General features: G+C 39.7%; 2 protein-coding genes across 4 annotated transcripts in view; both read right to left on the reverse strand.

Annotated features, from left to right (window-relative positions):
• Window positions 1-2962: 2962 nt before the first annotated feature.
• KDSR (3-ketodihydrosphingosine reductase) lies at window positions 2963-41526 on the reverse strand. 2 transcript variants are annotated; one of them, XM_032792411.2, is made up of 10 exons: window positions 41300-41526; window positions 36462-36551; window positions 32239-32295; window positions 27293-27358; window positions 27035-27130; window positions 22105-22296; window positions 21122-21205; window positions 9445-9528; window positions 6907-7008; window positions 2963-6584 (listed from the first exon to the last, which is right to left on the reverse strand). In XM_032792411.2, the coding sequence occupies exons 1-10, from the start codon at window positions 41408-41410 to the stop codon at window positions 6465-6467; spliced, it is 1002 nt and encodes a 333-aa protein (XP_032648302.1). In that variant the 5' UTR covers window positions 41411-41526; the 3' UTR covers window positions 2963-6464. The 2 variants fall into 2 exon arrangements, with proteins under 2 accessions (XP_032648302.1, XP_032648303.1); XM_032792412.2 differs by lacking the exon at window positions 9445-9528 and having other exon boundaries at window positions 6375-6584; window positions 41300-41510.
• A 27209-nt stretch (window positions 41527-68735) lies between these two features.
• VPS4B (vacuolar protein sorting 4 homolog B) overlaps window positions 68736-72089 on the reverse strand; it is a 50414-nt gene continuing 47060 nt past the window's right edge. For both annotated transcript variants that reach the window (XM_032792413.2, XM_032792414.2), the window contains one exon: window positions 68736-70184. In XM_032792413.2, the coding sequence (XP_032648304.1) occupies window positions 70083-70184 (102 nt within the window). In that variant the 3' untranslated portion in view covers window positions 68736-70082. The remainder of the gene's footprint in view (window positions 70185-72089) is intronic.

Consider the following 72089-nt stretch of genomic DNA (forward strand, 5'->3'; position numbering starts at 1 on the left):
AGAAGCCAAACTTATTAATACTCCCTTTACTGCTGCTATCCTGAAATACTTTAAAGATTGATCTATTTCCTTTTCAATATTCACCACCACTTAGGGTTCTTGCATCAAGAAATTAATGCTCCAGTTCATTTAATGGGCCCACACAAACTAACAATTTCGAACCTGGCTGCCTAAAGTTAGGCTCTTTAATATTTTCAAATGTGATGAGTAGTAGCATTGCCTATGACTGCAGAGGACTTCATGAATGTGCAGAGCTTCAAGTCAGGCTATAGATTAAAAATCCCTAGATATGGAGTTAAGAATGTAACTTAAAACAAGCAAGGTTGAAAGTTTTGGCTGCAATCTCGCATGGGCGCAGAGTGAGTGTAATACTGCCTACATATGAATACTATATCGCTGATAACTGAACACAATTTAATCTATTCTAATATATAATTGATGTAATTGTAGTCTCCCTATATTGAGCCAATTGTAAATTAAATGGCTTTTACTAGCACCATTATCTTAATTTTCCCATCAGATAATGTAGAGTTCAACAAATCTCAGAAAGTTGCACAAAAATATATATTTTGCCCTAGATTTTGGCATACAATGAGCTCAGTATAATCTCATTTCTACTCTTGCTCATGTTCTTTTAAGAAAAAAGAGTATTTTATCTTTCAGTTCTCTATAAAACAAAGGGGATGGGTAGCTATTAGACACTCCCTTTCGTTTAGAGGGCCATGAAGAACAATATGCCTCATTTAACCAGTTCTCCCAGATTTCTCGTAACAGCAGGATACATCTCTGTTTCAGACAAGTTATCAAGAGCAGATCTCTTAAATTCATTCAGGTCTTTCTCTCACTTATCCTATTAAGTCTTCTCCGTTTGATATAATCCTGATTTATTTTAGGAATTAGCATATTTCAATATTAACCCTAACACCAGTATTATAGGCCATATTATCATCACCTCTACACATTTGTTTTTATTTACACAGAAATTCCAGAATTATATATTAACTTTGTTTTAAATCAGTACCCATTATGGTTTTTACATCACAACACAGATGAAACTTCGCAGTTAGAACTTTAAAGGTTTAAAAATAATAAGTGAATTTCCCTACTAACAAAATACAAAGACAGTCTCCATTCATTATACTCAATTCTTCAGTATCTTGGCATTGTGGAGCTTTTTATCCTTATTTGTTAGGTTTCACCAGATGCCAGTGCTTCATTGTTGCTGCTTGTAATCCTATGTTCAGAGACTTCCAGAATGTTTCTTTGTTGCTAGAGCTTGATATCTATTTCAGGATTTTTATACCTAAATATAAAAGTATCTGAAAGGCTAGAATGAAATTCCCAGCAGTAAAGGATCATGGATCCTTTCAAGACCCTTTTTATTTAACCTCTCGAAGTACCTAGAGTGTAGGCAGACAGATCTTTATAAGTTTATATTGTGTCCTAGGAAAAAAGCCTTTAGGTCAGTTCTCCAGCTTCTCTCATGATAGCCTCTTTCTGATGATAGCAGTACAGCCTCACTATGAAGTCTCTTGCCATTGCTAACCTCGGCAGAGGTTAGAACACTGTCACTTAATCTCATCTGCTCTCTGCCAGTCAAACTCAATGGAATTACCAAAGAACCACCTTTAATTCCCATTGCTCTTTTTTAAATCCAATTTTGCTTTAGCCTACTACTTTGATCAGTTCCAACTGCAGTTTTCTCCTACTCCTGTCTCCATGATAGAAACTCTACCTTCCAAGTCTAACTTACTAATTCCCAAATATTTGCTATAAAAAAAAGCAGTCCTCATGGCTTTAAAACTCTGCCAAACAATTTATCTTTTGTTAGGATGTTCTTTTCCCAACCCAGGCTTGTTTTGGGTGTCCTGGGAGCCACGTTGTCTTCTCCACTTGCAGGTGAAAAGCTTTGAGTTCACAAGAGTAGGTTTTTTTGGAAAGCAACTTCTCAAATTTTGAATTTATTTCAGGAGTAGGTAAAAGGCTTACTTTTTGTAGAGAAAGAAGGCGATTTTTCTCAGAGATCAGCTGAGACAATCCTAGCCCATAGATATCACATTCTACAATTTGCTTTGATATATATTAAGATAAACAAACAAACCTCAATTCTGAAGCTTTCTAAATCAGGAAGAAAGCAAACTTTCCCTGTCAGGATTCACCAGTATTGGAAATTTGCATAAGATATGCAGCAAACCACAATGCTGATCCCACACAGGTTCTGCTAGCGTTGTCCTCTGCATCTGTGCCAAGTTTCAATGACGTGAATGGGCACTCATATGCCCCTGCTAACTGATCTCCCTGTCAGATCAGGGCTACTAAATGCTTTACAACAACTTTGGTGAATGAGGAAGTATTAGTTTATAATAAGGCTGATAACATGGAAGGCTTTCTTGCACTTAGAATGTTCACTGCTACAATGCAAATTTTATTTTAAAAAGTTTTCCTTCAAAATTTGCTCCTAGAACATGAGTAGGCAACCTGTGGCACACAAGCTGTTTTCAGTGTCACTCTCACTGCCTGAGTCCTGGCCAGTCGGGGGGGGGGGGGGGGGGGGGGGGGAATCTGCATTTTAATTTAATTTTAAATGAAGCTTCTTAAACATTTTAAAAGCCTTATTTACTTTACATACAATAGTTTAGTTATATATTATAGACTTATAGAAAGACACCTTCTAAAAACGTTAAAATGTATTACCAGCACACAAAATCTTAAATCAGAGTGAATAAATGAAGACTTGGCACACCACTTCTGAAAGGTTGCCGACCCCTGTCCTAGCATAACACACCTCTTGTGTTACTGTAAGTTTAGTTACAATACAAGTTTTACAAATCCACTGAAAAGATGACAATTGATTTCCAAAGTTTGAGTGCAACACTAACAACTTAAACGACAAAAACTTGTAAACCATAGGCTCAGGTGTTTAAATATGAAGAGACTTAAATTTAGAACTTCAGAATAAGTATTTTTGTTCCTTCATTTATTTTGAGAAATACAAAACATGAGAATTAGTTTACAGTTCTGGCACAAAAGCTTTTAAAGCAATAAACTGGAGATGGGATAGGTTTTAAAAACAGCATATACATTGTTACCATGTAAAAGTGCCTAGCAAACTAACATGTGATTTACTATTTCCTTCTTAGTAAATATTAAACCTACTTAAATTGCACATCAACCAGAATTTTAGTTAAAAAGTATACTGTATAAGTAGTCTAACATTAAAGCAGTAACTAGAAACTAAATGAAATGTAAGGGAAACATTTTGGCTCAACTATCAAAACTTAAATTGAATGTCTAAAAGAATTCAAATAAGGCATAACATTTGAGTCTGGTTATAGCATTGATTACATATTGTTAATTTGACAAAACAGTGGTAAAGAGTGATTTGTTTTAAATTCTTCAGAGACCCGTGGCTCTACTGAAAAAAATTAGATGCAAGTATCTTGATTAAATTTAGCTGACGACAATCTGTAGGCTGTCAGTCATCTTTTCCACAAGATTATAAAGTATTCTTGTTTTTAACTCTCTCCTGATGTTTACAGCTTTATGCTAAAACCTTATTAGAATCCCTTAGCTCTATTTATTTCCAGATTAGGCTCTTTTGACAAAAGTAATGAACAACCGTAGAATCCTAATATATATGAAAATATCAATTAATTAACTAAATGCACTAGCTTGCACTAACAAAACTATGATGTTTAAAAATCAAATTCTTTACTTACCTGGTTCACACTGGTAAAATAGATATAGGGTTTAAGCTGCAAAGCCTTACTTAGCTATGGTTGTAACCCTGTAATGTAGATGCAGTCTACGGTGACGGAAGGGTTTCTTTCATTACTGTGGAAACTCCCACCTCCTCAAGCAATGACAGCTAGATAGATGGAAGCATTCTTAGATTTATCTACATTTAGGGGTTAAGATGGCATAAGTACAAACACTCAGGGATGTGGATTTTTCACACACCTGTTTGTCGACTTAAATTTTAAGTGTAGACTAGGCCATAGTCAATGGGACTACTTACAACATGCAAAGTTAAGCAAATGCACATCTCTCTGCAGGATTTGGGCCACAATATGTTAAATAAGACTACTGAATTAATTTAAGTACAAACTTTAAGAGCAAGCACCAGACTTAATTTGGAGTCTTCAACCAGTATTTTCAAAACTTGTTAGTGACGGCTACCCAACTTACGATACTTTAAACAGGGCCCTATTTTCAGTTTAGGTACTCAGCACTTTCTGAAAAAATGGTCCTTAAGACTTAAAAGTTCACCCAGAAATGGAGTAACCCAGAGTCCCTAGTTGCTTTTGAAATCTTGGCCTTCAGGCTTTTGATACAAGTCAGAAACCTGATGTTAGTTTTAGCATTTTGTCAGAAATACTAACTCACTGACTTGGTATCTGGTTTCAATACTTATTTAATCTTATTCTTGATTTATATTAAGGCTTGGTATAATATACATACTAGTAAGATACATCGGGTCCTGAGAGAGAATGGGCTGTGATGACTTTCAATAAACAAAGCAAACAATGACTCTGGATGTTGTTGTAAATGCTCCATAATACACAATCCATAACAAACAGCACAGAGCAACTAATGTATATGCAAAATAGCTTCTTCTGCTGTGAAACTCAGCCGTTTAGAATTGTAAGGATGCCTACTATGCTCAAATCTATGCATTCTTCTGATAAGAGGCATGCAAATTTTACATATTTAAAGAGGCACTCTGGTAGGTTGGCCCCCAAATCTAGGCTTTGTGCATTATAAAGCCTAGTATATACACTCAGTCTCTTAATGAGAAACTGTTTAGACTGTCAGTTTGAATACTCTCCTATAGGGTTTACAGAGCAAACATTAAAGCACTGTGCTAATGCAAGAAACCCAATAAGTTAAATTGACTAATTGCACTCGGGAGGGTGAGGGGGGGATAGTATCAATGTAGAGTTGTGTGTTTGAAGTTATTCCAGTTAATAATGCAAGATAAGAAAAAATATTTTAGCATATAGTGTCCCCTTAAACTATTCTTTTAGATGAGGGATATAGAAGACTAAGAAACAGTATCAATTTCACCCAATATTTGATGAATCTTTATTCCTGTGGAGGAGGTGAGCATGACAAATGTTACCAGTTAAGGTTTAAACTTTAAAATATGGATTGTGACTAAAAAACTTGACATCTAACAATGTAGCAGTGCTAACAAATATGAAAGATGCAGCTTTTGCAAAAGAAGACTCATAGGCACTTACTGTAGTAGTCCAACTGAACAATATATCACAATCTCTTTATGCTATCATTGTTATGAACTAAGCATTTTCAATGTTAGAAACTTAAAATTGTTAGAAAATAATTGGGTTCAGTGTAGTCTGGCACAGATTTGAAGCAGTCTTGATTCATATGTGCATCTAATAAAAACCAAAAGAGTGGAGTGTATTTTTAAACCAGACCTTGTCATCCTAACAAATATACTCACAATCCAGGGATAAATTAATCTGGAATGCCATTTTGACCCCCCCCCCCCCCCCGAAAGCTACATTCCTGCTACTGGAAGAGCCTAGCATTTTAAATTAACATTTTAATTACAACTGATTCTATCAACTATTTGTTTGGCTCATCGTTTGCAGTTTTTAAAAATGTGCATAATGGCAACATTAAGCTACCTTTCTCTCCTCAGCTCAACTGACAGATAAAAGGGAATACATTAGAAAATTATACATCAATTTAAAATTAGATTGTGGCTTTCAGCAATTTTAACTACTTGTTGTTCTAATGGTTTGATTTGTTTATAAGGTATTTCAGAAGGCCAAAAAAAAATATTTCCCAGTATTTCTCAGTGGAGAATGGGTTCTTCATCTCCCTTTAGAAGAGTATGTAGCTACTAAAGCATACCTCAACTACTCCCACACTGAGAAGCTTTGGATCATATAGGTATGGTTCCCCCACCTAATGATCCCACAGCCGTAGTATTGCAAGATGAAAGCCATGGATAAGTCTGTTTACTGATTTACTGACAATGGGGAAAGTAATCCGAACATTCAAAGTTAAAATATGGTTGTGGATATCTATTAGAAGCCTAAACTCTGTTCAAGGAGAGTTCAGACTTCTTAGGTTCAATGTGTGATGGTACTTACCCTTATCTCTGAACACACCATCAAAGAAAGAAAACCTAAGTATTTGTCCAGAATTACCAGCAAATAACCCACTCTGAAATTTTACTCTTCACACTTAGTCTCTAGATTCACAAGTGTTTCTTCAAATCAAACCATTGAAAAAACTAGTCTTCATTCATACTTTTGCATAGTTTTGGTATTTCTTGGGGTTGTACTTTTGTTCTCTCTTAACTTCCATTTCAAAGGAACTCATCTATCACATATCCAAGCATTTAAATGAAAGTCTTCAGGTGAGAAACTAAGTCCCTTTTAGCAGCAAGCTGTCCGAAAGTAACATTCTTCTGATTCAGTCAGCAAAGATTATTTAGTTTTATCTGTACTTTCAGATTTTTCCCTTTGTATCATGCAGCGACGAACTATGCTGTCAAAACTTCCTAGGTAAAACAAACCAATGATGCGAAAAATGCCCATGCAAACAACCTGCAAGCAGAGAGAAAGAACTTCAGCTTTTTCAACATGTTTTTTTATTATAGTCTATACCACATGACTGTTTTTACTTAATAAGCAAACACTGAATTTATATTGCTTACCTGAGTGAGGCTGTGAATGAATAAAAGTTTATTAGAGACTTGCCTTGGACAAATTAGTTAACTTATCTGTGCTACAAATTCCATATCTGTACAATATTCTCTCCCCTCATGGAGGTGAAGTATCAAGATTTGTGAAGTACTTGAAAATGTAAAGTATGACTAAATCTTTGTGAATAAATATGGTTAAAAATTATAGCCTTTCCAGATCTTACCTGCTGAAGACCTTCAGTAATAGTAGTGACAGGTGACATTCCACTGGTCAGTACTGATAACATGTAACCATCTGAGCCCATAAAACTGTTAAAGTTTCCGTGCTGGGAAAGAGGGGAAATTAAAACAAAAAAAACAAACAAACAAACAAGAAGGTTACCAAATTTCAAAATTCTCTTTTAATTGTTTGAAAGTAATATTACGAAACAGATTGGTTAGTTTAAGGCTCTTGCTGTCCTTCCATTCCCTTAATTCAATGGGGACAAGTACTGTGAAGTAACAAAGTGATACCAAAAGAAATGTAAGAATTAAAATAAAAGAAGTGTTAGAAATATTGCTCAACTACCAACAGCATGCTCTGCCCACAGAGCACAGAAAGATGACAAAGGAACACTGGTTATTTAAGATGTTTTCCCCACTTATAAACAGGCTTCAAGGACAGTACTAGATTCTTCTACAATCAGAAGACTCTGTAATGCTAGAATCTGAAGAGAATGAAAATACTGCTTGTTCTTTATCAAGGTTAGCTTGCTGAAGGTAGATGCTGTTTATTTGGTACTTCATTTCAAGTAGGGTTAGAGACTTATTCCTTCGCCTGCACAGTATGTGTCAAAATGAGCAACAGTTTTTAGGTACATGTGGAAAATATACCAGCTTTACTTTTTGTTGGGTGATAGTGACCCAAAACACATTTTCTGTTTTGAGCTACAGATTGCTTAAGTTCCTGAATAACGTGTTCAAAATCAAAGTGCACATGGGAAGTTGAACAAATCCAGGGGTTAATGACTAAGGGCAAGAGCCATATTTTTTCATACGTATGTGCACATAACTGTGGACACACACTCTTACCCATCATCTAGCACAATGGGGATCTGATTCCCTAATGTGGTCTTTAAGTACTACGTGCTAGATATACAGCAGAACATCAGAGTTAGAAACACCCCAGGAATAGAGTTCATAACTCTAAAATGTTCATAACTCTGAACAAAACGTTATGGCTGTTCTTTAAAAGTTTACACCTGAACATTGGCTTAATACAGCTTTGAAACTTTACTATGCAGAAGAAAAATGCCGCTTTCCCTTTTTTTAGTAGTTTACATTTAACACAGTACTGTATTTACTTTTTTTTGGGTCTCTGCTGCTGCCTGATTGTGTACTTCTGGTTCCAAATAAGGCGTATGGTTGACTGATCAGTTTGTAAATCTGATGTTCGTAACTCTGAGGTTCTACTGTACAAATGTGAAATTAAGCATGCATAAAGAGATTTAACATTAGCTAGAAGATATAGCCTTCTCAAATAAGTGAGTAGATCTGTCCATCTAACCGTATTTAATTGGTATGATTTGTTTTTACATATGCACATTATGAAAAATGGTATTTGGCTTCCATGAACAAGAATTTCTCAAACAAAATAGTGAAATTGTCCCCAAGAGCATTGCTGCACAGATAACTAAAGCAAATTATCTTAATTTTCAGGCAGCCTCCCTGTGAAAATGGAAAATTACTTCCTTCCTATTTAGTATTGTTACTCTGGATAACCTTTGTGCATGTAACAGAAAGATGACTACCTGTCATGATAATTTGACCCCCTCCCTTTTATTTTATTTTTTGACACTTTTGGACATTCTGAAACAGTGTTCTGTACTGCATTCTCTTGGCCACAGGGTTTACTTTTTTATGCTATGTGGAAATAGCTAAGAACAACTATACAGCATGTGAGTGAAGACTCAAAAAAACCCAAACACACACTTGGTGAAGGTTTAGATCAAGTTTTTAAAGTAAGAAAGGGATAGCCTCTCCCTGTCTAGGGCTATAAATTATACTATTGGGTTGCAGTTGTCAAACTATATGAATAAATTAAGAACTGAAACAAAATTTGACAGTATGTGGCTGCAAGCAAACATGACAACACTATTTTCATGATGTGCTTTAAGGCACTCCCCTTAATGTCCTTTCTCTTTGTGCTTTAAGAATGAAGATTCTATAGGACAAGATCTTTGAGAATAAAGAGGTGCTGGAAAGTCTGTCTCCGTTGCTACAACCAGTGAGATTTTCTGCACTATGATTATTCACAAATCAGATACCTCACACACACTAGAATATTATGAATTTTTGTATAGTTAATTCAGTGTCAACTGATCTCGACCAGAGAAATGAAGGCTTTCTTGGATCTTTCATAGGCACTAGGCAGGTAACCTTTTACTAACCATTTGATGCATGGAAAACATCTTTAATGTTTTAAAACATTCTGAGTCTATTTTGACATGACATTGCTGCATTTTGTTTTGTTCTTAAAAGCAGAAGCTCCAAAGACATGTTAGTTCCAAGAGATTAAATTAAAGATGTTTGGAGGCAGGGTGATGAAAGGGAAATAAATGCTAAAGAATAATATTCCTGTACAACAAATACAAGTAACATTCCACGTAGAAGAAATGTTTTTATATTTAACAAGTCTTATTTACATCTTTAAACAAGTACTTCATGCAACCATTTCCCATCCCATGCTTCCCCTCAAAGACCTTATTTTAAAAATTACTTACTATGGCATCTTTAACAATAACTCTGGCAACCTGTTCTGCTTGGCAAACAGATGAGGCTTCTGAAATTAGTTTAGTCTCTAAAGGCTTTAAAAGAAGATACAGAAGTATTATTATAAATTTGATTATATTGACAGAAAAGACAAAAAATACTCAGTTATTTCTTCTGTCATGTAATTTACCTGTCTTAGACTTTAAGTCAGTAGTCTCCAACCTTTTTACACACAAGATCACTTTTTGAATTTAAGTGCAACTCAGGATCTACCCGCCCTTTCCCCGAGGCTCCATCCACTCCCTTCCTCCTCCCTCCATCACTCGCTCTCCCCCCACCCTCACTCACTTTCACTGGGCTGGGGCAGAGGATTGGAGTGCAGGAGGCGATGAGGGATGCAGGCTCTGAGAGTGAGTTTGGGTGCAGGAGGGGGCTCCAGCTGGGACAGAATGTTGGGGTGCAGGAGAGGGTATGAGGTGCTGACTCTGTGAGATGGCTCAGGGCTGAGGCATGGCCTCTCACCTGGCGGTGCTTATCTCAGGCAGCTCCTGGTCAGTGGCAGAGTGGGGCAAAGGCAGGCTCTCTGCCTGCCCCGGTCCTGCGCTGCTCCTGTAAGTGGCCAGCATATCCCTGTGGCCCCGGGGAGCAGGGAGAGGGTGGGGCAAGGCATATGGCTCTGCACACTGCCTTTCCCTGAAGACACCTCCCCTGCAGCTTCCATTGACTGCAGTTCCCCATTCCTGGCCAATGGAAGCTGCATGGGAGGTGCCTGCAGGAAGGAGCAGCACATGGAGATCACCTGCCCCCTGTGCGGGCCACTTCTTGGTGCGGCGTGGGGCCAGGGCAGGCAGGGATCCAGGATTGATCAGTTGATCGCTATCCACAGGTTGGTGATCACTGCTTTAAGTGAACTGGCATCAGTTTAGGTTCGCTGTACCAAAACTGTTAAGAGACACCTCATGGACTGTCAGATATAACTCCTCCTTTTATAAGGTAAAGGCAATATTTCAAAAACTAAAGGACAACTTCATGAAAAGCTGCCAACACGTTGTTGCTTTTAGTTATTTGTAATATTTTACGATTGCAGAATATTAAATAGTAATTGCTCAAGTGTTTTATTCTTAATTGAAGTTATTAGAATGATCAAACTATATTTAGTTTATATACTGGATATAACTCAAGTTCTATCGTCTGCAGCTTATCCTGGAAGTTTAAACTGCTTTCCATTAACAAGAAAATGTTTTTAGATCCACAGACCAAGAAATTATAGTTTTCTGTACACAGTATCCTTCAAAAATCCACTTTTGCATCTCTTCTCTTTCTTGGGCATTTACAAAATTTACATGTGAAGTTCTTGCACCTCTCAAATGAAGCAGCTGACGTGCTACATTAATGCCTCAAGGCACATATAACTTGGCACCTATCATTTAGATCTCTTCTAATCTAACAGGTCTGTTAAAAGAACAAAAACAAACAAGAGTCTGGCATGCTAGCTCTCAGGCAGATGGGGGATTTTATATCTCAAGCATACTGCTATGAGAATTGCTGCTGAAGTTTAAGTAGCCAAAACTGAAAACTCCAATACAGAAACCACTTTAGTGTAACACTGAGGTTGCAAAGTCAAAACTTAACAAGGTATGTCCATGCTCTTGAAGATCACATGCACAAACTCCATTGTGCATTTCCATTATTAGAGAATCTTTAGTTGCATCACAACAGCCTATTTCAGATAAAGTTGTTTAATAAACACAAGGATCCAGGCCTGTAGTGCTCAGGTGCTCTGAGAGAAGTTAACTATACATTTAATTAGCTAGCATGTGCACATAAAATGCATTTACCTACATGCACAGCTATAGAGATTAGCAAAGATTCGGAGTGGATAAAATCATTTTTTTAAAAAAATTTAAATATAAGGCATTATTTTTTAAAATAAACCTGTTCAAAATTTTATTTCAAATTATGACTTCCTATATTAAGTCCTAAATTTATTGTAATCTATTCCGATCATTTAAATAAAGAAAAAAAAGCTGAATCAGCCTTCCTCAAACTTTAATGATTAAAAGGGTGTGGCTTTTTTAGTTATATTAAAAAAATCACTAGGAAAAACATCTTTACTTTTGAGGTCATCTCAAGCTTTGGAAACGTCACAATGTCACGTACCACATTAAAAATCAATATTACTTTCAGCCTTTACAATGAAACTGCTATTTTACATTTTTTCAGATACAAGTACTTCCACAGATTCCGTTGTGCAGAAAAGGTTTTGGTTACTTTTGGTTTCAATTTAGCCAACAGGTGCAGAGAATATTTTCTTCATTTGGACTAGTTTATTCAAAGTTGAGAAATTGAGTGGGAACAGAAAAAGCAAGAACACTTGTTTTCCTCTTCCAGTCTATCAAAAACAACTAACCAACCAAAACAAAACCAGATGGGAAAGGATGAGATCTATTAATTCTAAAGCTCTGAAGGACAGAGGGGCCAGATTTTCAAAGGTATTTAGTCATCTAAAGATGCATATATGTGCCTAGTGTGATTTCCAAAAGTTCATAAGCAGGCTAGGCACTTAACTGCTATTAATTTCAATTTGCTGTGTTGCTGTAGATGTGTTGGTCCCCCAGTATAGAGAGGGAAGGTGGGAAAGGTGATGTCTTTTAGTGATCAACTGCTTGTGGAAAAGATCTCAGGTCTCAAGAAGAGCTTTTGTGAAGCTTGAAAGCTTGTCCCATCCATCAACTGCAGGTGATCCAATAAAAGACATTACACCTCACCCACCTTCTGTGTCTCAATCTCATTGGAAGCTAGGTATTCAATGAGTTTGGGCACTTCTGAATATCTGGCCCATTGTCATCAGAAAAATCTGTTAATTCACTAACTACAGTTAATATTCCCTTTGTTTAATAAATCAGTTGTAAATGCAAAAGACGTTTGAAACACAAGATGTAAGTATCCAGCACATTTAAGGTAGTTTTATTTAAAAAAAACGTTTAAAAATGCTGGTTTTGTAAATTTAATTAAATTCCAACTCCATCCAAATGCAGTGGAACACCAATCCTTAGTAAAAAACAAAACAAAAAAAACCCACATACACACAAAACCCCGCTAATAGTTATTCCCATTTTAAACATAAAAATGTAAAAATTAAGAATCTAAACAAATGTATGTTAAACTACATACCGTAATTACTTATCTAAGTTTGCATAAATATATTGTACCCTCTTCATTAGCAAAGCATGCCATATTTAGCATAAGCTATATTAGGTCGCAAATCAATACGTTTTAAATGACTATACCAACCAGGGAGAATGAACTGCTCATTAGGAAAATAGCTAAAATATTAATATCAATGATTTTAATTTATTAAAATGTGATTTAAACTGCTTTAAAATCAATCCACCCTGAAAAGACTACTGTACACATTCCACACAATGTCAAATTCTCATCATAACTTTGTAAGCCAAACCCAAATTTCTCCCAGACCCATGAAGTAGTTAACTACTTTCCACAACAAATTTCAACCTTTTACCATTTTTGCTGAACCCAGCCAGAAGTCTGCTCCTGCACAGATGTACATTCTAACTCAAGAACAGCAGAAAGGACTTTGCTCAAACATTAAAGATTCAGCTGTAGTCAAATTCCAAACAGAAGGTGAATGTAAAGTTCTGAACATTAGGAAACAGGACGGGAGTGTCAGTAGCATCACTATTTTGCAAATTCAGTAAAAGCAGCAGTGGATAGTGACTATATGATTCTTTAAAAAAAGGTGTGTGATGTCAGCATGTAAGATTCTCAATCTTTGTTTAACATGCATACCAAGGCCCAAGAGATATTTTTAGATACATAAGTATCTTCTAGTAATAGCTGCTCTTCAACTACAAGTTGTGAAAAATCTGAGTGTTAATTTAAAACAGCATAGAAAATAAAATCCAATAGGAGGGAAGATTCTCTATTTCCAAATATACAGCAAAGTATGCAAACTAGGGCTGTCAAACAAGTAAAAAAAAATCAAAATTAATCACAAGATTATTTATAATAAATACTTTGGATGTTTTTCTATATTTTCAAATATATTGATTTTAATTACAACACAGAATATAAAGTGTACAGTGCTCATTATTTTTAATTACAGATATTTGCACTGATAAAAGAGAAACAAAAGAAATAGTATTTTTAACTCACCTCATACAAGTACTGTAGTGCAATCTCTAGCGTGAAAGTGCAACTTACAAATATACTTTTTTTTTTTTTTAACTGAACTCAAAACAAAGAAACTTTAGAGTCTACAAATCTAGTCAGTCCTACTTTTTGTTCAGCCAATCGCTAAGACAAACAAGTTTATTTACATTTAGGGGAGATAATACTGCCTGCTTCTTATTTACAATGTCACCTGAAAGTGAGAACAGGCATTCATATGGCACTGTTGTAGCTGGCATTGCAAGGTATGTGTGTGTCAGATATGTTAAACATTCATATGCCTTCATGCTTCGACCACCATTCCAGAGGACATGCTTCCATGCAGATGACACTCATTGAAAAAATGTGTGAATTAAATTTTTCACTGAACTCCTAGGGGGAGAATTGTATGTCTTCTGCTCCGTGACTTTTACCTGCATTCTGTCATATATTTCATGTTATGGCAGTCTCGGATGATGACCCAGCATGTGTTCAATTTAACACTTTCACTGCATATTTAACAATGTGCAAAGGGTTACCTAGCAGCTTTATGTTCTTGGGAAACCAGGGCGCAGTACCCAGCCAGTCTGACTCACGAAAGATCTTCCCCCCTCCCCCCAGCCTCCGCTTGAACCAAAACCAATCAGAAGCAAGACTTACAAAAAGCAATGAAAAGGCAGTGCGAGACATACCCAAACCCCTAGAATAAGGGTGTCAGGATTAAGGAAACTCCCTTAGCTTCATTTGAATCAAAGATGTGACAGTGAGGCATCTCCATTACCATACAGAATGGAGAAGAGAGATTCCAAGGCAGGAACCGCATGGAACTCTGAAACCAGAAAAGCAGGGAAGCACTGCATGATGGGGGAAATCGCTGCTCCAGATGTTAATGAACCCCTGCCTGCACACACCCAGCTCAGTGGTTATAAGACCACTTGTAGTAATAAATCCTTTATTGGTATCCAAAATAGTGAAGCATTGCATTGTGAGCTCCCTCCAAGGAACACCGCCCATAGCCAGGAATGATCAGTTCCAATTGTCTAGCCTGAACAAAACAACTTTGGTATACTCCCTGGAGCCATCAGTTTACACAAACAAATCTACTGTTCTCCCCTATCCATGCTCAAAATCTGCATCAGTTCAATTGGGACTTCATCTTCTCCTGACTGATCATGCTGCGGGCTGCACCTGTCTCCAGCACTCCGGATCCCCAGCTACCACCACCACCTGGAACCCCCTGATCGATTCAAGCTCCACGGGGTGGTAAAAACCTGTCTGTCTCTTGCTCTCTCTCTCTGTATAGCTTTCCGATTCTGCTTTGTGTGATCAGTTATAATTTTCTAAACCTGACTTTTATAATCAAATTTAAGTTAGATTTAATATTAATTGTTTTGTTTGTTTGACTCCCCAATGTGATATGGCCGTTAAAAAAGCAAATGCGGTTTTAGGGTGCATCAGGCGAGGTATTTCCAGCAAAGATAAGGAGGTGTTAGTACTGTTGTATAAGGCACTGGTGAGACCTCACTTGGAATACTGTGTGCAGTTCTGGTCTCCCATGTTTAAGAAGGATGAATTCAAACTGGAACAGGTTCAGAGACGGGCTACTAGGATGATCCAAGGAATGGAAAACCTGCCTTATGAAAGGAGACTCAAAGAGCTTGGCTTGTTTAGCCTAGCCAAAAGAAGGCTGCGGGGGGATATGCTTGCTCTATATAAATATATCAGGGGGATTAACATTAGGGAGGGAGAGGAATTATTTAAGCTTAGTACTAATGTAGACACAAGGACAAATGGGTACAAACTGGACATTAGGAAGTTTAGACTTGAAATTAGACGAAGGTTTCTAACCATTAGGGGAGTGAAGTTCTGGAACAGCCTTCCAAGGGGAGTAGTGGGGGCAAAAGACATATCTGGCTTTAAGACTAAGCTTGATAAGTTTATGGAAGGGATGATATGATAGGATAGTTTAATTTTGGCAATTGTCCTTGGATTATCAGCAGATAGGTCTGCTCAATGGTCTGCGATGGGATGTTGGATGGGATGGGATCAGAGTTACTGCAGAGAATTCTTTCCTGACTGCTGGCTGGGGAGCCTTGCCCACATGCTCAGGGTTTAGCTGATCGCCATATTTGGGGTCGGGAAGGAATTTTCCTCCAGGGCATATTGGCAGAGGCTCTGGAGGTTTTTCGCCTTCCCCTGCAGCATGGGGCATGGGTCACTTGCTGGTGGATTCTCTGCTTGAGGTCTTCAAACCACAATTTGAAGACTTCAATAACTCGGACATAGGTTAGGGGTTTTTATAGAAGTGGATGGGTAGGGTTCTGTGGCCTGCGTTGTGCAGGAGGTCAGACTAGATGATCATGTTGGTCCCTTCTGACCTATAAGTCTATGGTTATTTCTCATCATCATGTTCCTATTATGCCTCTGGCGTTTAGGGCATTGACTAAGCTCCTCCATTTCTGTCTGTTTCTGGCAAATCTTTCAATGTTTCCTCAGCTGTCCCCCTGGTTTTTCAGCTTCCACAGCTCTTCGCCGTGTTTTTTTCGGGTGTCCTTATTTTCTCTTGCCTTCAGATGTCCATCTTATTGCTACTCTGGTAATGGAATCAGTTTCCATCCGAAGCACATGACTGATCCAACTCCAACACCTCCTGGCAATGATGGTGCTCAGATCCTCTTAGCTGCACTGTATCAACAGATCTTGGTTTGTTCTGGGCCAAAAGATACGGAGGATTTTTCTGAGGCAGGTTGTATGGAATGAAGACAGTTTGGACATGTCATACTATCTCATTCCCCAGCATTCTGCACTATAAAGTAGTGTTGAAAGTACGCAGCTCTAATACATCTTGAGTTTGGTTTTGGTGGGTTTTTTTAATGATGATTTCCAGACTGTCTTTAAGCTCTGGAAGGTGTTTCTGGCTTTACTGATTTTGTTCCACCATTCTGGCTGATGGTGCTGCTCAAGTATGTGAATGTACTATGGATATTACCTGGCAATAAATAACTTTCATGGTTAAGCTGGTTGCTTCTCTATCCTCCACACCCACCCCCCGGGCTTCCTGTTTTTTTGGCTTCCTCATTCACTCTGCAGGAACACTCCTCGTACCTAAGCTAAAAAGATCCCTGCAGCATTCAAAAATTCTATGGGGTTTGCTCATCAAGTGGGTTACTACCAGAACAACTGAAATGTGAAAGTGGGGATAGGGACGTGCTGAACTCATATGAGGATGGCAGCTTGGAGGTGCTGTTCAACCCAGCCTGCTGAATGCAAGGACCTATGAGGGTGACACCTTGGAAATGCTGCTTAACTGAGTCCAGGAACATATGAAGGGCCAGCTGGGAGTGCTGATTAACTCAGTCCTCTCAGACATGCTCTGTTAGGGTTGTGTTCATCTGATTCTGGGGCTGGAAGAATCCAACTCTGGAGAATCTAGGTCCTGCAGAATAGCTCCATTGGGAGGGAACTTGCAGCAGGGAGAAGTAGAGCTCCGCATGAGAACACAAGTGACACAAGCAGTACATTGACAGAATTACAGAACATCCCCTACCCCAAAAGAATAACCCTAATAAATGAGCTTACCCCAAAACAACAGGTAAATCTGGCAACAAAAGAAGGTACCAATAAGACTGGTGCTTGACTCCAGGTTTAAAAATCTGAAATGCCTTCCAAAATCTGAGAGGGATGAGGTGTGAAACATGCTGTCAGAAGTCTTAAAAGAGCAATACTAATGCGGAAACTACAAAACCCAAACCACCAAAATAGAAAAAAAAAAAACCAACCTTCTGTTAGTGGCATCTGACAGGGATGATGAAAATGAAGGGGCAATGGTCCACACTGCTTTGCATTGTTATCAAGCAGAACCTGCCTGTTCTCGCTTTCAGGTGAAATTGTAAATAAGAAGCAGGTAGTATTATCTCCCGTAAATGTAAACAAACTTGTTTGTCTTAACTGGCTAAACAAGAAATAGGACTGTGTGTACTGGTCTCTAAAGTTTTACATTGTTTTGTTTTTTAGTGCAGTTAAGTAAAAAAATTTCTACATTTGTAAGTTCCACTTTTATGAAAAAGAGATTGCACTCCAGTATTTGTATGAGGTGGACTGAAATACTACTTGTTTTGTTTTTTACAGTGCAATAAATAAAAAAATATAAAGTGAGCACTGTACATTTTGTATTCTATATTGCAACTGAAATCAATATATCTTAAAATGTAGAAAAACTTCCAAAAATATTTATATTAAATTTAAATTGGTATTCTATTGTTTTACAGTGTGATAAAAACTGCAACTAATCGTAACTACTTTTGCGTGTTAATTGCTTGAGTTAACTTCGATTAATTGATAGTCCTAATGCAAACCTATCCCAACAGCATGAGATACGGAATAATGCAAAGTTGCATATTTAAGATGTAACTGAAAATTTAGATCTTAGATGCCAAAAATGCAATAATTTACAATACTAAATGCACCAGAAAAACTTCAGTGTATTTTTCTATTCCATTATAAACCATAGGGGGATTTTTTTATTAAAATAAACAAATATAAAATACAGGTATTTTCTTGTAGTATTTGCAACCAAAACACTGAACATTACAGAAGTGAAATGGGCTACAAAAATTAGCTAAGCGACAGTAACAGTAGGTGTTGAAACAAAATATGCAGGATAGCACAGTGAAAAGAAATTTAAAGAGCTCTATCACTTATCTGCAGTATTATTTGTAACAGCTAAGTTTTTAAAATATAATCTTTCCCAAAAAAAGCTTAGAATGAACATTAAAGGAGTGTCTTTTTTTTGTATTTGCACAGCATCTAGCACAATGGGGCCCTAAACCTAACTAAGGCCTTTGGGCACTATTGCAATATAAATTGTTGGTTGTATATTAAATCTGAGAGGAAAAAAAACCCCTAACTATTCCCTCTAACTTTCAGACACCCTACAATTACTCTTGACTGTTCTTTGGTCTTAAGGCTGTCCAATGTACAATGGAGAAAAACAGGCACTAATCATGTCTTCTAGACCTAACAGTATATAAGCAAGGATTACATTAAGCATTTGGCCTTGATTTAAAAACCACAAAGTTAGGGAACATCTTTATTTAGTATTTCTTTAAAAGATCCTAACTGGAAGAAGAACGTATAAATTAGAGCAGAGATAGATTTTTTTTTTTTAAACCCTAGCGTCTGTCTCGATTATTCATTGGAGGTACAGCCTCCAGCATTAAGCTCAGCCCTTTAGCTCAAGCCATCAGAAGAGGGAACCAACAACTCGATTCGAGGGATTCAGTGGGTTCCTCAGGGACTGGTTTTGGACCAATTTTTTACTAGCCTTGGCACAAAAGGGTGTTCGCTAATAGAGTTTGCGACCACACTGGGTACTGCCACTACGAGAAGGACCGGGATATATACGGATGTCTGGGTGATCCTGTAAACTGGAGTAATAGTACAGGATTGAAATTTATTGTGAAAGTGCAAGGTCATGCCTGAGGATTATACAGATTTTTGTTATAAGCTGAGGATCATCAGTTAGAAGTAACAGAGGAGGAGAAGGCCTCGGAATATTAGTTTCACAGGATGACTATGAGCCCTGTAACATGGCCGTGAAAAAGCTAATGCTGTTTTAGGATGCATCAGGCGAGGTTTCCAGTAAAGTAAGGAGTTTGTATGTTGTACAAGCACATGGTGAGACCTTCTTGGATACTGTGTGCAGTTCTGATCTCCCATGTTTAGAAGGATGATTCAAACTGGAACAGGTACGAGGGGGCTATAGGATGATTCAGGATGGAACCTGTCTTACTGAGGGACTCAAAGAGCTTCGGCTTTTTAGCCTACCAAAGAAGGCTGGGGAGATATGATAGCTCTCTAAATACTCAGGGATAAAACATAGAGGGGAGGATATTTAGTCAGTCATGTGGACACAGAACAAATGGATATAATTGGCCATCAGGAATTTTATTTGAAATTAGTTTCTATCATCAGAGAGTGAAGTTCTGAAACAACCTTCCAGGGGAGCAGGGGGGCAAAGACTACTCTGGCTTCAAGACCAAGACTGATAGTTTATGGAGGGATTGTGGATGGGAATGCCTAATTTTGGCATTAATTGATCTTTTGACCTATAACGTATATGCCCATGGCTTGTGATGGGATGTTCTGGGTGGGATCTGAGTTACACCGGATTCTTGCCTGGGTGTCTGGCTTGCGAGTCTGGCCACATGTCAATCGTTTTAGCTGATCGCCTATTGGGTCGAAGGAATTTTCTCCAGGGCACGTTGGCAGAGGCCCTGGTGGTTTTTGCCTTCCTCTGCGCGTGGGGACTGGGCCCTGCTGGAGGATTCCTGCACCTTGAGTCTTTTAACTATGTTGATTGAGCTTCATGCTAACGACACAGGTAGGGGGTTTGTTGCGGCGTGGGTGATGGTTCTGCAGCTGGTTCTTGCGCGGGAGGTCAGACTAGATGATCACATTGGTCCCTTCTGACCTTAAAGTCTATGACTCTTTGTGGTAATAAAAGGAGCCTCATCTTCTCAGTATTCAGTTTAAACTTCAACATGAATCCTAGCTATGCAGCTCTTTAAAAAGTTACGCTTTTGTTTGGTGATCTGTTCTGGAAGGTCTAGTGAAGAGAAGGAATTCATCATATATTAGAATATTTAGGGATTTTTTAAAATATTTATTTAATAAATATTTAATAAATATTTTTATATTTATTTTAATAAAAGCCTCTTGGTGGCAGACACACTGGTGGAAAGAGATATAGTAGAATTGCATTTAGTTGTCTAATACCAAGAGAAAAACAAATACTTTGCATCATACTTTAATATTACATTATGGTTAAGATTTTGTAAAGGGAATTTTTCAAAGTCAAAGTCACGCAAAGGCTGCGGGCAATAAACAAAATTCATGGAAGCCAGTGACCTGTCTGGGTGTGTGTATGTATGGGAGGATCAGGAGTTTGATGCTGAAGTAGTCATGGAGTTCCATTAAAGTCACGTGACTTTGGTGACAAAATTGTATCCTTAATTACGGCCAAATCCTCCCTGAGTTACACCCCTGAAAACAACTTAGTTCATAGGCTCATGAGTGTAACTGACAGCAAAATCTGGCCATCTTAATAAAATAACTTTTAAACTTTAAATATTAAGCGGTTAAGTAAGACTTTTGTTTCTGATAAACCAGTGTTGAAGCAAGGTAGACTGGTTTACAATTGTTAACACTGGTCCCTTTTTATGACATTTTCAGCAAGTCTTTGTAAACAAAATTTATGTAGATTTTTACAGAAATTTCTTCGTCAAGAAAACACTGATCTGAATAAAATGTTTTCTTACAAGGTAATTGATTTTGAATGTTCCTGTTGATAAACATTTGACAATTAAAGTTCAGTAGCATTATCTAATGACATTTAGAGTATATTGTTTTTTTAAACATATAAAGCATGATGTTAATGAACACAGTGGACAATGCATTTTAATTTCAGAAGTGATAAATCCTGGACTTGAATGCAAAATTCTTTATGAATTAAGTTACCTTTGTTTTGATTTCTTCTGCAAAGCCAGGTGTATCAGTATCTGGAGGATAGGCAACTGTTACATAGATGTTATAAGGCTTTACCTGTTTTTCAGAAAAACAATTGCATCTCTTAATATGAGGGACATATTGTTAAGTTTCATATATTTCTATTGACATTCTATTGTGTTGAAGAGATGTTTCAAACAGGCTAAAATTCTGCAAACATGTATAGTCTTACAACCACTTCCCACAGGATCAGGCCTAGATGATGATCATGATGGTGAGTCTATTTAAGTACTGCTCTGCTCTTAGAACCAACTGAGAAAAAAAGATGCATTTCTACATAACAGGGGTGCGTGGGTGTGTGTCTGAGTGAGAGAGAGAGAATTATTCAGAATTATAGCATCTTAATTCAGTTTACAATGGTTTTCATTGTTTTTTTCCTTCTATTGTAACTGAAGGAGCCTACATAACTAAGAATGAGCTGATTCTATGCCTTTCTCACGCATCAGAATTCTTTACTGAGCTTCATTCAGTTATACCTGTGCAACTTTATAAACAGTAATGGGGTTTCACAGCTGTCACTGAGGGCTTAATGTGACATTTAACTATTTGTCATTGGCAATGATGCACAAGATGGAAAGAACACAACATGACTGTGAGAACAGTAGGCCTAGCAGTTAGAAATTTTTTTACTTGTAAACTAAATATATTTAATACAGAAATTATTGACAAACATGGCTACTCAATGGTTTTTAACTGGTCACTTTCAGATCAGAACTGCACTTTTAAAAAAGACTGTTCATAATCTGTTAGAACCATTTTAAGGGTTAGTGTCATTTAAATAATCATAAAGGCTGCTATCTTGTTCTCAATTGGGCTTGTTGTCCAGAAGCATTTTAGTAGTATGGTATGTCAAACATACATAAGGATGCAAGAGATGCAACATTTTTAATATCTACCAATTATGCTACAAGTAGCTGAGAAATGGATAATCATACCTCCATTTGCAGAGCTTCAGCCAATCCTCGAAGAGCAAACTTGGTTGGAGAATAAGCTGTGTAACCAAATAGTCCCACCTGTCCAGCCTGAGATGATACAAACACAATCCTTCCCATTCTTCGTTCCTTCATGGTAGCAATTACGGCATGGCTTGCGTAAACACTACCCAAGTAGTTGACTGCCATTAACCTCTGTGCAAATATTATGATCATATTTGAATTGTACAGATACAAAATTCTTAGCATTGAACATTTCAACAATCCATATTTACATCAGTCATAGCACAGCAATCATAAGAGACTTATACTAACTAACAGAACTAATTACAGGAAGGACAGTTATATCCTGAGTTTAGAATATTGTACATGCTTGAAGTGAGAATCTTGACCACACACATTTTTTTTTATATTTATATATATATCCTAATGACATTTAGTGCATTTAATAATGCACTCAGACAAGATGCTGGTCTTCAAAATAAAAGTAGGCTTAGCAACTTTCAACTATTGGAATCTGATCTGTAGATAAGGCATTTTGCAGCTGTCAAGGAAACAATTCATTTAAATATTCAATCATATGAAAGAATACTGTGAAGAATAAAAGTTACTAAAAGCTTTAGATAATGCCATTGTTTTAAAGATAGGTAGCAGGAAGATAGTTTGTTGCAAATAAGCAACGGATTTTGGAGATTGGACAATGACTGGCAGAGTAGCAAAGGGAGAGAGAAGCATGTTGATTTGTGCCTCCAACAGAGAGGTATTGCAATTAAATGACAGGAGACTGGAAGATACTGAATTAATAGGTTAAATATTGTTTTACAACTCATACCTAAATATCTTTGCAGTGCTTCACTTTACAGTACAGAACAAATATAGACTTTATATGGAGGAACAAAACCATAAAGACAGGGGCTAACTTGACTTCAGTTAACAAACAAAAAAAAACTAGCCAACCTTTTCTGAGAGTCACAAGTATGAAAAGATTTCTCACAAGATCAGATCATTTGTGACCAGATCACAATTAGACTAAACTGTAGGACAGGAGTAGGCAACCTATGGCACGGGTGCCGAAGTCACACTCAAGCTGATTTTCAGTGGCACTCACACTGGCCTGGTCCTGGCCACCAGTCTGGGAGGACTCTGCATTTTAATTTAATTTTAAATGAAGCTTCTTAAACATTTTAAAAGCCTTATTTACTTTACATACAACAATAGTTTAGTTATATATTATAGACTTAGAGAAGGAGACTGTCTAAAAACGTTAAAATGTATTACTGGCACGCAAAACCTTAAATTAGAGTGAATAAATGAAGACTCGGCACACCACTTCTGAAAGGCTGCCGACTCCTGCTGTAGGATAATTCAATATTCTGACCTGCTAGAGGGCTAATATTCTAAGTAAAGACCAAATCCTGACCCTTACACAAAGTTCAAGTAAGCAAGCTTTGCATGGAGGACCTCCACAGGGATCAAGAATGAAATCTTCCCACATAGCCACCACAGCCACAGCAGTTTAAGGGCTGCTATCATAGCTGTAGTCCCATTTTGGCCTGTGTTTGCTTAAAGTGAATCCACAGGCCATGCTCCCGCCATTCTTGCATGTCATCCCCCAATAATGGTAACTCAGAGATGCTAGAGAGCCACAATTCCCAATACACAAGGGGACTAGGGTCAATACTTGAACAGCTTTTCCATGACCAAAAACTTCTCCATCCACTTAGTACAGCAGAAACACACAAGTGACAATGCCTGAGGCCATCCACAGAGTGCAGAATTTGTCCTCATACATGTACACCCAAAGTTAAGTAATGCACTTAAGTAAACACACACAAGCCTAACGATTTGCAAAAAATTAAAAAGCAGCTCTTAAATAAACTGAAACCATCCCCTACAGAAACAGGAGAAAGCCATCAATAATAAATTTAATACAACCACTATCTGTGGTGGCTATTGTACTACATGATTTCAAGTATTTGCCTTAACTAAAACTAAAATAGCAAATTAATGTACTTGATTTATACTCAAAATTGCTGATCTGCTTCCTGCATGGCACTATGAAAAGTTGTGTCTGATTTTGCAGCGTGGCTTCAACTACTTTGATTAATGAGCTAGATTTCTTCCTGGGTAACTGGTAGTAACAGAGTGAAGTTTAGTTATAAGACATACTTCTGCAAATTTTAATTTAAGCTACATGAGTCAATTTAGGTATTTACAACATAATACAAGGCCCCTGAAGTTAAGGGAAAGACTCAACCTGAATTCAGTGGGCTCTTGTTCAAGTCCTCAATGTGGCAAAACAGCCTTATGAAATACATTCTTAGAATGTAATCAGAACATATGCTCTCCTTAGGATGTTCTTCATCTGTAGACCAGTAATCTCAACTGGAAAGTAATGAATGCTTTGTGATGAATCATATGAACAAAGAAGTCTTTTACACCAAAAAAAGAATTGTTTTTAAGTCTCAGAGAAATGCTGACTGTGGGTGAGGATGATCAGTCATTTTCTTGACTCAGGGCTTGTCTTCACTACAAAAAGTTAACTCAAGTTAGAACTTGCGTGCCATGCTCAGAGTCCATCCACATACACAAACCCCTGAGAATCGATGTGCTTTTAACTGAAGTTGAGTAACCCACAAGGGGCTATTGCTTGAGCTAGCATGACTTGTCAGCTGCTCACACAATCACTCCGGCCTCATCCACACAAAATTTTGCCAATACAGCCAATATCAATGGGGGGATGGGGCGGGGGGACTGAAAGGAGATCACTCTCCTCAGGGGACATAGCCATGCTGAAAACTATGAAGAAGACTGGTTCTGTCTGCATAGCTAATGCCATTCAGGGAGGTGGTGTAGCTAAGACGGCAGAAGGAGGTCTACCAGCTTCCAGTATGGGGATTTGCCATCATAGCAATACTAGCCAAACCCTTATAGGGTAGGCAAGATCCTGTGTGCTGCTTGAGGAGTATTTTGTGGCTGTTGTCACTTGTGATAGTCTAACTCTAAAGGAGTTAATGCAAGAGTAAACAACTCAGGTTAACTCAGCAGCGAAGAGACATAGATTAAGACTCTTCAAGGGTACGAAGTCTAAAATATGATATTCTGCAAGACTGCTAAAAGATGAAGGCTTGAATTATCAGCAACACAGAGGAGACTTATCACTTTTGCATCCGTTCTGAATAAAATCTAAACATAGAGCTTGTCTACACAATGCATTAGTTTGCACTAAAAGTACCCTAATGTGCACCAGCCAGATCCACATGGGACAGTCAGTGCATAACACGTTAGTGAGCACTAGAATTTACACCTCTCTAGTGCAGAGTAATGTACCATGCAGACAAGCCCAAAACTGTCAAGCTGAACAGAATACTTAATAGTATCCTCTCGGTAACCACTGAGTGATACTATATACCCAAACAATGACTGATATACACCTCTATCCAGATATAACGTGACCCAATAGAATGCGGGCTCACATACAACACGGTAAAGCTCTGACATGCTTCTCTGAGCAGCGTGTTAAGGGTGTCGGGCCAGGCCGGGGCTGAGAGGTTTGATAAGGGACAGAGGGTCTCAGGGAAGGTCAGGGGCTCCCTCCCCAGGGCCTGGGGGGCAGAAGTTGTGGAAGTGCACTTTTGGGGGCCCCGCAGTCCCAGAGTGGCCCGGGGGATTAGTTGGGGGCCAGGAGCAGCCCGCTCTGCTTCCCTCGCCCCTGCCCCAGCCATGTTGCTCAGGGGAGGGGACTTGGGGGAAGGGATTCCCCCCGCACTCACCAGCAATGGCAGAAGTGGAGCAGCCCGGTCCCAGCCCGTTCCCCTCCGCCAGCTCCCAGCTGCAGCGCTCCGCTTCCCACCACAGGAGAGTACAGGGGGCATTCCTTTCTCCAACCTCCCTGCACTCAGCTGCAGCGGGAAGTGGAGCACCGCGCCTGGGAGGTGGCAGAGTGGAGCAGGCTGGGGCTTCCTGCCGCCAGTGAGCATGGAGGGCATCCTTTCCCCAACCTCCCTGCACTCACCAATGGCAGGACGCGGAGCAACCCAGCCCCAGCCAGCTCCACTCTACCAGCTCCCAGCCGTGGCACTCCACTTCCCCCTGCAGGTGAGTGCAGGACCTTTCCCCAGCTGACCCTCAGCAACACAGCTGGGGCCGGGGCAAGGAAAGCGGAGCAGGCTGGAACCGTGTCGCTCACTTCCCACCACAGGTGAGTGCAGGGGGACATCCTTTCCCCAGCCTCTCTGCACTCACCGATGGCAGGAAGAGGAGTGCTGTGGCTGGGAACTGGTAGGGTGGAGCGGACTGGGGCCGGGCTGCTCTGCTTCCTGCTGCTGCTGGTGAGTGCCTGTCAGGGGGCAGGAAGGGCTGGATAGGGGTTGGAGTAGTCAGGGAACAAGGAAGGGAGGAGGGGGGAGAACAAGATTGATATAATGCGGTCAGATTTTTGTGTCTCCCGAGGACCGTGTTATATCAGGGTAGAGGTGTATGATAAACTGCCTTTATAAATCTGTCCTAAATTTCTCAAATCCCTTAAATTTCTTTTGTCAAGTGAAGAATTTGCTTGTAATTATTTCATTCACAAAACATAGCGGTTTCTTGTTTACAGCTAATGATCTTCAATTTTCAGACTCTTTATGGAGTTCACTGGATTGTTCTTTTTAAAAGAAAGCATATTTTCATTTTTTTGGGGGAGGGAAGATACTTAAAACCACCACACACTAAGTGTCCACTTGTCTACTCGTCTCCTCTATATCTATATATAAAAAAGAAAAAACTGTCACAGCATTCAAAGTTTCAAATTGTGACTTCAGTACAGAAATTTTATTTTCAGCTTCCAGGATCTCAGAATAGACAGTTTACTTGATATAAATGTTGGATTAGCTAGTCTTTAGAAATTATGCCAATTATCTGTTAAAGGGGGGGAAAAATGCCTACTCACTTCAAAACAGCTCACTTCAAGATCCTCAAATTTTCCTGTAATTGATGTTCCAGCACAGTTTATAAGCATGTCAACTGGACCCAACTTCTCTTGAGCCTATACAAAAGTTAGTATGCATACTGGTGAGAGTGAAAATATTTTTCGTATATTGCAACAACTTAAATGTTCAAAATCATGAAAAGAAAATATATTTACAATAAATATGTAGCTTACAAGGAAAAAATTCCTCAAAAATAGACAAATTAATTACTTTCTTACTTGTTTAAGGACGTTCTCCACATGTCCATAGTCTTTAGACACATCAACAGATATACAAAGCACAACCTAATGAAGGAAAAAGGATTGAAAGGTTCAATGATGGAACAAACAGAACAGAGTCCTATCTCTTTAAAATGCTATAAAAGTCAAATGTTTTTCTGCAAATCAAAATACGGCTTTGGAGAAGTCAATAAGAAGTTACTGAAGTGCAGGGTATTAACATTTCAATTTTACTTACAAACAACACTATAGGTCTAATCATTTAGGCTGAGAAAATTCACTTATAAGTTAACCAGCTAAGAGAGAGCAATCAAGTTTAAGGGTTTCAAACCTTGTAATTCCATTGCAGCATTTGTCATTATTGATGGTCAGAAATCAATATGGCTCACTAACATTAAAAATTGCAGGCAAACTTAACAAGTAGTTTTTGCAAGTCACAAAAGTCCCTGGCTCGTTCTGTGGAGCTCTTTGGAAATTCAGGATTAACACCTATTTTAAAAATGCAATATAAAGCAAAAGAGTAAAACAGCACTCTTTTACTTAATTCCATGCTAATGATGCAATCTCTGTATGCTAGAAACTATGCTTTTCTTTTCCACAGGTTGTTTTATCTACAGGATATTAAGCCTGTAGAACCAGTTTTTTTGTTGTTGTTTTTTTAAACTGTATGGTGACATACATGTCTTAAGTGGGGCAGTTGCCAGGAACAGATTCCATGGAAAGCATTTCAATGAGTAATTCGTTAATCATACACAGTTGTGGCAAATATTTATGATGTGACAGTGTCTCATGTGGCCTCCTTGAGGGCACTCCTCTCAGGCCTCTAGCTATCACCTTTCTTGGGAAGGGAACCTGTGTCTCTCCCTGCAGATTAGGGATTTAGGTGCAATTTCCTCCTGCAGCTCACTTTGATCACCTTTGCAAGTCTGAGTTTACTTCAGCACCTGTCATCCCGTTTTCTGTAGCGGCAACAACAGGTTTAACCAATAACCAAACAACCTTCAGAAAGCAAAGTACCTATTTAGAAGGAAAGTGTTACAGAGAAAACATATCTTGAAACACAACCAACAGCTTATATGCATGCCTGTCTTACCAGGCATCACGATCTTATATATGGAGACCCTGGTAGATTTCAAAGCCCTTCAAAACCCTTTCTGGAGGGTCTGTCCATCGTGGTCAGTGTCATTTCAGTGTCTGTGACCCCTCTTCTATAGCTATGTATAAACTACAAGCTAGAAGTGTGATTTTCCTTCTCATGCACACATTCACACCAGCTTGATGATAAATAGCAGCGAGGTTGCGATAGCACAGATAGTGGCTGAGTACAAATCAGCCCTGAACCAGGCTCGGCCACGCCTCTGCTGCTGCTACCTGTGCTACCACGACTACACTTTTATTTCTACTCATATTATCTCAATCAGACCTAGTGCAAGTACATATACACAACCAGGAAAATCACATCACTAGCTTGTAATGTAAATGTAGCCTATATCAAGTTGGTCACTTTACGTAAGTTCTTAGTTTTTTGTTTGCTGGACCTCTTGAACCTGGTCAAAACTTGTATATACAAAACTTCCACCGGGGGCAATACCTCTGAAGATTTGTTTACTTGGGTAGCAGTTCACCACCCCTCCCCGCAATATTTGTAAGTTCCTGATTGTTTATTCACACTTTTGGTGTCTCTACTCCTCACTACCCACAGCAAATGCATTAGTTGTCCTGTTCCAGGACATAAATTTACCCCTGGCCAGTTCAGCAGGTAACATTACAAGGTCAGAGGAGAAACAACATCAAACCTATTTTTCATAAAAAACAACAACATAAATTTCTCAGTTCTCCACAGAAAGGTGTGTGAAACAGCATTTGATAATGTAATTTTATATCTGTATAACCCTTGCTAGCACTTTTCTTTGGGGTCCATGAAGTCCACAACCCTAATCTGGGATACTGAGAAATGTAAATAAGAATCATGGGTCAGGATTTTTTTGCAAAGAGCAGTAAATACATAAAATTGATAGAAACCAATTGCTATGGTTGAAAGTTAGTCAACAAGTAACTCTCAGGAAAAATTGGTATTTCATGGTCCCCACATTCCATCTTGTAGGCACTGGTTGTTGAAGGTCTTCAATTTTGGGAGCAACTCTTGGTTGAAGGGCAGCAGTGCTGTTTAGGCTCCCAATTGTAGCACTAGAGCCACCAGAAATTTAATCTCAGACTGCTTCTTACAGCAACGCTAGCTCCTCTGCTGAACCACCAGTGACATTCTAGTTCAACAACTTGAGACCATTCTGCCTCTCACATTTTAAGTATGGGACTGCGAGTAGGGACTTCTGCACTCTAGTTCTGACGCTAGCCCCCTCTGTGGCTTTCATTGTCACTCAATGGTCTTTCTCAAACTCTCTCCAGGAGTTTTTAAACGGTTTTCAACAAGTTAACATCATGGCTGGCTCTAGTTATGATGTATGCAGACACACAAAGTTAACACACCATAATGGTGGAAGCGAACCATGTGTACAGTTGGCCAGCAGTATAGATTGCATATGCTTGTCTTCCTGTGGCCAGACAGCAATTTTTCCGTGTAAACAGAACCTGCTAATCATTCCTGTGTGTAAGGTTGGATTGTCTTTCCTCCCAGCATTCTGTGCAGCAGGACATCTGAGACACACTGCACCACAAGTTGCTATTGGCACTATACACATCCCGTCTGTGCATTCTATTTCCTAGTGAGGCAGTACACAATACATGCCCAGATATCCCCAGAAAGCATTGCTACAGAGCTAAGTGGGCACAGAAAAATTAGAGTGACAAACAGGTGCGTCGTGGAAAAAAGGCACTGTCTTGACAAGTACTGTGTTTCTTACAAATGAATCAGATGAATCGATTATGTGGTTACAGAACACTTACAATTGTACTTTGTACCTTAGTTTCTGTATCTGTAAAATGGAGATAATACTTAACTATCTCAAAAACTTGGGTGATGACCCAGTTTATGTTTGTAAAACACCAAATATGTGCTAAAATTGACCAGTTTGCATAAAATGTGCCATACCCCATAAGAAACCCCCACACTTATGCAGACAAGTGTCTCCTGAAAGATTTATTTTGAAATTTTAGCAATTACTACATTTTAATTTTTAATTATTAATTTTAGCAATTACCCCCACACAAACAAGTCTCCACTTCTGCTGCAAGAGGCTCTTAGGAGGACATAAGTTACATACACAAGAACACTTTTTATATGAAGTGAGTTAACTATGTTTGAATGCATCCCAAAAAGTTGTATTGCCAAACCCAGTCTTGTGGTGTGATCATGGTGGACAAAAACTGATTATAATATTAGGAAGGATAAAAAGAAGGCTGAATATTTATTTGTAGGCGCACCCAAAACTTAGTAAGAAAGACTTTGGACTATTGTGCTCTACACCATCCTGCTTTCTTAAAGCTGCTAATCCAATTTTATGCTTTTTTTTTTTATACGAATTTAAGAAAAAAGCAATTGTAAAAAGACAATGTTGACTTGTAAATAGCTGAATGCAACTCCAGGACCAGTCAGTCAATCTGTACAACCTTAATTCAGCCCTCTTGCACATACGCATTATGATCAGGGCCAGATTTAGGAGCAGGCGACCGGCCGAGCTTGGTGCTATTTGAGACAAGAAAAAATAGCACGTTTTAAGTAAAACATTTCAGGTATTCCATACGTGGAGTCATTTTTCCACTAACCTCCTAGAATGTTTGGGACCTTTGTAGAATCTCATGGAATTGAAAACTACAAACCTCCAAGAATGCTGTCACCCATGCCCTTGTGGGTATATAAGGGGCAGGGGGTTGCCAGTCAGTCAGTGAGATATAAGAACGAATTGAAGTGAAGTGAGAGCCCGGCTGCAATGTTGTGAACCTTGTTTTGTTGTGTAATTGTGAAAGTCTACTTGTATTTTAAGATTTGAAGAATGTAAGTAGTGATCAATAAAGGATATATTTAATCAGATGCCAGAGATATCTATTGAACCCCTATCTACATAACAATAGAAAAGAAATACTGTTACTTCTTTTGCCATGCTTAACACGTTATGTTTGATGACTTTCTAAGACTGAGGAACATAGACTTTTGCTCTCCCTAATACTGTCTGTTTTCCCTCATATAAAATAAAAGATGCCTCCGAAGAAGCCTTCAGGAGCTCAGTATAGGAAGCAAAAAACTCAATTACAATCTAGTGTGCAGCAAGGGACAAATTTGATGGGAAAATACCTGAAACAGAACAACATAGATGGGGTTTTAGGCAGTAGTGATTGTCCCAGTGCAGAAGAAATTGAGGCGTGAAGAGTAAATGATGAAGTCCCATTATTAAGGAATTAGCAGATTTACCTGAAGATAAGGAATGAAAATGTGAGGAAACTGATGGAGAATCATCCAGTTTTCCTGGTGGTGTAAAGGAGAGTGATGTTAAAGAAGAAGAATGTGGCTCACGTGAAAAGGAGAGCAATGACAAAGAAAAACCTGGTTTACGTGAAAAGGAGAGAAATAATAAAGAAGAATCACTTACATGATGACAGAAACAGCAGTGAGAAAAACTGCACGCCACAAATGGATACATCAGATCCTGCTTTATGACCAGCGATTCTAAACTCTGCCGATACTGATTGCACAGTTTGGAACGGGCCAGGCAAAATATGATATTAGCAATATCAACAGCAGTAGAGAAATCTGAACTTTGTATTTGCATCTAGACAGGTAAAAAGCCTTTCAAGTTAAAATGTATCAAATATTAATTTTTAAACTTCAATATTTCAGGACACAAACATTATTTTTAAAGTGAAACTAGTGAAACCACGTAGTGGGGTTGGGAGGGGGAGCTCCCTCCCCCCCCCCTTTTTTTTTTTTTTTTTTTACTGTTATGTAGCACAACTGCTTGGTATTCAGTACACACTGGAGGCAATGATCTTACCTGTTTATCGTTAACAGAGTATTTTTCAATTTCTTTCTTTGTCTGCAACAGCTTGCTCTAAAATGAATATAAAGCACAATTAAGGCAGTGCAATCATGAGAATTTACTACTTTCTGGTATTTCACTGAAGCTAAAAACATTTCAGCACATTAATGACTGGTATTTTAATTCTGTAAAAACAGCCCTGTATTTGGTAAATGTATGAGATCTTGCCTAAGGCTCAAAATTGCTATTTTCATTAATCTTTAAAAAAAACATAAGCTGCAGTTTTGAAACACTTTCCTTTCCCCTATTCCTGAGGTTATCATCAGAAAAAAACCTCTACAATGATAATGTTAAGACTGAGACTGAACACTTCAGTTATTTATTTAATTTAGGGCTGTCAATTAATCGCAGTTAACTCAGGCGATTAACTCAAAAAAATTAGCCGTGATTAATTGCAGTTTTAATCACACTGTTAAATCAACTGAAATTTATTAAATATTTTTGAATGTTTTTCTGTAGTTTTCCTGTATTGATTTCAACTACAACACAATACAAAGTGTACATTGCTCACGTTATATTAATTTTTACTACAAATATTTGCACTGTAAAAATGATTAACAAAAGAAATAATTTTTCAATTCACCTCATACAAGTACTTTAGTGCAATCTCTTTATCATGAAAGTGCAACTTACAAATGTGTTTTTTTGTTACATAACTGCACTCAAAAACAAAACAATACAAGTCTACTTAGCCCTACTTCTTGTTCAGCCAATCGCTAAGACAAGCAAGTTTGTTTACATTTACGGGAGATAATACTGCCCACGTCTTATTTACGTCACCAGAAAGTGAGAACAGCCATTCGTATGCCACTTTTGTGCTGGCACTGCAATGTATTTACGTGCCAGATATGCTAAACATTTGTATGTCCATTCATGCTTTGGCCACCATTCCAGAGGACATGCTTCTATGCTGATGACGCTCGTTAAAAGAATAATGCATCAATTAAATTTTTGACTGAACTCTTGGGGGAGAACTGTATACCTCCAGTTCTGTTTTACCCGCATTCTGCCATATATTTCATGTTATACTAGTCTTGGATGATGACTCATCACACGTTGTTCATTTTAAGGCCACTTTCGCTGAAGATCTGACAAAACGCAAAGAAGATACCAATGTGAGATTTCTAAAGAGAGCTACAGCACTCGACACCAGGTTTAATAATCTGAAGTACCTTCCAAAATCTGAGAAGGATGAGGTGTGGAGCATGCTTTCAGAAGTCTCAAAAGAGCAACACTCTGATGCAGAAACTACAGAACCCGAATCACCAAAAAAGAAAATCAACCTTCTGCTGGTGGCATCTGACTCAGATGATGAAAATTAACATGCTTCGTTCTACACTGCTTCGGATTGTTATCGAGCAGAACCCATCGTCAACATGGACACGTGTCCTCTGGAATGGTGGCTGAAGCATGAAGGGACTTATGAATATTTAGCACATCTGGCATGTAAATATCTTGCAAAACCAGCTAAAACAATGCCATGTAAGTGCCAGTTCTCGCTTTCAGGTGATGCTGTGAACAAGAGGGCAACATTATCTCCCATAAATGTAAACAAACTTGTTTGTCTTAGTGATTGGCTGAACAAGATATAGGGCTAAGTAGACTTGTAGGCTGTAAAGTTTTATACGGTTTTATTTTTGAATTCCGTTATATTTTTGTACACAATTCTACATTTGCAAGTTCAACTTTCATGACAAAGACTGTACTACAGTACTTAGGTGAACTGAAAAATACTATTTCTTGTTTTTTACAGTGCAAATATTTGTAATAAAAATAAATATAAAGTGAGCACTGTACATTTTGTATTGTGTTGCAACTGAAATCAATATATTTGAAAATATATAAAACATCCAAAAGTATTTAAATAAAAGGTATTCTATTATTGTTTAATCGTGCGATTAATCTGTTTAATTGCCTGACAGCCCTAATTTAATTAGATGAAGGGATTAGGAATTTGTACATTACTGCTTTACAGGTTACTGTTTGTTTATATGATTGTTTAAATCATACTGAAGAACACATGGAATAACCACATAAACCAACCAATCATTTATTCCAAAACTCAGAACAGATAAGGAAAGTTTGAAATTTCACTGTGTGTGGCAGTATGAAGGTAATTTTAAATTTATCAGACTGGTTGAGATTATGCAAGAAACATTTTCAGCTATGTAAGTTACCAAACATCATAACTAGAGGTAACTGAAAAAATGACAGTTATTTTTATGTTTAATTTCAAAGTTTGCTATATGTTTCCTGCTTTCTTTCCCCAGCCCCTATTTACTGACAAAAATCTGAAACCTGGAAAGTTTTCAATTCAGTTTTTCCATTGAAAAAGCTAGATGTTTTCTGAAAAAGTTTTACATTTGGTTAAAACCTTTTTTTTTTTTTTTTTGATAAAAAAAATAAATGAGCTCAAATAGCAAGAGATAAATCAATTCAAGGGAAAGATTTAATTAATTCAGGTTTAAACTGGTTTTTTTTAATCTTAAAATTATTAGAGGCCTCACAGAAAGTGTTCTCTGAATTCTAAGTATTCATTTGTCAAATCCACCACTTGTTGACAAGAATTTAAAAAGCAACAGCATAGGACAGACAAAACTGCATTGTATGATACAGTATAGTAGTATGATTCACTGCTATATTATATGATGCTCTGAAAGTCCTATCTTTTAGACTAATACAAACAGAGTCTGTAGACCGGGGTAGGCAACCTATGGCACGGGTGCTAAAGGTGGCACACGAGCTGGTTTTCAGTGGCACTCACACTGTCCGGGTCCTGGCCACCGGTCTGAGGGGCTCTGCATTTTACTTTAATTTTAAATGAAACTTCTTAAACATTTTAAAAGCCTTATTTACTTTACATACAACAATAGTTTAGTTATATATTATAGACTTATAGAAAGAGACCTTCTAAAAAAATTAAAATGTATTACTGGCACGTGAAACCTTAAATTAGAGTGAATAAAAGAAGATTCGGCACACCACTTCTGAAAGATTGCCAACTCCTGCTCTAGATTGTTCGAGTGAGTACAATAAATGCTATTTCCCAGGCTGTGCCCACACAATCACTGATGAGTAGGGTCCTACCAAATTCACAGTCCATTTTGTGAATTTCACAGCCATAGCATTTTAAAAATCTTGAGTTTCATGGTTTCAGATATTTAAATCTTAAAATTCACAGTGTTTTAACAAAACATGAATATGCATTTGAAAACAGCAAAATATAAACACGTAAAGCCCTTAAGACTCAGTGTTTCTCACAGTGGGGGTCCCGACCCAAAAGGGAACAACAAGGCTATTGTAGGGGGTCACAGTTTTGCCACTCTTACTTCTGTGCTGCCTTCAGAGTTGAGCAGCTGGACAGCAGTGGCTGCTTGACAGGTGCCCAGCTCTGAAATCAGCAGTGCCACCAGCAACAGCACAGAAGTAAGGAAAGCAATACCATGATCCCCTACAATAGCCTTGTGACCCCCTTTTAGGTCAGGATCCGTGCTTTGAGAAATGCCATCAACTCTTGTATATTTTTACCCTATAACATAGGATATTTTTAAAATATAGTGTAAACAGGGTAACCAGAAAGCAAATGTGAAAAAATCAGGATAGAGGGTGGGGGGTAATAGGAGCCTATATAAGAAAAAGAGCCAAAAATCAGGACTGCCCCTATAAAATCGAAACAGCTGGTCACCCGAAGTGTAAAATTACATAACGGATCATATTTCACAGTCCGTAACACTCTTATTTTGGCCATGATTTGGTAGGACCCTACTAATGAGAACAATCTAGGATAACAGAAATGTTGGACACTGTGTTCCATAAGAAACAGACACAGAAGAATATTTTCCAAATGAAAGAACTACTACCAGGGAGGAAAGAAATTACATGTTCTTGAAAGCAATAGTTACAGGAAACACCCTATGTAAATATAAATTTTTCTAGTCAATAACGTTTCTAAGACACATTCAGAATCGTTTTAGTAACAAGCCAGTGACTCACTCACATTGCTTGGACAGAGAAAAAAAACTCATGGGATTTTAGTTACTTCAGTTAAAATATTCATCAGCAACACAATATGAACAATTACTGCCAAACTATATTATTTTATAACACACCCCTATTTTGAACTAGACCTCTATTTTAAACACATAATTTAGTTAGTAAACATACATATAAAAAGTTACCTCATTTCTTGCAATCAGAGTTATAAATGCACCCTGCTTATAGCATTCAATAGCAACACATTTTCCAATTCCACTGGAACCTCCAGTAACCTAAAAAAAGGTACATCATCATTTAGGTAATTTAATTATTACTTTGAACAGCACCTTTACTAACAATCCATTATTTTCATCTCCCCAGCCCTACAAATCATAACTGTATTCTCAGAGTTCTTAATCATTCTCTGAAATATATCCAAAGGGTGACAATTAGCCTATCAAAGATACATTGTAGAAAAGTGAGCATGCAAAAAAAATGAAGTAGCAATAGAAATCAGTTGTGCAACAAAGAACACAGTTCAACTTCGCTCAGTGAAGATGCAATCTTGACAAAAAGCCAAAGTTCAAATTTATAGCCTATGATTCAAAATACCTTCTTCGCTGTTAAACAATTAGGCAGTTGAACTGAATTATAAAACTGAGTATAGCCATTGGGTATTTCCCTTTTGTGTTTACTATTTCTAAAATTTAGTCTATTTAATCAAATTGTAAAATATGTATGGCTGTTCTTATTGATCAGATATATTGAAAATTAACGTCAGGATCATTTGAGTATTTTACAGACATTTTTTAAATCACTGTTTTGCCCAAATTTTCCTCCCACTGTAAAACAAGAAAACCAATAAGCTGTAAAACTGAGTAAAATTCAGCTCTTCCCATGTTTTTATTATTTAACTTTTCAATCCCGCAACTGGGCAATATAATTAACAAAAACTTGAAATTTCGAAATAGCTAGGATCAGTTACTTTTCGTAGTTCTTTTGTTTTGCTTTAAAGGGACTATGGAAAACGTCTTTGGGATTGTTTTAACAATTAAAGCAGAAACCATTTCCCCATCACACTCCTCTTCAAAAAGACTTAAAATTAAATATATTATTAAAACTGGCTCTTATATCATTCTTTTCATTCAGAGATCTCAAAACACTTCAAAGAGAAAGAGGTGGTATTCTCCATATTACAGATGGGGAGATCACATCTCTCTTTTAAAATACATCTCTATTGTAAAAAATTTAAGACATAATTTAGTTAGGAAACATACAAATAAAAAGTTCTCATTTCTTGCATTCAATAGCAACACATTTTCCAAAACTGAGGCAGAGCCGAGTCATCAAAAGCAGCAGAACTACTAGGTCTCCTGATCCCCAATCCAGTGCTCTCTCCACTAAACCATGCTGCCTCCGCACCTGTCTCTACCACTACGTATAATTCCATGATTCTATAAAAAGGCTATCTTTAACTTGTGTTCCATCCCCAGAAGCAGGAGGAAATTAAAAGTAAGAATTTCTGGGTTCTGTTCCCAGCTCTCCCTCTTTCATAACACTTAAATTTGCACACAAAGATGGCCATGGCCAAAAAAGTGCTAATTATCTAGATGTAAGTTATACAACTAAATGTACTAGACATGATATTTGACAAGACTGGTGTTGTGGTGGCTTTATTTTGATGAGGGAGTGGAGCAGGAAGGGGTGTGGAGCAATCTCTCTGTTACTTGGCTTGAAAAAAACTAAAGAAAGAATCACTAGCCTAAATATTATTCAAAGTTTCATTAAGTCCTACAAGGTTTTTCCTGTAAGGTAATACCTGAGATATTTTGCGTGTGCCACCAGGAAAAAAAAGAGAGCCTCTGAACATGCTCCAGAATAAAACAGTTTTATCTACTGAGAGTCTAAACAATAATTGTATTTATTGTCAAATGGTGATAATTTATTTAAAAAGGACATCTGAAAATGTCTAATTTGCAACAGTATTCCTTACTTCTCTGTGAAATATGAAAACAGGAAACTCTGGTATGGCTCTATTAATGCACAGTTTACATGACTGACATTAAATTGCATTTAAGCACTGCAGGATTACCACCGTTCCCAAACAACTTTATACCTTTAAAAGTTATGCTCAGTTCAGACCAGCCAAAGGTTTCTATATGAAAACATTAAATTAAAAATTTTCCAGAACACAGGTAGGTCTACAAATATATGTGTTAAAATAATACTTTATGTGATGAAACACCGTTTAAAAAAATATTACATGAACAGTTTTTAGAACCCATAAAAACCACACTAGAGCAAATGTTCTCCTTCAATAATGAATTTTTAATTATGCAATTACATCTTATGAACTCTTTTTGTCAAATAATTCTTGTAATAACAGAGTACATAAATTCTAATGCTCTCTGAATGGGGAACGGCAATATAAACAGGATCCCCAGAACCTTCTCCTTATGGAACAATCACCTAAGTTTTTTTACCTAATGTACCACATAGTAGGTAAACACTGAAATCTAAACTTGTGAAATTTAAATGGCCATTATCAAAGTTAAAATGCCTAAAAACTGAGCTACCTTAGAAAGGTTTGCTGTAAGTTTCAGTTAGTCATCCCAAACAGTAATGTTTTGTGAATGAGTGTGACTAAATTCATGTTGAAGAAAACTGTAAAATGGGATCGCTTAAAGTTTGTGGGCCTTTTTCTTTCTAAAAAGGCCTTGATTTTTCCCATTTAAGAATTCTGAGCCATCAGAGTAGTTTTTAGAAAAGGTAAATACTTTGACAGCAACAGATAGACCTAAGAATGTAGGTGCTGTACGTATGAGAAACTGCAATACAAAATGATAAGTGGCTTTATAAAATTCACGACACTAAGAGCACCCTGGTTGCCTGTTCAATGTTATACGCAGGTCAAACAACACAAGTACAGTAATAGCGCAAGATCCTCACCCTTGTTCTAGCCCCTTTATGCTATGTGAGAGGGACAGAGATGCATAAAGGGGCCCTAAAATCCCTGATTGTACCTGGTGGAGAATTTTCCCTGGTACTAGCACTGTGGAAATAGCTGCCAAGTTTGTCTTTGGATGACCTTATTGTAAGCCCTAGCACACACGGGCATTTCCAAGATAGGTGGTGGGTCTGGGCCACAGTGTTGAGAAGATTCCAGGTAACACTGTAGCCCACCATATTGGAGATGCTGCTGTAACTTAGGCAGGTCTCCAGAGCTGTCTAGGTTATGCTGGTGGCCACGGAAAATTTGCATAGCAGCCCAGTTTGGGCAGATGCAAAGGTAGCTCCTAGGCTTGTAAGTTCTATTCTGTGCCTCTTACAGGTGCAACACAAATTAACCCCCAGTGCTGGTGGTCCACTTGAATTTAGAGGTCTGACCTCAAAAAATGCAGAGCACCCACAACTTCCATAGAAATCTATGGAGGATGGATGCTCTGGTAAATATAATTAAACTATAAGCTTCCCATATGCATTTAAAGCAACGTGTAGCTTTTTGTCCCTGCCTTAAAGGCCTATCTTTTTTCCTCATTCTCTATTTATCTGCACATACATTTTCCCTATGTCCGCCTCACACCTTCTAAAAACCATGATACCAACAGGCAACCAATAAGCTTCTTATGGAGATGAGGAGTATTTTTAAATTTGAAAAAAAGGACATGCCACCTGACGACTTTATTTGTATATTGTCCTCATTTTCCACCACACTCTGAATTATCTTGAAGAGAATAAGCCTTGGACTATCAATTCTTTTGTGTTTATAAAACCTGTACCACACTGCAGATGCTACTAGAAACAATAAATATGAAGTATCCAGTAAATCTAGGGTTATAAGTGTCATTAAAGACTAATACATTCAATTTAACAATATAAAATACTGAAGGTAGTGTGCATTCCCAGTGATTCAGATGAATGTCTTTTGCCAGCTGAGATATGCAATGGTTCCCTAGAGAGAGAGAGACAGAGCATATTTCTCATTGCTTAGACATCCCCAGTGCACACAATACTATCTTAAACATGTAGGGCACTGATAGTGGCTCCACAGTTAAGAACTACCTCTAGGTAGGTGCTCAGCTATTACAGTGAGGACAAAAATATAAATTCCCTGGGTTTAGAAATGTGATATCCCTTCCTCACCACTTAAGTTACATTATGTCTGAATGTTGGCAAACAGGGCAATCAATTATCACCATCACCACCATCTTGTTGTACCACAGGAGTGGTTTTTAAACTGATCCTCCAATCCCACTTACTCCAGGGGCAGAGGCTGACACAAACTTCTTTTGCTAGGTCTTCTTGTGGGGGGAGGGGCCCAAGTAGGGGTCAAGGAAGCTTGCTGCTTTTAGAGCAAACAATACATATACATACACATACACACACACATCTCACACTATATGCGCGTGTGTACGTTATACAGCCAATCCACACACTATATGCATATATACACACACACACACACGCATATATAAATGCACATAGTGTGGATACACACACACACACACACACACACACACACACAATGTATCTATACATACACCTATATACACCTCACTGCCTCCATACAATATGCATTTGGAGATATATATATATATATATATACACACACACACACACACACAACCTATTTATACACGTCCCATACACGCCATCCATATACTATAGGTATATATACAGACATGCATGGTATACACACACCCCGCTGCACCCCCACTCTGTGTATGGATGTGTGTCTACACACAGACACAGGCGCACTACATCCCCACCTCACGTACAAATGTTTCCACACACACTCCCCTGTACGCACCCCACCCGCTGTGTACAGGTGTGCACACAGATATACACACAGCGATGTCCTCGCGGGGTCCCCATCTCGAGTCACCCGCAGCCCCCACCCCAACCGGGAAACCAGGGCAAGGCGGCACCTTCGCCCCGACACCAGCCTGGCCCTGGGGCCGCCCACCCCCAGGGCGCTTGGGCCGGAGGGGAGGGCGAAGAAGCGCGGGGCGGAGAGAGGTGGCAGCGCTCCCACACTCACCACGACGTGGGCGCCGGGCAGCTTGAGGGGCTTGGGGCTGATGAGCGGCGACACCATGTACAGCAGCAGCACGAAGGCCACGACGCAGGCGGCCGCCAGCAGCAGCAACATGGCTCGGGGCGGGCGGGGCTGCGCGGGCTGCTCCGGGGGCCGAGGCCGACAGCGCCACCGGCCAGCTCGCTCCGCGGCGGCGGCCACTCTGCGCCGCCCCAGCCCCAGAGTGTCGCTCTGTCACGGGGGGCGGGAAGGGGCGGTAAAGGGCGGACAGCGGCTCCGCTCCGTGATTGGCCCACGGGATGGGTGAGCTACGAGGGGATTGGCTAGCCGGGTGGGTCGGAGCGCGATGGGGCGAGACCCTTCCCGGGGATTGGCCAGCGTGGCGTAAGGAGCGCGGGGATAGGTGCCCCGTGGGTGCGTCCCAGGCCGCAGTTCGTTAGAGGCACGGGGGGGAGGAGTCTTGCGCGAGCGCCCCCTGGGTGCGAAAGGGGAGTTTGCGCCTGGCCGCGCTTTGCTTATGCCCTGGCCGCGGCCCTGCGGGTCAATCGTCCGGAACGCGCGCGCGGTGACGCAGGAGGGTCAGGCCGGGCTCGCGCGCGCGCGGGTTGCGCAGGACGGGAGCGCAGAGCTCCCAGCTGTCCTTCCCGGTGGGAGTTTTGCCCTCCCTGGCAGGAGATTTGGGGACCGGCGGGCTCTGATTTGCAGAGGTGCTGCTGAGCACCCGTAGCTGTCACTGGATCTCGGCAGGTGCTGCTGCTCGGCGTGGCTGACACTCAGGAGGGCCCACGCTTTTGAACAGCTGTTGAGTAGCTATGAAGGAGCATGTGAGGGGCTCAGAGAGCTAGTAGGTCTGGCTACAGAGTGCGAGAAAATTGTTTGCAGGACAGCAATTAAAAACACAAAACTGGGCAATCGGAATTAAACAACTCTTCCGCTTTAACCAAAGAATTTATGTGCTATAAATATATAGGCCTCTGAGTTTTCTCAGCCTAGGATATAATAATCATCTCCTGAATGAGAAACACCCACAGATTATATTATTAATAATAGTTCTACAGCATCTTAAAATTGCACACAGCTATTTATTTGGTCCTAGCCCCAGAGACTAACCAAGACAGAAAAAAAAGAAGGGTATGAAAATAATACTAGTAGGAGATTAGAGGTATAGAGTGGGAGGAAACTGGAGCTGAGATGTAGGCAGAAATCATGTGCAGTTTTGAAGGTGAGGGCAAAGAGCCTGAATTTGATACAGTAAATGTGGGAAGCCAGTGATAAGATTTGTAGAGCCCTGTAAATCCACAGATGCAGATATCCACGGACCATTTTTGCAGATCAGATGAGGATACAAATTTTGTATCTGTGCAGGGCTTTAGAGATTTGGGAAGGAGTTGGCGTGGAGTGAGAAAAGAGAGAGCATTTCTTTTCAAATGTTTTGAATAGAATGGAGCAGGGAGAGAAATATGAGTAAGCAAGAGAGGAAGAATTATATTAGTTGAGAAACTACCAACATGATGGCAAGTGTTTTATCAGTAGGAATGAAAGGAAAATAATGATTAGTAGTAATAAATATAGAAGACATGACAAGACTTGGGGAGAATGTGGGAGACATAGACACCAGCCAAAAGCTGTTTCTGAGCTTGTCTAACCAAAGATGACATGAGGCCCCTTTGCGATCTGTACTCAGGACAGGAAATAGTCTGGAAACCACACGGATGGAATTGATGATCTACTGGAGGACAGAAATCCATTCTCTTATCCTTGGACAGTATCTAACACGGTCAACCTAAAGGAGGCCTGCACAACTCGTAAAGTGGCGAGGGCCACGTTACTCCAAAGAAAACAGCTGAGGGCCGAAACCTCCTGGCCCCGCAGAAACACCCTGCCCCAGGGCCGCCCAGCCTTGCGAAAACAAACCCTCATTCCCCAGCGCCGCCCCACCAAAACAGCTGTGGGCCAAAAAGGAAGGTTGGGGGTGGGGAGGTGATACTTTATTTTAAATCAACCAGGGGCTCCTAGCTGAAGAGGTGGCTGGGAACCCTCAGGGTCAAATTAAAGGACCCGGGGCTCCGGCAGCTGGGGGAACCTGGCAGGGCCGGCTGTAGGTTTTTTGCTGCCCCAAGCAAAAAAAAATTTAGCTGCCCCCCCGTCCCAGCCCTGGGTTCCCCCCATATCCCCTGCTGCCCCAGTCCTGGGCTCTCTTCCCACCCACACACCCTGCCTCCCCAGCGCTGGGCTTCCCCCTTTCCTCCCCACCAGTGCCCCCCGCACACCTCCTGCTGCCCCAGCCCGGGGCTCCCCCTCCACCCCACACCTCCTGCCACCCCAGCCCTGGGTCACTGGTAACTCGCTCCCAGGGCGGGTCATTCAGCAGGAATTTTGGATGTGCACAAAACACAGACAGGATTGGTTCCTGTATGGTTACAGAGCTGCAGTAAAGTGGAACAATTTTGAGCTTGTGTGATTGGAGGATATCTGGATGCATATTATAAGACTGTCCTCCATAAATGAGGAAAAGTTGAGGTGCCTTTATTATTCTTTTGTTCCACTCTTTCTTTCTATGGGGAATTTGTCAATGCAATATCACTGTGTTCCTTTTAAACAAACAAAAAGGCAATGGCCGTTGAAAATAGCAATTCCAGTCCTAAAAACCACTGGGAAGCATTTCTTGCTCAATTTTATCCTACTTTTTCTACAGCAAGCTACAGTGGATCAGTATATTTGATTTGGGAGAAATGAAGTAACAGCTGCCCAAACTGAGCTTCAGCACTCCTGAATTTTGAGGTGTTCAAATCTGGAAGGCAGGTGCTGGGGGAGGGCTGTGGGCTCTTCAGGGGAGCATGGCAGCAACGTGTCTGGAGCTGCACAGAGCCAGACACAGTAGTCTGAATGGCATGGTAAGGGGGCTGGGGTTGGAGAACGGGTAGGGGGTTCCAGGGGGCAGTCAAGGGACAGGGAGCAGGGGCGGGTGGATGGGGCGGAGGTTTGGGGGGGGGCAGTAAGGGAACAGGCAGCAGTTGGATAGGCATGGGAGCCCTGGGGGTTTATCAGAGGACAGGTAGGGGTCTCAGGAGGGGGCAGTTGGGGACAAGGAGAAGGGAGGCTTAGATAGGGGCTGGGGTCCTGGGGGGCAGTTAGGGACAGGGGTCCTGGGAAAGGGGTATCAGGGGACAAGGACCAATCGTGCTTACATAGAGGAGGTGGGAGTTCCTGGGGGGCACTTGGGGCAGGGGTCCGAGGAGGGGGCAATCAGTGACCGCAGCCGGGATTCAAAGTGCTCTGGGCTGCCCGCAGCCGTCAGTAGCTCTGAGCCCTTTAAATCCCAGCCACGGCCAGGAATCTCTGCGGGCAGCCCAGAGCCCTCTGACTCCCGGCCGCGGCTGGGATTTAAAGGGCTCTGGGCTGCCCGCAGAGCACCCTGTGCGCGGGATTTAGAATCTCCCCGTGGACCACACAGTGAGGCTCTGCAGGCCGCATGTTGTGCAGGCCTGACCTAGAGATACTACTGTTCTGTCTGAGGGAGGTACAGTAGAACCTCAGACTTACGAAGTGACCAGTCAACCGCACACCTAATTTAGAACCGGAAGTATGCAATCAGACAGCAGCAGAGATGGGAAAAAAAAGAGCAAGTACTGTGTTAAACATAAACTACTACAAAAATAAAGGGAAAGCAGCATTTTTCTTTTGCATAGTAAAGTTTCAAAGCTCTATTAAGTCTATGTTCAGTTGTAAACTTTTGAAAGAACAACCATAGCGTTTTGTTCAGAGTTATGAACAACCTCCATTCCTGAGGTGTTCGTAACTCTGAGATTCTACTGTACTGGTTGTCCAAGGAAACAAACTAAAATGAATTATATCTTTCCTGGAGGGATGTCACCAGAGAGTAGTGATGAGTACTACCATCAGACAACTCAGATGTCTCCAGCTGAATTCTCTCCGTATATCTATTCAGCATTTATATGTAGCCACTATTGCTATGTCTATACTGCAATTAAAAACCCACTAACTCAGGCTTGGGCTAATACGCTGTTTAATTGCGATATAGCTATTCAGGCTTGGCTGGTGCCTGGGTTCTAGGACCCTGTGAAGTGGGAGGGTCCCAGAGCTTGAGAGACCTTCACGTATATGCTTTGTAATGTGTGGTGTGCATTTAAGAAACTGCATAACATTAATTATTAGTAATATGGCAATTTGAGGATGTAGTTGATGAGGTAAACATCATCCCTAGGCTGAATAAACTGAAAGGTATGCGTGTATAGCAAATAAACTCCAAGGCCAAAAGGTCATACATACATAATACCATGTAAATTCAAATGACCAAATTACAGATGCTGTGGTAACCATAATTGTATATGTCCTCAATTTTGTGCATTTAAAATCTCAACCAAAATCTAGCAATAATAAGTTATGTTACTGGTTGAAGAATATGGAAACAGGTAAGTTATTTGTAATGACCAAAGGCAGCTGGAAATTTTAGTATCAAAGTAATGGGATGGAGTAGCATATAGGTAGCCACACTCAAAATGCCTGCTACAAAAAGTGTCCTTTTTGCCTCTTTCTTGGTAAGAAAATATTCCCAAAGTACAACCAGTACCTGTGAGAAGATCTGCCCAATTTCGGATGCTTCCAGGTGAAGGAAAAGATTACTAAAAGTGCAGACAGGCAGGTTGCAGACTCTAGAAACAGTGCTAGTGTCTCTGTCCACTCCTCAGTGTGGTGCTGACCAGCAAATTAGAATAAACAGGGACCAGATAACTGGAGCAATAGCTCCGCTTCCCCTCCAGTGGGCACCATTGTGGTGAAAGTCCTTGGTGTGGCCTGGATCTAGCTAAGTCTCACTGTGGGCAAGAAAACAAGAAATGGCATTAGCTACCGTTGCCACTTGGCTGGTTTTTGTACCGCCTTGCTGCAGGTTAAAAAATGTGCACATATTGTGGGTTGGTTTTTGTAAAATGGTTCTCTAAAACAGTCTAGCAATTAGGTGCTAGCGCAGACTATAGCTTTTTTATTGGTGGGACAGGGATAGACAGACTGACAGTGGCCATTTTTTCTGGGTCTCAGAGGTGGCCAGCAGCTGCTATAGAGCAATTTCTTGTTCTATTTTTCCAAAAGAGTAAGGGCCAGATCCTCAAAAGGTATTGAGGCACCTAATCCCACTGATTTCAATAGGAGTTAGATGCCTCAATACCTTTGAGGATCTGCAACTAAGAACTTCCTTCCCCCTCCAAACATCCCCTCTGTTGTAATATAATGGCTAGGATGTGACATACAGAAGAACTGGTATGCGACTGACCTTTGTTTCCTGGCTCCAGTCACATGACATGGGTCCCAGGCCCACTCTGGGATTTTGGCTTCCGCTGGAACCAGTCTTATAATGATGGGGAAAGCTTCAGCCTTCAGATAACTTCCAGCCTGCCCAGCCAGTCTGATTCTCTGCCTTTTCTGTTTCTTCACCTCCTAGGGAAGAACACTCAGTCAGGGCTGCTGCAGGAGGTAAGCAGATATCATATCAACCAGAAACAACCAACACAGATTAATGCTGCCATTAATAAAATACATAGCTAGACACATCTGGGATAGAGGTCAGGGCAGAACTGTCAATCCTAATGGTCCAAAAATCATATGGCAGGCATCAAAAAAGCATAAAATCAGCTTAAAAATCACAAGATTAAAAAAGAAAATGATAATAAATATTGGGTTCTTTTTATTTTCCTTCTTGTCTATGATCCTTTACATCTAGAAGCTTTTCTTCTCAACCATGAAGACTAGAAACTTCTTCCCCAGGTTATATTTAGGCATCTTCTGTCTCTCCCACTTGACAGACAATCAGGGATGGCTATGACATGACTTTGGTATTATCATGGCAGGATACTAACAGTTTTGTTCCAAAAACGAACATCATGTTCCACTTGTGATGGGGTGAATGCAGGGGAAGGGGGAGGAGCATAAGTTAACAGTGAGAAGATACTGGTCAGCATGATAGACAGTGGTTACATCACATGCCAAGTTTCCTGGCATATAGCTACTTCTGAAACTACTTTAGGGCTAATTGTATTTGATTTAAGAAAACTGACTGATGTTGAAACGAAGGTTTTTGTTCTTTGGGCCATACATCTCTGAACTGGAGATCCTAGTAAATCTTTGTGAGATTTGTTGCAATATTCCAGCAATGTTAAATTCGCATCCTTGAATCCTCCAGGGGTTGCCTTATTTACTACATCTAGTTCTTTGGTGTTAGCACCAGCTCTTCTGCCAACTCATATAACTGATCATAGGAAGGGCTTGGCATATTTTGAACAAATTTGCAAAAGGAATTCGCAAAATGAAAATGAGTTACTTATGAATGGTGGAACATTATTATCTGTTATTAACTCATCTGGAATCCCATGAGAAAACTGTGATGTAAGAGCTCAATAATAATAAAAACAATAGTCTACAAATAAGAGGTAATCTTACCCCTCTAACTCAGATAGACATAAACCAAAGTTGGATCAAGGTGATCTGGAATCCCAGTTGGTTTGTGGGTTTCTTTTGCATTTGTCTCCTGTATTTGTTGCAGATTTTATACTTGGTTGCCTTGTCTTCAATAGCAACATTAAAGCCTGGCCAAAATAGGACAACTTAGATTCTCCTCTTACACTTCGCAGTATCCACAGGGGCATGGGGGATTAGGCTTAGCATTTCCAACCTCATGCTGTATAGCATGACAGAAAATCCTTGGTACAGAATCCCATCCAATGGAGAAATTTAATCTCTATAGTTCCAATATGTTTTTATGCTTCAAGTTGAAGGTGCCTTGGCTTCTTTTGCTGGCCATCCATCTAGAATTACTTTCTCAAGCTATTGTGAGTTTGGGTCATTATGGGCATCTCATTTGAGCTTTTCATATATTGTTTCAGAAATGGATGTTATTGAATTATATTTATTTCAGCCTGTTCCTCTGTCTCCTTTCTTTGCTTTTTTTTTTTTTTAAACAAACAGGTGGTCTTGAAAGTATATTTACTATAAGAATCTCTGTGTCAGGCCTGTATTTCACATTTAACAAGTACTTTTACAATTTCATGTTTGTTTTCTTAAATGTAGTGGGGAAATTTTACACAATGGTTTCTGTAATTTGACTTCCAGTGGTTTATGGTTTTTTTCCTACCATGATCTATTTCTGTCCCCAAGCATATTCATTAAACTGCACCTACACAAAGCCAATTGCCAGCATTTCTTTTTCAATCTCAGCACAATTCTTTTGTTTTTTAATCAGGACTTTGAACACATGTGGCTCAGGAAAATCATCTTGAAGAATGACAGCTGCCAACCCCTTGTGAGTTTGCATCAGCCAAGATTGAGTTATCAGTTATTATATGTATACCAGTTATATGTATATCCTGCTCACACTCCCACTGGAATGTATTATACATCTCCAGTGCCTCTAGGCCTGCCCCAAATAGCCCTATGGAGGATTTCACTCTCTACAGTTTCTCCACTGTCTTTGCAGTTGCTTGCAGGAATTTTGGAAGCACTAAAACCACCTCCATCAAGTTCTTTTCCAGACTAAAAGATTCAGATGACTTAATTTGATCAATTTTTGGCAAAGGTTACATTTTCTTCTGCCATCATGTAATAAGGGTGTGAAACACAGGAGTGCTGGCAAGAGAATTATGTTTATTTCCTTGCTCTGATTACATGACATAGGTCAGGGATACCAAAGATTATATGTCAGGAGTCAGAATCTACTAATGAGCAGCTGCTGTTACCCAATGATAGTAGGAATTGCTTAAGAGGCTCTCCTGTACCTAGCTCAATCATCCACAAAGCAACAAGTAGGAAGTAGGACTGTCAAGTGATTACAAATTTAAATTGTGATTGATTGTGCAATTAATTGCACTGTTAAACAATAATAGAATGCCATTTATTTAAATACTCTGGATATTTTCTACATTTTCAAATATATTGATTTCAATTATAACAGAGTACAAAGTGTACAGTGCTCACTATTTTTATTACAAATATTTGTACTGTAAAAAAAAGAAATAGTATTTTCAGTTCACCAAGTACAAGAACTGTAGTGCAATCTCTTTATCATGAAAGTTGAACTTACAAATGTAGATTTATGTACAAAAAATAACTTCGTTCAAAAATAAAACAATGTAAAACTTTAGAGCCTACATTCCACTCAGTCCTACTTCTTGTTCAGCCAATCGCTAAGACAAACAAGTTTGTTTACATTTATGGGAGATAATGCTGTCCGCTTCTTATCTACAATGTCATCTGAAAGTCAGAAAAGGCATTTGCATGGCACTTCTGTAGCTAGCATTGCAAGGTATTTATGTGCCAGATATGCTAAACATTCATATGTCTCTTCAACCACCATTCCAGAGGACATGCTTCCATGCTGATGATGCTTATTTAGAAAAATGCATTAATTAAATTTGTGACTGAACTCCTTGGAGGAAAATTGTATGTCTCCTGCTCCATGGTTTTACCTGCATTCTGCCATATAGTTTGTGTTATAGTATAGTCTCGAATGATGACCCAGTATATATTGTTTGATTTAAGAACACTTTCACTGCAGCACTCGACCCAAGGTTTAAGAATTTGAAGTACCTTCCAAAATCTGGGAGGGTTGAGGTGTGGAGCATGCTTTCAGAAGTCTTAAAAGAGCAACACTCTGATGCAGAAACTACAGAACCCAAATCCCCCAAAAAGAGAATTAACCTTCTGCTGGTAGCATCTGACTCGCTTATAAAAATGAACGTGTGTTGATCCACACTACTTCGGATTGTTATCAAGCAGAATCCATCATCAGCATGGACACATGTCCTCTGGAATGGGGGTTGAAGATGAAGGGACATATGAATCATTAGCGCATCTGGCATGTAAATATCTTGCAATGTAAACAGTGCCATGCAACTGCCTGTTCTCACTTTCAGGTGTAAACAAGCAGTGGGCAGCATTATCTCCTGCAAATGTAAACAAACTTTGTCTGAACGATTGGCTGAACAAGAAGTAGGACTGAGTGGACTTATAGGCTCTAAAGTTTTACATTGTTTTATTTTTGAACGAAGTTATTTTTTGTACAAAAATCTACATTTGTAAGTTCAACTTTCATGATAAAGAGATTGCACTACAGTACTTGTATGAGATGAACTGAAAAATATGATTTCTTTTGTTTGTCATTTTTACAGTGCAAATATTTGTAATCAAATGTAATATAAAGTGTGCACTATACACTTTGTATTCTATGTTGTAATTGAAATCAGTATATTTGAAAATGTAGAAAAACATCCAAAAATACTTAATAAATGTCAATTGGTATTCTATTGTTTAATTGTTTTAAAAGTTTAATAATTTAATAGTTTTAAGACTGCAATTAATTGCAATTAATTTTTTAAATCAGATTCATTTTTTTGTGTTAATCGCGTGAGTTAACTGCAATTAATCGACAGCCCTGGTAGTAAGCAAGGGAATCTTCACTACATTCCCTTCCAACTCCAGCACTATCTGGTATTCTGCAAAGCAGCAGAAGATGCTCACAATTATTTTTACCCTTCTGCCACTACCCTGCAACAGCAGGCGCTACTAGCAGCCTAATCACACAGGATAAAGTAGAATAAACATAATCATCATCTATTAACTGCTGTAAACAAGAGAAGGGGAGCAGATTTCAGATTTGTGTTTGCCCTGTAGCTCTGAAGGGAAAAAGGAGTTAAAGAGACAGAAACCCCACTGTTTTCTTCCTTCCCTTCTCCTCCTGTATACAACTTCCTTCAACAGAAAAGATGTAAGAATGGAAGAAAAAATAGCTAAAGGAAAAAGAAGATACCTGCTGCTTTGAAATAAGAATAAAGCAACACAAAGATAATCGCTTGTCTTTTTTCCTCTTTAAAAGAGAAAGAAAGGTAAGGAGACAGAAAAAACAAGGGGAAAAGAGAAAGAAAGGAGGTTAGAAAAAGAGAAAATAAATGGAAGGAAGAGCAAAAAGTGAGAAAAAGAAGAAAGAACGGGGGACAAGGAAAATAGCTTAATTAAAGGAGTGTGAAAAAGGTAGGCAGAAGTTGCTGCTTAAATGTCAGCAAAGGGAAAATCTACTATCCATACCTTTTTTCTCCAAAAGGCAAGAGATCTGTCTCCAATATTTATTTTGGCACAGAATGGGCATGCCTTAAACAAAAGACTGTAGAAAGAGATAAGCATACACCTTCTACAAATACTGACATTAAAGAGTTTGTATTGAGCTCATATCTATAACAGCTGAAATTCAAGCATCAGAGACCTACCAAATAAAGTGAAAGAGTTAAAAGTCTAAATAGTCATACTGATGCTATTTCAGATTTGGAAGATCTGAAGTGCACACCTGATGATTTAGAAAATTGCAACATTCCTTACCTTGTGCACTGCTCTATAAAAGTATTCTCTGCTAGTTCCAAGCCCCATAGCACAAATGCACAGCATGCGCCCTGCACAACACAACTGCCCAGAACCCCACACAGAACCCCTACTCCCTAGTGCCCCAGCACACTCAGATCTTCCCTGACCCCTCACAGCCAAGCACCCCCGCCGAGGGTCCCCAGAGACCCCTCCCCCACACCCTGCCTCCTGGCCCCATTCACTGGCCCTGCTAGGAGGCGACTGTGTCTGCTGGGCTGAGTCGGCAGTGAAGCTAGGACTGGTCCTGGGGCGGGGACTCACTCCGGCCCGTTGGGAGTGGAGAGATCAGCCAAGCCAGGGCCCATCCCACCTAGACTCCCTCAGGACCCACTTGCCTAGAGGGTCCCTGCCAAGTCCACTACACTGTTCCCCCCTGCAATTGGCTGAGACTTGCCAGGTTTCTGCACACATCCCAGGCGGCTCAGCTCCAGGGAGACAGGTGGGGCCCCACAGGTGGTGGGAAGCAGAGGTGCACTGGGATCCAGCCAGGGGGCAGAAAGAAGCTGGCAGGTGGGGCCAGGGGATGGAGCAAAACCCTCAGCCAGCTGGTAGGCTGGCTGAGTGGAGCAAGTGGTGGGCAAGAAGGAGGGGGAAGCCAGCAGACGGGTGGGATCTCGGGGCATAGTGCAAGCAGAGCAGGCCGGGGCCCCTTCTGAGCATGGGCCCAGCTCCATGGTGCCATTGTAAACTGGGCACTGAAAACAATGGCCTCTAATTAAGCTCAGCAGGAATGAAAAAGAAGATCAGAGTATGAGAAAGTTTATATCACACTTTTTGTGTCTTGGTTGAGAAGTGCTCCTTAACTCTCTATTTCCTGGACGTCTAATGATTGAGGTTTTATTTTCAAATCTGACATTCTTGAAAATCAGTTAATCTTAACCTCCCTTAACTAAGGCTGTTGCATGAGCATTGTATATAACATTGCTACAATACTGCTGTGTTTTCTTTGTCATTGTATTTGAACATATCTGTATGGATATGTTAAAACTTCTGAAAAATAAAAAAAAGCATCTCCTGCCTCTAATATGGAGTATGTTTTTGCTTTCAAGAGCTCAGCTGTCATTTTTTCAACAGGTTTCATTATATTGTGTGTACATTTTGGTCAAATTAGCTGCTGCTGTAAATGGGTAAAACTCCACTGAAAGTCAATGGAGCTGTGCTCACAGTTGAATGTTCATAGAAGAATATTCCCAGCATTCTATAACAGAATGTTAATAGGAACCATTAGGAAAGGGATAGATAATAAGACAGAAAATATCATAATGTCACTAGATAAATCTGTGGTAAGCCCACACCTTGAATACTGTATGAAGTTCTGACCAGCACATCTAAAAAAAGACATATTAGAAGTGGAAAAAGTACAGAGAAGGACAACAAAAACAGTAAGGGTATATGGGACAGCTTCCATATGAGGGGAGATTAAAAAGACTGGGACTGCTCAGCTGAGTAAAGAGACAACTAAGGGGAGATATGATAGAGGTCTGTAAATGACTGGAGTAGAGAAAGTGAAGAGGGAAATGTTACTTATTCCTTCACAGAACACAAGAACCAGGGGTCCCCCAATGAAGTTAATAGGCAGCATAAAACAAACAGAAGGAAGTACTTCTTCATACTATGGACAGTCAACCTGTGGGACTCATTGCCAGTGGATGCTTTGAAGGCCAAAAGTATAATTGGGTTCAAAAAAGAATTAGATAATTTCATGGAGGATAGGCCCATCAATGACTACTAGCGAAGATGGTCAGGGAAACAATCCCATGTTCTGGGTGTCCCTAAACCCAGATACCAGATACCAGACTGCCAGATACCAGGACTGGATGAGAGGGGATGAATCATTACATAGTTGCCCTATTCTGTTCATTCCTTCTGAAGCATCAAGCTCTGGCCACTGTTGGAAGACAGGATATAGGGCTAAATGGACCATTGGTCTGACCCAGTATGGCCAGTCTTATGAAGTTAATAGTGGGTACCGATTTTCACCTGTTTAATTTTTGTAATAAACACCAATACATTCCTGGGAGATATAAACAAAGTAAACCCCCAAAACAATGGGCCTTGATGACAATCTATTAAGAGATGCTCCACTCTTCCACTTCAGTAATTTGAAGCTTTTACTCCTCTTTTCCCTTTCCTGAGCTCCCTCCCTCTCTTTTCTAACCAATTACTGTTATGGTTATGTTGCACACTGGAACATGGCGAGAACAAAATAAATGGGGTGAAAATAGTTGAGAGACAAGAGCAGAAGCTATTCAGCCCTAGATTTTGGTAATTATCACTTGTTGTCTGACTGTCATACTGTTGCAGGCAAATATGACAAAAACAAATGAGTCAGAAGGAATTATTGTTTATGCTTTAGAGATCACATGGTGTTATAAACACGTGTGAAAGTAAGGTTCCTGCCTTGACTAACACACCATTTAAAGAGGCTGAGGCATCAGAAGGAGGTGGAGCAGACAGAAACCAATCTTGCTAACCTGTGATCTGGTGCCCTAAGCCACTTGGATAGGTAGGGGAGAACTGAAGAAAGTAAAAATCATATCCTCGCCTCAAAACACAGGTACATCCTCATGACCTACAGTGACATTTGTCCATGGCGGTGCCCCCAAAATCCAAATGTAGGTCAGGATAGCCAAAGGATAGAAGTTCCTTGTACTGGAGTTGAGCAGTATATTGATTCAACCCCTCAAAACTTAATAAGATTTCTGCGATTTTATCTCATTTTATACATACGATACAACAGCTTAGAGGTTCATAGAAGTTAGCCCAATTTAGATGTAGCAAAAATGTTCCTTAAAAGGAATGCTATACCTGTGGAATGTAGACTTGTAACAGGGTGGATTACCCATAGGCTGGAGACCCTGGGGCTAAGCCAGCCCTGATTACAGGAGGAGACACACCTGGATTGTATCAAGTGATCCCAGGGTAAAAGGCAGCAGGAAGCTGCTGGGCGAGGGCACCTTGAGTGATGGAACTGTAGAGCAGGTCTCCTGCAATGGTCTTCAAGGAAGGGACGCTTCCTTGAGGAAGAGAAAGGGCTGTGGTGTTTTTTTTTTAAACTTTGTTAATTTAATAAATAAAACCCAGACCCCTAAGTGTATTTGAAAGAGACTTTGTGGAGTTAGTTGAAAGAGCCCTGAAGAAGGGAAAATAGGGGCAAAGCACTGCATCAGCATACCTAAGGGTGCAGGGGATGCTGCCGCACCCCTGGCTTGAAGTGATTTCCATTGTATACAGGGTTTACAGTTTGGTTCTGTGGCTCTCAGTGCCCCCACCACACAAATTGTTCCAGCTCCCCTGGCCATGAGGGGGTTCTTGGGTGGCGGCCAGATCTCTGAGATGCACATTGTACAAAACAGCATTTATTCAAGCAATTCCCAGGTGAATACCCTTATTCTATAACATTTAAATGTTGAGGTTGTATTGTGCCCAATCATAAATTCATGTTATATGGTACCCCTAAAAATAAAGGAACTGAGACTGGGTGAAGGAAGAGACTCTGAGATTCCAAATTACCATTATATACAGTCCCCCTTAATCTAACAGGCAACCCTATGTAGTCCCCCTTAACCATCACTCTGAAAAGAATCAAAGTACTTTGTAAATACATACTATAACAGCTGTAGTGCACCAGGAGAACAAGTATGTGCAGCCCAAACTATATCTAAGGACCAGTCTACACTACTGTGCTGCTGTAGTGCATCTGGTGAAGCTACGCTATGCTGATGGGAGAGCACTCTCCTATTGGCATAATTACTCCACCTCAACAAGAAGAGGAAGCTATGTTGGCAGGAGAGCATCTCCCACTGACATAGTGCAGTATGGACAGGCGGTGGCTTTTTCACACGTGTGAACGACCTAACTTACATCGACTTAAGTGATAGAGTAGACATGCCTTAAGATTCTGCCAAACCTTTTCAAGAGGGAAAAATCTGTAAGCAAAGCTTCGGTATATGTACACTCCTGAAATTCTTTTACAATACAATGGGAGAGGTGGGTGAACTCTGCTAGCCAAAGCTTGGCTTGAATTTTTTTTAGTATGTGGTAGGATGATAATTCAATTTTTGATCCCCAAGATGATCATTTGTAAATTGCCACCCCCGAATGACAAAGTGCAATGGTATTTTAAACCAATGCCTAATTTGTGCTCCATCAATAAAAGGGTGTGGGGGGTGCACCAGAGGGAATGAACCTAACAGGTAATGATCAAGTGATCTCTCTCCTGCCATCCATCACCACCCTCTGACAAACACAGGCTAGGGACACCATTCCTTAGGCATCCTGGCTAATAGCCATTAATGGACTTAACCTCCATGAATTTATCCAGTTCTCTTTTAAATCATTATAGTCCTAGCCTTCACAACCTCCTCAGGCAAGGAGTTCCACAAGTTGATTGTGCGCTGTGTGAAGAACTTCCTTTTCTTTGTTTTAAACCTGCTACCCATAAATTTCATTTGGTGGCCCCTAGTTCTTATATTATGGGAACAATAATAACTTTTCCTTATTCACTTTCTCCACATCACTCATGATTTTATATACCTCTATCATATCCCCTTAGTCTCCTCTTTTCCAAGCTGAAAAGTCCTAGCCTCTTTAATCTTCTCTCATATGGGACCCGTTCCAAACCCCTAATCATTTTTAGTTGCCCTTCTCTGAACCTTTTAATGCCAGTATATCTTTTTTGAGATGAGGAGACCACATCTGTATACGCAGTATTCAAGATGTGGGTGTACCATGGATTTATATAAGGGCAATAAGATATTCTCCATCTTATTCTCTATCCCTTTTTAATGATTCCTAACATCCTGTTTGCTTTTTGACTGCCGCTGCACACTGCATGGATGTCTTCAGAGAACTATCCACGATGACTCCAAGATCTTTTTCCTGATTATGTTGTAGCTAAATAGCCCCCATCATATTGTATGTATAGTTGGGTTATTTTTTTCCAATGTGCATTACTTTACATTTATCCACATTAAATTTCATTTGCCATTTTGTTGCCCCAATCACTTAGTTTTGTGAGATCTTTTTGAAGTTCTTCACAGTCTGCTTTGGTCTTAACATCTTGAGCAGTTAGTATCATCTGCAAACTTTGCCACCTCACTGTTTACCCCTTTCTCCAGATCATTTATGAATAAGTTGAATAGGATTGGTCCTAGGACTGACCCTTGGGAAAACCACTAGTTACCCCTCTCCATTCTGAAAATTTACCATTTATTCCTACCCTTTGTTCCCTGTCTTTTAACCAGTTCTCATCCATGAAAGGATCTTCCCTCTTATCCCATGACAACTTAATTTACATAAGAGCCTTTCGAGTGAGGGACCTTGTCAAAGGCTTTCTGGAAATCTAAGTACACTATGTCCACTGGATCCCCCTTGTCCACATGTTTGTTTGACCCTTCAAAGAACTCTAATAGATTAGTAAGACATGATTTCCTTTACAGAAACCATGTTGACTTTTGCCCAACAATTTATGTTTCTCTATGTGTCTGACAATTTTATTCTTTACTATTGTTTCAACTAATTTGCCTGGTACTGACGTTAGACTTACCAGTCTGTAATTGCCGGGATCACCTCTAGAGCCCTTTTAAATATTGGTGTTACATTAGCTATCTTCCAGTCATTGGGTACAGAAGCTGATTTAAAGGACAGGTTACAAACCATAGTTTAATAGTTCTGCAACTTCACATTTGAGTTCTTTCAGAACTCTTGGGTGAATGCCATCTGGTCCCGGTGACTTGTTACTGTTAAGTTTATCAATTAATTCCAAAACCTCCTCTAGTGACACTTCAATCTGTGACAGTTCCTCAGATTTGTCACCTACAAAGGATGGCTCAGGTTGGGAATCTCCCTAACATCCTCAGCCATGAAGACTGAAGCAAAGAATTCATTTAGTTTCTCCGCAATGACTTTATCGTCTTTAAGTGCTCCTTTTGTATCTCAATCATCCAGGGGCCCCACTGGTTGTTTAGCAGGCTTCCTGCTTCTTGATGTACTTAAAAAACATTTTGTTATTACCTTTTGAGTTTTTGGCTAGCTGTTCTTCAAAATGGCTAAAGCCTCCTTTTTGGGCTTTTCTTATTACATTTTTACACTTAATTTGGCAGTGTTTATGCTGTCCTTTTTACCTCACTAGGATTTGACTTCCACTTTTTAAAAGATGCCTTTTTATCTCTCACTGCTTCTTTTACATGGTTGTAAGCCACCACAGTGGCTCTTTTTTAGTTCTTTTACTGTGTTTTTTAATTTGGGGTATACATTTAAGTTGGGCCTCTATTATGGTGTCTTTTTGAAAAAGTGTCCATGTAGCTTTCAGGGATTTCACTCTAGTCACTGTACCTTTTTAATTTCTGTTTAACTAACCCTCTCATTTTTGCATAGTTCCCCTTTCTGAAGTTAAATGCCACAGTGTTGGGCTGTTGAGGTGTTCTTCCCACCACAGGAATGTTAAAAGTTATTATATTATGGTCACTATTTCCAAGTGGTCCTATTATAGTCACCTCTTGGACCAGATTCTGCACGCCACTCAGGACTAAATTGAGAATTTCCTCTCCCATTGTGTGTTCCTGTATCAGCTGTTCCAAGAAGCAGTCATTTAAAGTATCGAGAAATTTTGTCTCTGAATTTTGTCCTGAGGTGACATGTTCCCAGTCAATATGGGGACAATTGAAATCCCCCACTATTATTGACTTCTTTATTTTGATAGCCTCTCTAATCTCCCTTAGCATTTCATCGTCACTATCACTGTCCTGGTCAGGTGGTCGATAATAGATCCCTAATGTTATATCCTTATTAGAGCATGAATTGCTATCCATAGAGATTCTATGGAACATGTGGATTCACTTTAAGACTTTTAATTCATTTGATTCTACATTTTCTTTCACATATAGTGCCACTCCCCCCTCCACCCCCACCCCACTTGTTTTGTCCTTCCGATATATTTTGTACCCTGGAATGATTGTGTCCCATTGATTGTCCTCACTCCACCACGTTTCTGTGATGCCTATTATATCAATATCCTCCTTTAACATGAGGCACTCTAGTTCACCCATCTTATTATTTAGACTTCTAGTATTTGTGTACAAGCACTTTAAAAACTTGTCATTGTTTGTTTGTCTGCCTCACTGTTTATTTGTCTGTTCCCTGGAGAACTAGAGAGTTGGATGACATCTTAGGTATCATGAAAATGAAACCTGATTAAGAAGAAACAGAATTATTATTTATACTTGGAAAAAGTATGTTGATTTTTAACAATACTGAATTCAACCAAAGCGTCCTATAAGCAGCTGGAAGAAAATTTCTTGATGATTCAAACAAGCCCAACCTGCAGTGAAGGGCTGAAAAAACTTTCAAGTCACTTCAGAAGTCTTCCAATGAGTCCTCCAGGAGATGAAACGGGCATGAAGGAGCTTGAAGTTCCTGATGTTTATATGGCAAAACAAATTTCATTTAAGAATGTTTAAGGACTTCTTAGACACTAGACAAAGAGAGAAAAGTGTTTGTGCCCCCTTTCTCCTGGGTAGATCACTTTTAGCTGTGGCATTAGGAGTTTTTCTTGTGTATATGGCACCTCACACAAATATTTAAAATAACTTTGTAATAAGGTTGTAATTATGAATGATAGCATACTTAATTCTACTCCACAGACAACATAATTAGCGTGCGTGGTAAAAGATGTGGGCGTACCATTTTTGGAGGTTGCTTGTGAGTAGGACAATTGTAAAGCAACTTGTAGAATTTCACATGGGTCTGCTGTGGAGGAAATGACCTGAATCATACTTGTGCAGTTAGGTTGGCTGGTCTTTTGCATTCGCTGCAGACAGGCACTCTAAAGTGCATTTCTACACATGGAAAAGATATCCACAAATCCTTAGCTATGACTACTAAAAGTTAAAGTAGTATAAGAAAATTGCACAGATTTTTCCATAATGCCCTGAATGAAGGATAGTTGTGCAACACAGAAAAGATACTATTGTGCCAGGAAAAAAAGGTTGCGATCAATATCTGTTCAGAGCTTGGTGACACTGAACATGGTTCTATGTATAGATGAAAGCCTTCCAAGCTGCGTTACTAGGTTCAGGCTGTGAAACAAAGTCTCTGGAATTTAAACCAGTTGCTGCAAGTTTAGAATTGTTCTATAAAGACATTTGATTGTTTCCAAGACACTAACTTGTAAATTTAACAAAGCAGTTTCTTCCCCAAAACAAATGGTAGACATGCGCCTCAGAATTTAGGAGCCCTGCATCCTCATTGGCTTTCCTTATTACAAGTTAGGATTCAATGACAAATTGATGCAAAAGATGAGTTAATAGAAAATAAAATCAGAGCTATAAATATTTGCCTTGTGAGAGTTCCTCAAAAATGTGAAAGCTGGAACCACCTTTCTACAAACATCTTAAGACAGGGATAGGCAACCTATGGCATGCTTGCCAAAGGCAGCATATGAGCTGATTTTCAGTGGCACTCACACTGTCTGGGTCCTGGCCACCGGTCCCAGGGGGCTCTGCATTTTAATTTAATTTTAAATGAAGCTTCTTAAACATTTTAAAAACCTTGCTTACTTTACATACAAAAATAGTTTAGTTATATATTATAGACTCATAGAAAGAGACCCTCTAAAAACATTAAAATGTATTACTGGCACAAGAAACCTTAAATTAGAGTGAATAAATGAAGACTCAGCACACCACTTCTGAAAGGTTGCCGACTCCTGTCTTAAGAATGAATCCAGCCAAGGCTGCTGTACTGAGACATTTGAGCCAGCTAGAGTAATGACAGGTGAATTTGTTAGGACTCCCATGAACCTTCTCTGATTTTTACAACTTTTTTTTAGTTTTTATAACAATACAGTAAATAAGTAGTCCAATGTATTTGATAGTCTAAAATGATGTATGTAAAAATTTGGAACGTAACAGTGAAGTCAAGCACTCAGGAATTAGTAAATGCTTGCCTGTGTAACTTTAGTTCAGACCCCTGGTGCATATGCATAATAAGACAGTCTTTAAATTACATGACCACATACTATTTTTCCAAAGGATCCCTGCCTCACTCAATGCAGAAATCCAGGATCCTGTGAAATGGTCACTCCCATTTAGTATAACTTCGTTTTGGATGCACGTGTGCTTAATATGGATTACATGAGAACAAAATAACCTTATTTCATTGAGTGCATCTTCCCATTTGAGCGAAAGACATTCAGAGTAAATTAATTATTGTATTCCATTTAGATTTGCCAATGTAGTATAGATTCTACCAACTCCAGAGAAAAAAATCTCTTGTAAGTAAATATTATGCAGCCAAAATCAATTCACATTTCGGACTTTATTGCAAATATAGGGCTGAGTATTTTTGCCAGCCTCCATAGATGCACCTCCAACTTCTAATGGTCTAATAGAACAATTTACCAAGGGTCATGGTGGATTCTCCATCCCTGAGAATTTTAAAATCAAGATTGGATGTTTTTCTAAAAGATCTGCTCTAGGAATTTTTTGGGGGAAGTTCTTTGTATGGGCTGTGTTATACTGGCGGTCAGACTAGATGATCACAATGATCCCTTCTAGCCTTGAAATCTATGAATTCAAATATTACTCTGTCCATATGTGCAAAAAATACAAGTTTTTATCTAGCAATTCAAGAATATTTAGGAGTACTGTGTAAAATTATATGATACGATGGTGGGTTTTGTTTTATTTCTGTTCCCCACTCATGTGTACTCAACAGCAGGCATATTTTAGGATCAGCTTAATTATAAAATTTTATGGGGATTTTATGTTTGTTTTCTCTAAGTTTTTCAAGAAAAGGCTGCATAACCAAAAACATCTTTGTAGGTGGATCTCTTGATTTTTTTTTTTAATAATTGATGTCTATCAGCAATATATTTTTTAAAAATCCATTCTAGAAATAGCTTAAAATACCAATAAACAAAGTGGGAGTTGGTTTTTTTGGTTTTGTTTTTCAGCTGAGGTCGAGTGTCCAGAATTTCTCTTACAACAGAAAATAGAAATATGTATTTGAAAATTTCCTTTCTTGGAGTAATGAGGTCCACAGATCTATGACATTGTGCACTCTGCTCCATGCAGCCCTGGAGGCAGATCAAACCTGTCAATCAGAGGCGGTGTGGCTTCACCACTGAGAAACTAGCAGTTGAGACACTTCCATAGTTTATGAGAAATCAAGTGTGCTATATCAGTAAGGAAATTTAAGCATTAAGACTACCTAGAACAACACTTCTGCAGAGCAAGGAATTCAATTAAAAATTTGAGTGCCAATTAGTAATTCAATATCTTTTCCCAGTTAACAGCCCATTCAGGGTGTGTTGGGTCTGTAAACCTCATTACTCCAAGAATGAAAATTTTCAGATAATACAGATACATTTGATTTTTCTTCAAAGTAAAGTCCACAGATCCATGACATTGGGATTTTTATAGCTGTGTCCACTTAGAGGGGAACTATATGCTGTTCCTAATAGTTACTGGGACCCTACAGCGAGGGGCACCTGTCTAATGAAGGCAGCATCAGACTATGACTGGATGTCCAGCTTGCAGAATTTTGAAGGTGCCATGAACAGGTGACTAGAGGTGGCTGCTTTACAGATTTTTTTTTTCTTGTATGAGGCATGCGATCCTTCAAACTAGGGAAATGTGGTCTAGAATAAATTATTATAAGGTGGGTGCACAACTGATTGAAAGACCACACTCAAAGAGTAGGTATCAATGGCTCACTGTCAAACTGGGAGGGTATATCTAGTGGCATCCCGCAGGGAATCGGTCATGAGTCCAGTCCTAGTCAATATTTTCATTAATGACTTAGGTAATGGAGTGGAGAGTATGCTTATAAAATTTACAGATGACACCAAGCTGGGACAGGGTTGCAAGCACTTTGGAGGACAAGATTAGAATTCAAAATGACCTTGATAAACTAGAGAATAGGTCTGAAATCAACAAGATGAAATTCAATAGAAACAATGCAAACTACTACACACAGGAAGGAAAAAAATAGATGCACAACTACAAATAACTTGCTAGCAAGTAGTACTGCTAAAAAGCATCTGGGAGTTATAGTGGATCACAAACTGCATATGAGACAAGAATGCGATGCAGGTGTGAAAAAGCCTAATATTGTGAGGTGTATTCACAGGAGCATTGTATAAAAGACAGGGGAGGTAACACTCTACTCAGCTGGAGTACCTAGGCCAATTCTGGGCACCACCGTTAAGGATATGGACAAATTGGAGGGAATCCAGAGAAGAGCAACCAAAACAATAAGTTTAGAAAACCTCACCTATAAAGAAAGGTTAAAAAACTGGTCATATTTAATCTTGAGAAAAGAAAACTAAGGGGAAGACAGACCTGATAATAGTCTTCAAATATGTTAAGGGTTGTTATGAAGACAATGATCAATTGTTCTCCATTGTCTACTCAAGGTAGGACAAGAAGTAATGGGCTTAATCTGCAGCAAGGGAGATTTAGGTTAGATATTAGGAAAAACTTCCTAGCTATAAGGGTATTTAAGCTGTGGAATAATCTGTTAATGGAGGTTCAGGAATCCCCACCATTGGAGGCTTTTAAGAATAGGCTGGACACCTGTCAGGGATGGTCTACTTTTACGTTATCCTGCTTCAGTGCAGGGGGCTAGACTAGATGACCACTTGAGGTCCTTTTCATTCTTACACTGCTGATTCTATGAAGCTGCCATGACTCTGAGGGAGCAAGCTCTGATATTGGAAGATGGAGTTATGCCTTTTTATTTGTATACTTTTGAGATACAATATCTCAGCTACCTGGAAATGGAGCATTTCAAAACCTTGTTTCCCTTTGACGCTGGCTAATAAAGCACAAACAAAGCATTCATTCTTGTGATCTCTCATAATTATATACTTTGAGTGCATTGCAGCCATCAAAAACATGCCACAACTTCTGTCTGGAGTTTGATGGAGCTGGACAGAAGGATGGAAAACAAATTTCCTGTGCTCTCTGGAGCCTGGAGTTATTCTTTAATATGAGCAGTAAAGAGTCTTGTGCCACCTTATAGACTAACAGATGTTTTGGATGCATCCAACGAAGTGGGTATTCATCCACGAAAGCTGATGCTCCAAAATGTCTGTTAATCTATAAGGTGCCACAAGACTCTTTGCTGCTTTTACAGATCCAGACTAACATGGCTACCCCTCTGATATCTTTAGTATGAATAGAGGATTGGTTCTGAGTACTTCATTAGCCTTAGGGAACACACAGTACTGAAGTTCCAGGAAAAGCGCTCCTAAGTGAAACACCCTGTGAACAGACATGATTGTCATTTTAAAAAAATCATAATGTTAAGTAGAGAAAGATTTTCATTAATGGTTCAACTGGAGGGCCTGTAATGGCACATTGGCACTAAAAACTAAGGCCCATATAGGAACTTTATGCATGTCAGGATAATGTAGAAGCAATGCTTCTCTCATAAGAAAAACACTGGACATCTGGGTGAGACTAAATTTGCTACTTGTTCACTGCACAAAAGATGCTAGACAAAGCAGCAACTTGATCTGTATTTCTGGGAAGCTAAAATTGTGGATATCAACTCCCTGAATAACCTCTTTGCTAAAGAGACTGTTCAAGAACCAGGCAGCTAGGCTCAAATTGTCTAGATTTTGATGCATGACTGGCTCTTGTATTATCATTAGGGCTTGACCGAATTCAAGGCCATGAAAAACGCATCATGGAACATGAAGTCTGGTCTTTTGTGTGCTTTTACCCTTTCCTATACAGATTTCATGTATAGGAAAGGGTAAAAGCACACATATGCTTTTATATGGGGAAGACCAACGTTTCTCAAATTGAGGGGCCTGACCCAAAAGGGAGTTGCCGGGGGGGTCATACTATAGCCACTCTTAGTTCTCCACCGCCTTCCGATCTGGGCAGCAGCAGAGCAATGGCTGTGAGCGAGGCACCCTGCTCTGAAGATTGCACCCTGCCAGCAGCAACACAGAAATAAGAGTAGCAATACCATACTGTGACATTGTACTCCATATGATTTTATGAAAATATGCTAATGAGTATGAATATAATGTAACTGGAATATGCTTCATGCAAAAGGTCTCTTGTAAGGTATCACAAAGCTTATAATCTACTGAGCATGTTGATCCTATTTGTATGAATGTATCATTCTTGTATCTGAAACTAGGAATATAAAATATAACTCTGAGATCCTATTGTAGTTATTCGAAGTGTGGGCCATTAATGGTGGTTTAGAATCTTGATGGCGCCCATCAAGTAGGACAACTTACTGTAGCTGGCTCTGTTTACTTGCAAGCCTTCCTGAGAGTCAGGCTAGGAAAAATGTAGGCCTGGGGTCTCACAGGGCATGTGACCATGTCACCTGGTACTGGAATCCATCTTAAATCTGGTGCTTTTCCATTTAGGAGGAGGGGTGGGGACCCAAAGAGAAAAGATTCCCGCTTTTTGCCAAAAGGTATATAAGGAGGTGGAACAGAACAAAGGGGCTGCAGTCATGAGAAATCCCCTAGCTACCACCAGAGCTGGAACAAGGACTGTACCGGGAAAAGGATTGGGCCCTAACTAGAAAGGAGTCTTGTCTGTGAAAGAAGCTTATTGGAACATTTCTGAGGGTGATGTTTCATCTGTAATCAGTTTCTTACTGTATTAGGCTTAGATGTGCATGTTTTTGTTTTATTTTGCTTGGTAATTTACTTTGTTCTCTGTTATTACTTGGAACCACTTAAATTCTAATTTTTAATATTTAATAAAATCATTTTTGCTTATAAATTAACCCAAAGTAATTAATTCCTGGGGGAGCAAATAGCTGTGTCTCTCTCTCTCTGTGTTAGAGAGGGCAGACAATTTATGAGTTTACCCTGTATAAGCTTTATACAGAGTAAAACAGATTTATTTGAGGGTTAGATCCCATTGGGAGCTGGGTGCTAGAGACAGGAGCACTTCTTAAGCTGTTTTCAGATAAGTCTGCAGCTTTTGGGAGATGTGGTTCAGACCTGGGTCTGGTGTTTGCAGCAGGCTAGAGTGTCTATCTCAACAAGACAGGGTACTGAAGTCCCAGGCTTGCAGGAAAAACGGGCTTAGAGGTAATCTCAGGAGATCAGGTGGCAGTCCCAAGTGGTTTCTGTGACCCAGCCCGTCACACACACCATGCCACCTTTACTTCTGTGCTGCTGCCTTCAGAGTTGGGTGGCCGGAGAGTGGTGGCTGCTAAGGACCCAGCTTGGCAGGTAACAGAAGGGTAGCAATACCACACCATGCCATCCTTACTTTTGCACTGCTGCTGGCAGCGGCTCTGCCTTTAGAGCTGGGGTCCCAGCCATCAGCTGCTGCGCTCTGGCTGCCCTGCTGTTGCTAAACCAAAGAGCAAGGACCTGTATTGGAAATGTTTTGCTGCAAAATCAAAGTTTAGGAAGTATCTGAGAGACTGGTGAATTGGTGTATGGAGATTGGCATCATTCAAACCTACTGATGTCCTGCAGTCCCTTTTATTGATGGCAGCTAGTGTGGATTTTAGTGTTTCCATTGTGAATTTATTTCTTTTCAATAGATCTGTTCATTTTCTTGATGTCAAGAAGCGCTTTGTCGCTTGGACTTTTTTTTGGGGGGAGGGGTGTTGAGGGGTGGGAAGGAGGAATAATATATAGCAAGGCCTGTTTTCCTTCTGAAGAGGTGGGACAGGTTCAGTTGCTCCCATTTATAGGAGATTTAGGATGTCTGTCTGCATGCCCTGATTCCTCCTCAGGCAGAAGCTCTTAAGCTGTGCATTTTTCCTTTTTTTTAAATAGGCTGAGCAAGACCATACTTGCAATACTGTCCACCCACCTTAGCACTGCTTGTCAAAGCATGTGGGGGCACTCAGGGTGTCAAATGACAATTCTCTCATTTACTTATTCTTGTTGGCTTCATGCCCTCAACAGTTTTCATGCCCAAAGGAGGGGGTTGTGCTTATGCCTGCCTGAAGTTGGCTGCCTCTGAATGGCCTTTATAGAGATGAGGTCACTCTTTCAGGTAAAAAAGTTTCTCAGTTAGAAATAAGTCCTTGACCAGTAGGGAAAAAGGCCTGTTTATCTTCAGTGGAGCCAGCTGGATGAATTTTGATTAGTGCACACTGAAGAACCTTCTTGTCTTATAGAACGCGATAGAAGAAAAGTGGCAGGCAAGAAGTCCATCAGTGCCTGCCAGTTCTTCCACATCTGGACTGATGTCCCTCTTAGTGCTCCATAGCTAGCTGGTGTGGGAAGGAGGTGGCAATGAAGAGTGGCAACCTGCAACAGAAGCTGAGAGCAATAACCACGACATTAGGGCCAAGTGACCCACAGTGAGAGCTGGCACTGACAGCCCATTACCATGTGGCAACCTGCTGCAGCATCTGAGGACAACAGCCCACTGCTTTCCCAATCTTTAGGTGTGGCACAATGTCCCAACCTCACTATTACACACTCACAGGGTACACTGAGGATTATCTGCCCTGTTACCTTCCTGGAGTGTAAGAAGAGTCCCCTGAATCAGACTCTTCAGAAGATGAATGGTGCTATGTTCGGGTGACTAGTGCAGTCTGAACATCCGTGAAACCTTTTGTTATGCCTCATCTTGGTGGTTCCTCCTCAGGAGCAACATTTCAAACAGATGGTTCCCTGGAGGGAGGGGGGTTAGGGCCCTTGTGGTTCCTCTCTCAAGTGCACTCTTTCCAGCATAAAACCCCTTTTTCTCAGGGCAAGGTTCCAGCTGGGGGCTTCCCAGGGTCCCATGCATTGTGTAAAGGAGATCCCTGGACGTGGCCTGGAGTTAGGCTGACGCCACCTCAGGGACACCAAGCTGAACCACTGCAGGGCTGGGCAAGGGGCCTGCTGTGCAATGAAGGAAAAGGGTGGCCTGCTCTCTTTGCTCTCTCTTTAGATCCCTAGTAGTAGCTCCCTGCCCCTGAAGCCCATTGTAGGGGGAGGCACTGGGCAATGGCTCTGTGGTCAACAGACATGGCTATGGGCAAGAGCTCCAGGGCCTGGGCAGGAAGCTTCTGACCCTTTGCTACTGTGCTTCAACCTACCCTCCCCCTACAATGGGCAGGGGAGAGGGAAAGGAGGCATCAATTTCTCGCTGGTCCCAGGAGGGTTGCTGTCATCTGTGCCAGGCACAAGGGATTTTTCTTACAACAGACCTGGTAATGAAGCCATTTTCTCCCTTCTTTTTCTTTAAAATTTGCTTTAAAGTGGGTGCAGGGGAACTGGTTTGTCTGCCTGCCTGCAGCTGGAGAAACAGATGAAATTTGGCAGTTTCTCAGAGATGGAGCCACACTTTCCCTGCCTCTGACTGACAAGTCCGGTCTGCCTCCAAGGCTGCATACAGCACGATACCCAATGTCATGGATCTGTGGACCTCATTACAAATAAGAAACATAAGCTGATAACACTATAGCAAAAGTATTGAACACAGAACACTTCCCACAACTAAACAAAGTTATTGATTCACATTTGAAATATGTCCAACATAACACACTTAATGAAGAGGTTACCGAAAGGTGAATTGATGGTAACCCACAGTATGCTTAACACGGGTGTCTGCACTTCCAAGATATGGCTCTGAGAATCAGAAGATTGCACTGAAGTCTCTGGTTTGAATTTTGAGAGGTTTGTAAATATTTGGAATTATGCACGCAGACTGCAATGTGAGACAAAGGCACAACTATTTCATTGACGTGAATGATGTAAAAAGGAATTTGGGTGTATACAATACAGTGAAAGATTACTGGAAAGGAAATGAAGTTTCAGTATTATATGGATTATAAGAAATATCTGAAGATTGCACTATTACACAGAAGCAAACTGTACCCATGAACTGCAGTAGAAAGTTAGTCCAGGACCCCCTTGAAAATACTGAAGGAATAAGCTGAGTATAGTTGTTGTACTATGACATTTTACTTAATTTAAGTACAGCAAATTTCACCCGTCCTATGATTTATACAGTACACAAAATATGTACATAAAAAGAAAACCAAACCCATCAAAAGGTGACCGTATAATATATCTATGAAATGTGCAAATTTCTTTTTTAATGCAAGTTAGTTTAAACAAAGCATATGCAGGGATAGAATTTTACAGGTAATAATGGAATGTACTGTATTCTAAATACCTCAATGATCTTTCATATCTACAGTGCAAACTTACAAGGCACAAACTCAATGCTGACAGTATAGTGTTGTAAGTTACATTTAGGCACATCTTAGAATCCTTTAGAAAAAAATCACAGGAAGTAACGATACTACTATTGTATTTTGTTTAGAGAGGTATTTTCAAAATCTTTAAGCATTAAATTGATACATGCTATGCACTGTACTAAAGGAGGTACTTAGGACAATTTAGCCGATCATCTCAAAGTTGTAGCCTTTTACTACTTCTTCCCTAAATTTCCCAGGTTCTGAAAATAAGATCACAAGTTAGTTCCAGAAACATCTCACTTACAATATTCAAAGACTGGTTATACCTTGCAGGCCTTCAGTTACGTAATCTTATGCAAGTACTCTAAAACATTCTATACGTTTGGTCAAAACTCCTACTGAAAGTAAATCTGGATTTAAAGAAAAAAAAAAATCAGTGAAGAACTTTCTTCCAAGATTCTTAAATTTAGTAAGTCTTTGCTAGATTGCACAGTGACAGACGTCTATCAGCTAGTGGAATTAAAAAACAAAAGTTTGCTGTTTTTTAAGGCAATAATTAAACACAGCATACCAGAAAAAGAGCCAAGTACCAGTTCAATATCTGTATTTATCATAAGTACTGGCCATTACATAAGTTCAAAATATTAGCCCCCATCACAGTGTTCTTTGCTTACCTATTTTACAGGACATGTACATCTGCAATATCTGATTTATTAGCAAATTTTTATGTATTTATCTAACTGAAAAGAAAGCAATTAATGTGCAGGCTAATTGACTTTCAGAACACTTGGCCTTTTTGGGGGTGGGAGAGGACGTGTGTAACTGTCATTTATCGTTGGGCCCAACGGGACTTCATAAATAATTTATAGTCAGGCCTACCAGATATAGCCTAAAATTTAACATTTAGTAAAACTTAACTAATCTTTTAAGAGATTTCTAATATTTAAATACAATTTACCACATCACTTTTGCTTTGCCATATGATCCTAAAATTATACTCTTAGTATTACCTCTCAGTAGAAGACATTTAATAGACATTTGAGGAAAACAATACAATACAAAAGCTCAAAGGGTCTTTGCAAAGATATCTTCTATTCCATGTGCAAAGTAAGAAGGAAGTGATTTTTTTCATTGGCAATTATTTGAAATGCCATCAATAAGGAGGCAAAATTACCTATAAAAGAGAAAACATAAGCTCGAGTCTTCCATGACTGTCTTTGGTTTAGCCTTCCTGACCAAAGTCTTTTGTAAACTGTGTTAATTTTTCCAGATCCTGTTCATTTACTGTTGGTTTTGTGCTAGCCAGTGACCGTAGCATATCAGCCTGTCCGAGAAAGAAAACAGTACAGATGAATATTAACAGAAGAATTTTCATAAACACAACATTAGCAACAATATCACATCCAATAATCTTGCTGCTAATATGCACACTGGAAAAAAATCATCAACTGGGACAGCCATGGAACATGGAAGTAACAAGTTACACAAAAGTATAAATGACCAAAACATTTACGTGCGTACTTTCCATAATATAAAATATGTGGTCAATGAATAAGGAGAAATGTCACTGATATACTTCTAACAGTGAAACCTTGGCCAGTAAAATTTTTAGGTTTAACCTGCTCCGGTAACCAGCACACAATTTGGATCATCATTGCTTAGTGGAAGTGAAGAAAAACTTAATATGATAGGTCTGTCCATTGTTGCTCACTATCATAAGTGTAACTTCAATAATTTAATATTTGGGGGAGAGAAATCAGGAGTTCGAGTTGGTATATAACGCAAATATTTTATAACTGATATCTAGCAAAAAGTTTAGCTATTCATGACTGACAGGCAAACCATCTCAAAAGGCTAACATTGGTGTCATTTCAATTCAGTCAATCACCACTATGACACACTAAATTTTCCTAAACTTTTGCCCCTGTTTTTAGCAGCCTATATCTATGAAGCCAGAGCCCTAGAGATAAAAAGTACTTACTAATATATTCAGGACAAAAAATTGTAGTTTCAATCATACGTAGTACTGATTGACTGGAGTAGGTACATTACAAACCATACTATTAAAAAAAACCCTGCCAAACACATGAAACATTAACAGGGCTATTTTTTAGACAATGATCACCAATGAACTGACAACAGATATTACTCTTTAAAAGGAATCAACGTCTGATCTGATTAAGAACAAGAGCTGATTTCTAACACTGAAAGAAAAACACTGGATTTCTGCCAGTGAAGAACTTGGGTTCCTTAAATATGTCCAGCAAAACCAGCTGTAACAATCTGGGTCCAGACACCCCAAGGGGAGAAGAGGTTACTCACCTGTGCAGCAACTGACGTTTGAGATGAGTGTCCCTGTGAGTGCTCCACTCCAGGTGTTGGTGAGACCCTGCGCCTTCACTCTTGAGATTTTTACAGCAGTACTTGTACCCGTCGTGCAAGCGCATAGCCTGCCCCCCAGCTCTGAGTGTACCTTAACAGTACATGTGTGTGACCAGTCTCCTCAGTTCCTTATGGAGGCTACCCCAACTCCAAAGCAGAGAGAGGAGGGTGGGTAGCGGTGCACCCACAGGGACACTCATCTCAAAGAATGTCAGTTACTGCACAAAGTGAGTAACTTCCTCTTCGAGGGATGTTCCTGTGGGTGCTCCACTCCAGGTGACTTAAAAGCAGTGCATCTCAAGGAGATAGGGACCGGACCATGTGACTGTCTGGGCCATGATGGGGCAATGAGAATTACCATGGCACGATCTGTCTACCTACCTTTGTCAGAACTCTGTGGAGAACTGGTATTGGGGGGAAAGCATACATTAAGTGTTAAGCCCATGAGATCAGGAATGCATCTCTTGGGAAATGGTTGCCCAATCCCACTCTGGAGCAAAATCTGGGACACTTCTTGTTCTTTGCAGTCATGAAGAGGCTCAGGGTTGGATAGCCCCAAACATGGAATATATTGTGTATGATCGTGTAATTTATCTCCCATTTGCGATCTCAGGGAAAATGTCTGCTTAGTTTGTCCGCAATGGTATTCAGGGCCCCTGGGAAGATATGTGGCCGATATCCATACGTTGCTCACGTGGCACCGATTCCAGAGCTTCGTGGCTTCTGTGCAAAGCGACTGAGATCAAGCCCCCGCTCCCTGCCTGTTGACATGCATGCAATGTTGTCTGTCATTATCTGAACATGTTGGTTCTGAATGAATGGGAGGAAGTGACGGCAGGCATTGCGT

This window comes from Chelonoidis abingdonii, chromosome 2 (assembly GCF_003597395.2).
Source record: "Chelonoidis abingdonii isolate Lonesome George chromosome 2, CheloAbing_2.0, whole genome shotgun sequence".
NCBI lineage: Eukaryota > Metazoa > Chordata > Testudines > Testudinidae > Chelonoidis > Chelonoidis abingdonii.

Coding starts and splice junctions, on each gene's coding strand:
- KDSR (XM_032792411.2), bottom strand. CDS start 41,410: ATGTTGCTGCTGCTGGCGGCCGCCTGCGTCGTGGCCTTCGTGCTGCTG. Junction 27,131..27,292: donor TGGAGAACGTCCTTAAACAA/GTAAGAAAGTAA, acceptor ACTTTTGTATAG/GCTCAAGAGAAGTTGGGTCC. Junction 6,585..6,906: donor TTACTGAAGGTCTTCAGCAG/GTAAGATCTGGA, acceptor CTCTGCTTGCAG/GTTGTTTGCATGGGCATTTT.